Genomic DNA, 72,089 nt, shown 5'->3' with positions numbered 1-72,089 from the left:
TTTCTTTTGGATTTTTTTCAGCAGTATTTGCTTTGGTGGCTGATAATATGGAAATAATGTGTTCTGTTACATGGTGGGTGCATACATATTGTGTGTGATCATTTGAGTATGTCAACTTTAATAAGAGAAATATAAAAGCTACCATTGCTGAAATCCTGAAAAATATAAAGTTTTGCAAAGCTGGAATTAAAATGTACAGTATTTCCACTTTTGCAGCGAAGTTGGGATAGCACTTACTTTATATTTGTTACTGTATATGTGTAGCGCTGGTAGATTTTTCAATCTACCGCTTATAGGTAAATTTAGTGGGTCATCTGTTCTGTACATAGTTCATATTCAATCTAATGTGAAATTAGCCTCTGTTCCAGCTTGGCTGTGTTGCGTGCAGTTCCACATTGTGCCTGTGGGTATCGTTGTCATCGTAGGTCAATGTTGGAAAGCAACAAGCTGCAGCGTATGAGTGCTCTTCTGTCCCGGAGATAACTCGGCAGAGGTGGTCCTCTGAGTTGCATTCTGGGAGAGGGTATTTATGGAACAGATGCCATGTTTCGGAGAGTCTTTTTGCCTTGTGGCCCTCCTGGCCTAGAGGTATGTATCAGTGAGTTCTATCTCGTAGTCCTCCGGGCTGGAGGGTTGCGTTGCTGCAGCCGTGCGGGTAGACCCAGAAGCCTGTCTGGGGCCTGCTATAGCTGGGATGGTCCTGTGCTGTCTGTCCTGCGGGAAGAAGCCGGACAATCGGGAAGATCCAGGGGAGGACCCATCTTGGAAGAGACCATGCAAGGCTGGTCTTAAGAAGGGCCTGGTGACTCGATTGGAGGACATATCCTAAACTTCCCTATCGCACAAGCACTGCCGGGTCGGCTTAAAGGTTCTGGTACTGTGTTTGATGTTCATCGAAAACTGCTACATCCTGTGGCAGAGGATCGTACGAGTTTGTTTCATTCAAGTCTGTGCCAGAGACTTTTTGTTCGTGCTGCGTTCCGGCTGCTAGGTTAGTGAGAGAGACCTATCCGGGCCGGCAGAGATTTAATCCTAAGCTGAAGATACATTCCTTCTAAAGATTTAAATTCCTTGATGCTACGCCAAGAAAAGGTATTTGAACTTCCCTGCAACTCTCCTTCTACCTCTTTCCTGCTACTTCTTACAGTTATCTCCCATTAAAGCATTGGAAAAAATACTCAAGTGACTGGTGCCTACATTGTCTGATAGTAAGTTCAACGGGGACCCCTAGACCCGGTACTGGTGAAATTACAGGTAACAAGGTGACGGAAACAGCCCGCTTTAAATCAGCAGCTCCACCGTGAGTTAGTGCTACATATGTTTCTAATAATATAGCATAACTTTAAAAAAATATTTAATATTGCTGATTACCGTTTTAAGTACTTTTCACTTGCTTAAAAATCCTACCCAGCTCTCCCCCCAGATTTATACTGTTTGGGAGGGGGCTTTAGAGTAATATTTAATATGATTATCACTGTCTGTACTGTGCTGGAAGCTCTTCATTATCAGCTGCAATTTAGATTTGAACATTAGATTGGAACACGTAGCAAACGTAATGGAGTTTTCTCAAATTTGACTGCAAAAGTAGCAATATATTTTTAAGACCAATTGAACTTTTGGTTTAAATGAGCTAAATACATTTCAGGTGCATGAAAAAAGCAAAAGTTATTAATTGCCTTACAATTCATTTTTTTTTCCTAAAGCAGCCACAGTTGGAGTATAAAAGCTAGTCCCTTGCCAGCGGCTGCAGAACGGGACACTTGATCTCTGTGTGAAAGCAGTGGTCTCATTTCAGAGGTCCAACACATCTCCTACTAAGTCAGACTTATGGCTCTGCAATTAGCAAAACTCATGCATCTCTATGGTTGGAGAACTTTGGCTCTGAGTCAGCATGGGGGCAGTTCGGACCTCTGCAAGGAGATCACTGATTCTCCACATAGTAGAAAGGTCCGACTCTGAAGCATGCTGGCAGGACAAAGGCCTTCTTATTCAGGCTGTGGCAGATTTTTAACATTTGAAAACTGTAAGACTTTGCAAACCTTGTGATGCACATGGAACATCTTTAGTTATTTTAACTGGGCTACAAAAGAGGATTATGAAGGCTACCATTGCTCACCTCATGGAAATAAAACAAAGACTTGAAAAAAGTATTAACTTTAGGTATATTTCTAACTTTACAGCCAGATTTTAAAAACCTCCACTATATCGTTGATATGTGTTCCCATTTACACAGGATACCTAAAAATGTATAATTATTTTTCTTTTTTAATTTCTTACCTTTCTAATTGTTTTTCCTGTCCTTATTATAAATGATAATCTCCTGACTAAACAAAGTAAGAAAATACAAAGGTATAACAATCACAATAGCACATTATCTTTCTTTGCTCCCCTACTGTGCTGTTCAGTCACAGGAAGCAAGGAAGGGATCCCACTAAAAGCTCCAAGTCATTCTAGGCAGAGTTTACACAGTGCTGGGGACTGTCCCCCAAACCCATGTGGTAGTGCTGAACCAATCCCAACCACTACTGTCACATGAATGTAAGGGAGTAAATGACATGCTCCTCCATACCCCGCGGTATTAGGATTTTGCATTACTGATGACAGCAGAACAAAGCAGCAGAAAAGTGAAGGAAAGATGAGTATGTGCAATTAGGGAACGATGCATTACAGAAAACCTTTTGCTTTTCCTTGCATAGACAAGCACTAGGTCTGAGAGAAGATAATCTTTAATTTATATGTATCTGCAGTTCATTTTATATATACACACACACTATATTACCAAATGTATTGGGACACCTGCCTTTACATGTACATGAACTTTAATTGCAATCAGGTTAGGGAGTCTCCAAACAAGACATTCAGATGAGATAGTAGATCAGAATATGTGCATTTTTAGTCACTGCAGTGGAGAAACACAATACACAGTTCTCAATAAAGCAATAACGTGAAAGTGTTTCTAAAGTTACATCTACAGTCTATACAATATATACTTATGAATATGCATAATATCTAGGCGTGTTTTAGGCTGTAATCTAGGTGTGATCGTATAGTTTAGTCCAATCAGCATTGATATCTTCTTAACAGCAAGGGAACAGTTAAGTAGGTGTATACTTCATGTGACCGATACAAAGTGAAAGAAAACATGGGCGCCGCCATAACGGTACTGAATCAGACCAGCTAGGTAAGACAGTTCATTTCTTGGAGCAAAAAGGGAGTAAATTGCTGCTTCTTATCTGGCGGTGAAGGTCATCATGGACTGAAAACTTTTGTGTTTTAGGCTTAAAGGGGTTGTAAAGGTAAAAATTTTTTCACCTTAATGCATTATATGCATTAAGGTGAAAAAACTTTTGACAATACCGCCGCCCCCAGCCCCCCCGTTTTACTTACCTGACGCCTCGAATCTCCGCTGCTCGTTCTCGTCATCTCCATTGCAGCTCAGCCTGGTCGCTGATTGGCTGCAGTGGATGGATTGAAAGCAGCGCAGCCATTGGCTCGCGCTGCTGTCAATCACATCCGATGACGCGGCACGCCGGGGGGCGGGGCGGAGTGATACAGCGAGCGGCTATAGCCGCCGGCTGTATCACGGGAGCGCGCCCGCAAGCACTCACCACCATGCGAGGGAGCTCGCATTAAGGTGGTTAATGCTTGCGGGGAGCAGGGGCGGATCCAGAGTCTAGTCTCGGGAGGGGCACTGCCAGAAAATATATTTTTTTGGGGTACATCTATCGGCGAAATGGCTGGTGTTGGCGCTTCAATCATCACGGCACCATGGTTGTTATAGTGTCAGGATGATTGAAGCGCATTATTACTATAATTACATTGTTATAAAAAATAAAATAGTTTAACTCACCATAATGCAGAATCAGTGGGAGCCCCGAGTGTGTCACTTGCCACGTCACCTGTCACCAGATGCAGATTGTCACTTGCCACGTCGCCTGCCACATGTTGCGGATTGTCACTTGCCATGTTGCCTGTCACCAGATGCAGATTGTCACTTGCCACGTCGCCTGCCACGTTGCGGATTGTCACTTGCCATGTCACTTGCCACGTCGCCTGCCACGTTGCGGATTGTCACTTGCCATGTCACTTGCCACGTCGCCTGCCACATGTTGCGGATTGTCACTTGCCACGTCACCTGTCACCAGATGCAGATTGTCACTTGCCACGTCGCCTGTCACCAGATGAAGATTGTCACTTGCCACGTCGCCTGCCCCATGTTGCGGATTGTAACTTGCCACGTCGCCTGTCACCAGATGAAGATTGTCACTTGCCACCTGCTAAGGTGGTCTCTTGTGTCCCAGGGACAGGCAGCAGAGAGATGATGTAATCTCTCTGCTGCCGCAGCTGCCTGCATGGTGGGGGGGAACTGCAGGGATGCAGGGCGGGCGCCGGGTGGTGAGAGATGATGTCATCTCTCTGCTCCCCCACCCGCCGGCTCCCTGATTGGCCAGTAGGCAGCAGCCCGCCCACAAACACATTGAGCGGCACATGTCAGCGGCAGGTCTCTCTCTCTCACCTATGGAGCCGCCCGGCGGCTGCCTCACTCACGGAGCCGCCCAGCGGCTCTCTCACTGACGGAGCCGCCTGGCTCCTCTTTCACTCACAGAGCCGCCCGGCGGCTCTCTCACTCACGGAGCCGCCCACCGGCGGGCTCTCTCTCACACCCTGCTCTCACAGTCACTTACCCACATTTCTCGGAGGGGGCAATTGCCCGGTTGCCCCCCCCTGGATCCACCCCTGGCGGGGAGGAGCTAAAACAGCCGCCGAGGGACCCCAGAAGACCAGGTTCGGGGCCACTCTGTGCAGAACGAGCTGCACAGTGAAGGTAAGTATAACATGTTTGTTATTTAAAAAAAAAAAAAATTTTACCTTTACAACCCCTTTAATGTACATGGGACCATTTTACAACCTCTCCTGAATGATTTAACTTGACAAATAGTAACCCACATTTAAAACGTCAGTTTTGCTGCGTTTACATGCCGCGTTTAGCCACGTTTGCGTTTAGAAGCATTTTTTTTTTTCAAAATAGGCAAAAACGCCTGTAAACGAAACGTGAGTTACCGCGTTTAGCCAGGTTTAGAAGCGGTTGGCGTTTGAAATGCTTCTAAACTCAGCATCTGAACTCATTTTTTTGCTTTCCAAAAAAGGCCTCTAAACTCAACCTAAAAATGACATTAAATGAACCTTTGTACATGTACACATAAGATAACATTGGATGAGTTCAGGGGCAGCTGAAAAAAGCATCCAACTGACTCTGGGATGAGCCCGATGTTTTAGTCGAACGTAAGTTCGACTCGAACATCGGGTGTTCGCCTGTTCGCCAAATAGCAACAATTTGGGGTGTTTGCAGCAAATTCGAAAGCCGCGTAACACCCTTTAAAAGTCTATGAGAGAAATCAAAAGTGCTAATTTTAAAGGTTAATATGCATGGTATTGTCATAAAAAATGTTTGGGGACCCAGGTCCTGCCCCAGGGGACATGTATCAATGCAAAAAAAATGATAAAAATGGCCTTTTTTTGGGAGCAGTGATTTTAATAATGCTTAAAGCGAAACAATAAAAGTGAAATATTCCTTTAAATTTCGTACCTGGGGGGTGTCTATAGTATGCCTGTAAAGAGGCGCATTTTTCCCGTGTTTAGAACAGTCCCTGCACAAAATTACATTTCTAAAGGAAAAAAAGTCATTTAAAAGTACTCACGCTATAATGAATTGTCGGGTCCCGGCAATACAGATAAAAGTCATTGAAAAAAAAAAAGGCATGGGATTCCCCCCAGTCCATTACCAGACTCTTTGGGTCTGGTATGAATATGAAGGGGAACCCCGCACCAAAATTTAAAAAAAAATGGCGTGGGGGTCCCCTCAAAAATCCATACCAGACCCTTTTCCGAGCACACAACCTGGCAGGCCGCAGGAAAAGAGGGGTGGACGAGAGAGCGCCCCCCCTCCTGAACCGTACCAGGCCACATGATGCCAACATGGGGAAGGTGCTTTGGGGTAGCCCGCAGACCCCCACAACCACCGGGCAAGGGTTGTGGGGATGAGGACCTTGTCCCCATCAACATGGGGACAAGGTGCTTTGGGGGGCTACCCCAAAGCACCCTCCCCATGTTGAGGGCATGTGGCCTGCTACGGTTCAGGAGGGGGGGCGCTTTCTCACCCCCCTCTTTTCCTGAGGCCTGCCAGGTTGCGTGCTCTGTTAAGGGTCTGGTATGGATTTTTGGGGGACCCCCACGCCATTTTTTAAAAAATTTTGGTGCAGGGTTCCCCTTAAAATCCATACCAGAACTGAAGGGTCTGGTATGAATTTTGAGGGGGACCCCTACGCCATTTAAAAAAAAAAAATTGGCACAGGGTTCCCCTTAATATCCATACCAGACCTGAAGGGCCTGGTATGGAATTTGGGGGGACCCCCACACAATTTTTTTTTTTTTATTTTGGTTCGTGGTTCCCCTTAATATTCATACCAGACCCAAAGGGTTTTCAATGACTTTTATCTGTATTGCCAGGACCCGACAATTCAATATAGTACTTTTAAATGACTTTTTTTCCTTTAGAAATGTCATTTTGTGCAGGGACTGTTCTAAACATGGGAAAAATGCTCCACTTTACAGGCATACTATAGACACCCCCCAGGTACGAAATTTAAAGGAATATTTCACTTTTATTGTTTCACTTTAAGCATTATTAAAATCACTGCTCCCGAAAAAAACGGCCGTTTTTTAAACTTTTTTTTGCATTGATACATGTCCCCTGGGGCAGGACCCAGGTCCACAAACACTTTTTATGACAATAACTTGCATATTAACCCCTAAAATTAGCACTTTTGATTTTTCATGTTCGTGTCCCATAGATTTTAACGGTGTTCACGTGTTCGAACAAATTTTTTTGCCTGTTCGTATGTTCTGCTGCGAACCAAACCGGGGGGTATTTGGCTCATCCCTACCGTTTACCAGCAGCAGTGTACATGAGGCCTAAAAAGAAACAAACAAGTGCATTACAAATTCTTAAAGTGATAGTCTCTCTCTCTCTCTCTCTCTCTCTCTCTATATATATATATAACTCAACCTAACCTTGACCCTTATGAATCTACTCACCAGTCTTAGCCTGTAGGGTTTAATAATGAGTTGGCCCACCCTTTGCAGCTATAACATCTTCAACTCTTCTGGGAAGGCTGTCCACAAGGTTTAGGAGTGTGTCTATGGGAATGTTTCACCATTCTACCAAAAGCGCATTTTTGAGGTCAGGCACTGATATGGACGAAAAGGCCTGGCTCGCAGTCTCTGCTCTAATTCATCCCAAAGGTGTTCTATTGGGTTGAGGTCAGGACTCTGTGCAGACCAGTCAAGTTCCTCCACTCCAAACTCGCTCATCCTTGTCTTTATGGACCTTGCTTTGTGCACTGGTGCGCAGTCACGTTGGAACAGGATGGGGCCATCCCCAAACCGTTCCCACAAAGTTGGGAGCATAAAATTGTCTTATGCTGACACCTTAAGAGTTCCCTTCATTGGAACTAAGGGGCCAAATCCAACCCCTGAAAAACAACCCCACACCATAATTCCCCCTCCACCAAATGTTTTGGACCAGTGCACAAAGCAAGGTCCACAAGGACAGGGATGAGCAAGTTTGGGGTGGAGGAACTTGACTGGCCTGCACAGAGTCCTGACCTCAACCCGATAGAACACATTTGGGATGAATTAGAACAGAGACTGCGAGCCAGGCCTTCTTATCCACATCAGTGCCTGACCTCACAAATGTACTTCTGGAAGAATGGTCAAACATTCCCATAGACACACTTCTAAACCTTGTGGACAGCCTTCCCAAAAGAGTTAAAGCTGTTATAGCTGCAGAGGGTGGCGCTACTCAATATTGAACCCTACGGACTATGACTGGGATCCCATTACAGTTCATGTGCGTGTAAAGGCAGGCATCCCAATACTTTTGACAATACAGTATATATATATATATATATATATATATATATATATATATATATATATATAGTATATACAGTATATATTCTGCTGTAAAAAAAGTAAGACAATATGTGCTTTAAGTGAAAGACATTTGCGTGTATTAAGTGAATCATAACACTAGGCGTTTAATGTCTAAACCTCCCCCACATGTGGTAACACCATAGTACATCAGGAATCAGAAGCGTATAACCAACTACAAATACCAGTAATTGTGAACAGGTGTGATGAAATGTCAGCCAGTCCCTTTAAGTGACTCCGGGGGATTGCTGTGAATAGCATTTTCCTTTGGATCTGTTTGCTATGGGCACTTTTGCCATGTGAGAAAGAATAGATGTTAGGACAGTGCTGGGACTTGAAGTCCAACTACACTGATGCTTGTCAGTATTTATGTCGACTGAAATGTCAAGGGTTATTCCGTGATTGCAAGAACCTCCATACAAGCAAAATCATAATGAACTACGAATTCTATCGGACAAAAACACTCACTAGGACTAATTTACTAAGGGAGTACAGCATATTTGTTTTGTGAATATGATAAAGCTGTGTCTACTTTAGATGCCAAACCATTTGCAAAGAAAATTTTTATTTTATTGATCACAGTTTTGCCTTATTCACTAAGATAAGTAAGCATTTGGAAAGTGAAAATGATCTTTTCTTGGTAGATCATTCTCATTGTCAGAACATAAAAGTGATGGGAAATCTCTCCACTGGAGGCACAGACAAAAACCAAACATTTTCCACATTTATTGAATGTCCATTGCACAGACTATAAGTGAGGGATAATCTCCCCAATGGGGTCACACACATTTTTAAAAACTGACAGAATGTTTAAGTTGTACCCACTCTCTCCAAGGCTAAATTAACAGCTTTGGTTGGAGTTAGGCTTTAACCTTCTTTTTTTTCTTGGTAGTACATATGATGACAGTACTGCACATTCACAATCATTCTTGATCAAGCAATGGAATGCATTAGGAAAGATTTTTCTAAACTAAACAGTGACTCTCCTCCATCAACATTCTATACCGGAGACGTGACAGTGTGAGAAGTAGTTGGGTTAATGACTTTCTCCGTCAACCTGACAAGTTAAAGGAAGAGGAAAAAAAGTAATTGCTATTAATGCATGCCAATTATACCTCTCAGTTTTCTCACCATTACAATCCCATTTCAGCTTCTTTTTAAAACAAAATGTTTGCTGATGAGTCTGCACTAAAAACAGAAATCTTATCCAATGGATAATAATCCTCCTTAAGAGCACAGAGGTGACTTGCTGAGTTTACTGAGCTTTCATACCTTTACAACAGGTGTTCTTTGCACTAAAACCACAAGGTTTGCTAATTTTCTTTGTATCCCTTTCCCCCATGCCAAAAAGCTGCAACAAACAGAAAAAAAAATCTGTAAGTAAAAAGGGTGTTATATATACTTACCTTACCCCCAGGTGTGACGTCATACTTCTTTTATGAAATGTTGCACTAGCACCTTGCAGGAGTGCAGGAGCATCTTCTCCTGAAATATGAGCTACTCTGTATTCTCTGGGATCTCGTCAGAAGGATGGTGACCAGTGCTGGGACAAGATCATCCAGCGCCCAGGGTAAATATGCCAAACTGTGCCCCCTTTCCTTAGGGTTAGGGTCAGGGCACCCCCATCCCTGCAAAAAACTATTTCACCCAGGGTAGCTGCCCCTTCTGCCCACCCCCTTTCCCTGCTCTGATAGTGACATCATCCCCTGCAGTAAGGAAGTCGGGGTAAGCTAAGTATATTTTTTCTCCCTACACTTTTTACATTTATTTCAGCTTTTTGGAGGGAGGAGGATAAAGTAGTACAAGGTCCACGTTAGCCAGGGGTATCAATACCCCTTATGGTATAGGAACAGATCTTTAAATAACGTGAAAGAAAAATTAAACAAGATTTGCTGCATTATTGACCCTGAAATCAAAGTGGAAAACTCGACTTGATGTGCCATGTGACATGTCAGGTAGCATTGTCAGTAACTGTATCTCCATTCCATGTTTTGATTGCAGAAAACTAACTGCAAAAATCTCACTAGTTGTAGCTAGTTGGATTATATGGAATTTGCTGTGTTTATATTAAATAAAAATAATAAAATCCTCATGATTTTCTTTCCGCTGTTCTGTTTCTAGCTATCCATATTTAAAGTAAAACCAAGCTATTGACATCATATGAAGTCATACCAGTACCTAATAGGACCGAGGATGGTGATGATTTCCACAGGGATAATATGTCTCCATACCACAGGGTGGTATGGAGATATATTAGACAATTCACTGGGGGTCTAGTATGGTTGAAAAGTAAAAAATACCTGTTTCTGAAGGATGTTTCTAAAACGTAACATTTATTGTGAATCCAGCACTGTTCCTTTTTGTGTATTGCTCAGAGCACATCCTTCATTGTTGTTAGGCACATTTTAGAGAAAGTATTTTACACTACTATTGTCAACTGCTACTTCCATGAAGTTTACCTTCTTATCATTATATGTTGGCCTGAAACATTTGGAGATACATGAAATGAGGACTGGAATGGTTCAAGTGGTCTTTCACTTAGCAACACTTAGCATAGGTCATGTGACTTCTCATCACTTGGCTTTCGCATTGCATATTCAGTATGACAGAAAGGCAATGTACAAGGCTCTGTCACCCATACAGTATAAGCCAATCACAAATAATTTTTCAGTGGTATGAATTCAGGAAATTGAAACTTGATTGGTTACTATGGCATCCTGTACTCTGCACTTCTTTCTAGTTTTTACTGAAATAAGGTGTGTTTAGGTCTCAGATTTTGTCTTATGATGTGTACCTCGTAGCCACCATGGCTTTTAGAATGTACCTAACACAAGTTGCTAGTAAGGCACCAAAATGTGAAAAATGATTTATAAATGGAATATATTTCTTTAATCCAAGATGATGTAATACGTTTGGCGGAGGCTTCTAAGGAAGGATTTTTGGCTATATAGTATGTCAACATACAGTATGTCAATTGTAGATAAATGTACATCAAAAACATTGAACAATATTTACTCTGCCTTTTTACTCCTGTAAATGAATACAAAAACACAAATTGGAAAAGAAAAATAATCTTAAATGATGCTGCAAGCATTTCAGATTTGATGTAGAATCGCTATCTTTCCCTAAAATACATTTTGAAAGAATTTCCCCACTGGTAGAAAAGGAAATCTTATGCTCTGTACACACGAGCGTATTTTTCGACCGGACTGGTCCGATGGACGGAATACGGCGGACAATCCGACCATGTGTGGGCTTCCTCGGACCTTCAGCGGACTGTTTCTGTCATAAATCTGACGGATTTTAGATTTGGAACATGTTTCAAATCCTTACATCGGAACTCCGCCAGACCCAGTTCCTATGGAAAAATCTGCTCGTCTGTATTCTAGTCCTATGGGCAAAAACCAACGCTAGGGCAACTATTGGCTACTGGCTATGAACTTCCTTATTTTAGTCCAGTCGTACCTCATCACGTACGAATCCGTCGGACTTTGGTGTGATCGTGTGTAGGCAAGTCCGTTCGTTCGAAAGTCCGTCGGAGGTCCGTCGAAAGTCCGTCGGAGAGACTGTTGGACCTTTGTTGCCGAAAAGTCCATCCGTGTGTACAGGGCATTAGGCTTCATTAATGTACATAATCTGATGAGCACAAAATATCCATGTTCAACTTCTTATAACAGGGAATGCAACAAAGCTTGCTGAGTAAATGTGAAATGCTGTAGCTGAAAGTTACTGTAATGAGTTGAAGAACTTAAATTGGACATAAACCCATTGATTTTTTTTTTTTTTTTAAACATTTTTTTATTTTCTTAACAAACACAAAACAATACAGACGCATACAGCAACAGCTGGCTGGCTATTAACAGGGAAGGGACCCACGCAGGGGTCACAGGGTCTCGTTGCAATATCATGGACCATTGGAATATTTTTGATTACCGTAGTATAGCAACAACAGTAGGCTGTCACGGCTCCTGTTCCATGGGTGGACTGCCATTGAGCTAGCTCACCTAGAATATCCCGTTAACCCGGGTTGGTCTATTAGGATGTTAAGAAGAGCCATCATATATCAGAGAGGTCACCTAATTTGTTGCAGCAGTGGAGGGTTCTGCTAACCACTTACTTCAGACTGTCCCTGTACAGGGGTATCACATTGTGAAACAAGTATTTTCCATAAGCCTATAGAGGGTAAACCCATTGATTTTACTGTTTCGAAAAACACATACATTCCCAGCATGTGCCTGGATTTTAAATGTCACATTGGTTGTGCTCTCAATCAAACTGTCAAACTATCCAATAGCTGGTGTCATAACTGATCACATGTACAGCACCATGGCAGTTGAATATTAAGCAGAGGCCAAAATGGCAGCTTCCTTGGCTGAAAATGATAGGAAGGTTTACTTCCACTATAAGCACATTGCAATACGCCCCCTCCCCTTTACAATCCTTTTTGGGAATCTATGGATCAAAAGGTGGTAACCCTAGAGTTGGTGGACAGGGTTGTCACATCTGTAAACTGCACTTGCGTAGCCACTGTCTGTGAGGATGTGCAAACTTTATACGCTCAGAAGGAGGGGTGCTTTTAGATATGGGCTAAAATTAGACATTGCTTGGGGCTGTCAACCAATCACTAGGCCTGAGGACTGCCTAATGACAGAGGGGGTGAAGTCACCACTCTCCTTAGTGTTTCCCACCAACCAGCACTGGGGATTCTGGTGCTATCTGCAACAAAAGAAAGAGTAAAGTCATGTGCTGGCAAGGTGTATATCAGTGGGTCGGGGCCCTTACAGGCACGGTGACAGTCTTTCTCTCATTCATCTGCTACTTCTCACATAATAAAATATATATGTATATATATTTTTATATACAGTGGTTATAGAAATAAATCACCCCCTTTAAAATAACCACATATTGTTGCTTTGCAGCCTTAAATGAAGACAGACACAGTTTATGTTTTATTCAGCTATGTTTACTCAGTGCAACTTATAACATCCAAGTGAAAGATATAACACCAACATGTCAGAAAAAAAAAATCAAAAACAGAATCACTGAGTGGGAAAAAGAATCACTCCCTCCTAAAAATGACTTGTAAACTCAATCAGGTTTCGCCTTCTCAATGGCACACAAAGCCTTTTGATTTTCAACTGAGATCAGCTGTAGTCATTTTGCTCAGCATGAAAAGAGCTTTCCTGGAGCATTTCAGCACAACTCAAGATAGGATACAAAAAAATGTCAAAGGCTTTATCCATGCATAGTGAAATCTATTATTAAGAAGTGTAAGGTATTTGGTACAATACAGACCCTCCCTGGATCAAGACGTTGCTCCAAGTGGGATGAAAGAGCCAGGAGGAAACTTGTCAGAGAGGCTACCAAGAAGCCTACTTCAACTCTAAAGCAGTTGGACTTTATAACAAAGAGTAGTCATTGTGTGCATGTAACAACAATATCACAAATTCTCCACAAATGTGGCTTGTATGGGAGGGTTGCAAGAAAAAAAGCCACTCCTCAACAAAGGCCACATGTAGTCAGGATTGAGCTTTGCCAAAAACGCACCTTGAAGATTCTGAGGCCACGTGGAAAAAGGTGTTATGGTCAAATGAGACTAAAATTTAATCATTTGCCCTTAACACCAAACAATATGTCTGGCAGAAATCCAATACAGCTCACCATCCAAATAACACCATTCCTACAGTAAAGCATGGAGGTGGTAATATCCTGGTATGGGGTTGTTTCTCTGCAGCCAGGACTGGAGCACTTGTCAGGATAAAAGGGAAAATGGATGGGGCAAAATAACGTCAAATTCTTGAGGGAAATCTGCTGCATTCTGCCAGAAAGTTGTCAATGGAAAGAAGGTTTACCTTTCAACATGATCCAAAGCACACAGCAAAGCTGACTACATGGTGGTTGAAGGAGAAAAATGTGATTGTCCTTGCATAGCCTAGTCAGAGCCCAGACTTAAACCCCATTTCAAATCTGTGGAATGACTTGAAGTCTGCAGTCCACAAATGGTCACCCTCAAATTTAACTGAATTGGAGCAGTTCTGCAAAGAAGAGTGGGCAAATATTGCAAAGTTTAGATGTGCAAAGTTAGTAGAGACATATCCCAACAGACTAAAGGCTGTAATTAAAGCAAAAGATGGTTTAACAAAATACTGACAAAAGGGGGGGGGGGGGGGTGATCCTTTTTCCAACTCAGGGATTCTGTTTTTGATTTTTTAAAATTTTTCTGACATGTTGGTGTTATATCTTTCACGCTGATGTTATAAGTTGCACTGAGGAAATACTGCTGCATAAAACAAAAACTGTGTCTGTCTTCATTTAAGGTTGAAAAGCAACAAAATGTGATTATTTTAAAGATTTTCTATACCCTTTGTACCTTTATTAGGGAACACAGCCCTGCACTTCCTGGTTTCTCACCTAGGCGAGAATAACGTACTTGTTACCTGCAGGCCCTGAGATACCGATGTCACACATCCCAGGATGCCCCACATGCACTGAACCATGTAATTAGGGGGCTGGCTATGTCTGACTGGTTTTGCATTCAGCCCTTAATGATATACTGCAGTGCATGCTTGCCATCATGGGATGGACTGCAATAACTTGGAAGAGACAGGTTGCCTGTTCCCTGATGATGTCAGAAGAAGATGGCGATGCGGGAATGCCTGTGTAGTGGAACCAATGAATCGATGGGCGTGTGAGTATGTTTTTGTGCAGAAGCCAGCTACAGAGGGGGAAAGAAAATGGGAGGGGGGACTAAAGTTCCTTTTTAACCTTAACCCTAAAGCTGAATTTAATTCTTAAACCTCTATGACCAGCCCTAGTCCTATTATAAACAATTGCAAAAAAAAAAAAAGGCTGATAGTAGTGTCAATAGTACTATGACATCAAATATTTCATCAGCCTAGAAAAATCTAAGTTTTAATATATGAATGTGGAAAATAATGGGTAAAACAATTGAGAGAGGCATGATAATATACCTTCCTCTGGTTCCTATTGTCTTTAACCCTCCTGATGGATTCTGTCAAGTATCAACCGGCAGCTTCCCACTGGGAGCAAGGTCAATGGACATGTTTGGTTCACAGGAAGTCATGTTCGGCTGTTCTGCCACAAAAGGGAAATGTTTCCTATCCCCTCAGATCTCAACTACTAAAAATAAACTAATGAGCCAGAAAGTGACCTTTCTTCATTCTCGCCAAGACTATTTTTTTTCCTGAAGGAAAAGTATTTACTATCTGGGAATTACACGCCGGAAATGAGTCTTATAAAATGTTCCTTAGAGGTTCAGCCTTTCAGACTTTCCACAGTGGTGATTTGAAGTTAAGATCTAAGACGTGTGACTTGTCATAGGGGTCTTAAATAGGTTAATGTTATAGCGAGGTTTGGTGGGTTTCGCATATTGCTTGAATTTAAAGTGAGCAGCAGATCTTGATGAATCAAAGACATAGAAAAAAATACCTGTTTCTTTCTTTGTTCCTGTAGAAGTGACCCAGTGACTTGTAAATCTAAACTTTAATGGAAGAGTTAGAAATGAAAGCGGGTGTGTAAAACTGAGTCATGCGAGCGGAGGTGATGGCTTAGATGAGTTTCTTGCACAGTAATGCATTTGCCTGATTGTGGGCAATGTAATTGAAAGTAAACAGTTCTTCATGCCCTTAGCAACCAGTCAGTTCCTTTTTGTCATGTTTAGGTAGCTGGAAACATTTATATTTGGAACCTAAGATTCTTTACAGCACAGTGCTGCCTCCAATACCTATGTGGTTAGAGGTGTTATTATCAGTGGTCCTTTGAGTGACTGCATGATTTCATACCTCCAAACTTTCTGAGATTAAAAAGTGGGGCACCTTTTAACACAAAGTACGTAAGCAAAAGGACATACGCCTGCCATGCCCTAGTTACACAACATATGAAGAATTAATTTGCAAAAAGTCATTGGTTAAGCAAGTCATTCTCAATCGGGGTTCCATGGAACCCTAGAGTTTTTTGAGATATCACTAGGGGTTCCTTAAGCTATAAGCAATTTCTTCATCTCAGATGAGTAACCACTGACACCAATGTTCTTTTTAGCTATCTGTAAGGGGGGCATTCTTCAAACTAACTACTACTACTACTAACATTTTATGGAGCATTATTTCCATTGACCGTTCAATTTACTGTGAACTGTGGATTTTTGTATTTACTGTAAAATGTTTTTCTTGAAGTCCATTGCGGGAAACGAGAATTCTTAAACAATTTGGGTTATTTTGCCGCTTAAAGGAGGTTATGACACTATCAGACAAAAAAAAGTTGAAGCCAGCATCAGCACTGTGTAACCCCGCTTCAGTTTTGTAAACAAGCAGCAAACAGTGCCAATAACACAGAGGAGCTGGAAGTTGTACCTCAATGGACTTGAAGAAAAACATTTTATGGTAAGTACAAAAATCCTATTTTCTTTAACATCAATTGAGGGACACAAAGGATTCTTAAACAGTTGGAATGTTCAAAAACAGTCCAGCTGAAGGGTGAGCAACAGCCATTGAGAGGTCCAACAGATGTGGAGATCATTCTACTCAGAGTATTTGAATGACTCAAGGCTAGGTGAAGAGGAGGTCAAGTAAAATAGGGAAAATGTGACAGCCAAGGGGAGTGCACTAACGATCAACCTGGTGCTCCAGATTAGGACAGATATACACCACTAAGGGGAACTGCTACCTGAAGGAACAATGGGCTTCAACCAACAAAAGGGAGGACCATTCAACCATTCACCAAAAACAAAGATGAAACAAAAAACACTACTGGAAATGGAGAAAAAGAGAACAACAACAAATGTGATCAACAGGAAAAAATGTTTGCTAGGCCAGTCTTAGAAAAAACATCCTTAAGGGTAAGTTTGAACAGAGATAACATTTGTTTGCCTTTTCGTTTAACCCGCACTTTATTCTACTCAATGTGCACTTGCACACCACTGGCCCAACACATTTTTTTACTCTGTAATGTTTTATTTTCATGCCCTTCTAGTCTCCTAGCATACACCAGCACTTACTTCATGCTGGTCCCTATACATTTATATGTATATGAAATACTGCAGGAAGCTCATCTGCTTTTGCAGGGTCCTTCTGATATTTATATACTCTTTTACTATTTTTGCAACATGCATACCCAACACTACAGGAAGTTCACCTATATCCGCAGGGTCTTTCTGACTTATACATATACTTTTTTACTATCTTTACAGTTCATGATCATGGACAAGGGGAGACCTCTAGGGACACTTGCGCTTGTATCTACCAAAGCCATGTTGGTTCTCCAGTTGATCCCCCATAGGGGTCACCTTTTGCTCCGCCTCCTCAGCTCCAGTGCTGGATGTTTGTTGCTGCTGCCGCCGGTGGAGTCAGCGACTGATGGCCTGGCCCAGCCCATTGCTGAGTATGGGGTCCCACAGTCTGACCCCGGTGATTACTCACCTCCCTGCCTATTTGATGCAACATACACTCATTTATTTGACTTACTACTTGTATTACAGATTTAGCAAAGCATTTACCCCTGAAGAGCGAGCGCAGTCGTCAGGTACTACTGATGCTTGTACATTTCTCTGATGTTTGTATATTGGTATACACTGTTTTACCATGTATGTGGATTGTCACATGATCACATTGTATGCATATTTTATCGGCCAGCATTTATTGCTGTTGTGTTTCAGATGCACAACAATTGTAATAAATCAATTTTTTTACTTCCATGATATGTTTTTTGATTGACCATATTCACCTCACTCAAAGTGCCAGGGCAAATGCCATGTATATATGTATTGAATTAGGGATGGAAGTGATGTTGGGGTGACACCAGACCTTGTATCATTTATGTTTCCTTAATTCAATCATGTCAGGTTTGAAACAACCTCTTGTAAATTTTGAGTCAAATAGCCTCTCCAGGAGTAGAATGTGAGAAATCTGAATTAGAGATGGTAACAGGGGCACTCTTTGAGATGGAAGCCCCAAAGGGTCAGAGGTAGACCTTGTTAGGGATGGACTGAAGTGCTTAAAACGGAACTTCACCCAAAAGGGGAAATTAAGCCTGTTTGCACCCCCCCCCTTCACTGCAACATTTGCCCTTTTTTTTTGGGGGGGGGGAGAGAGGGGAGAAGGTACCTGGTTTTGCCAGGTACCCGCTTCCACTTTCAGTAAGATCAGTTCAGTCCCTCCTCCTTCCTTCCACTGCCTTCTGGGACACATCACAGGTCCCAGAAGACTGCAGGACCATTTACAAAGTGCAGCGTGACTCATGCATGAGTAGTAGGAACCAGGCTGTAAAGCCGGAAGGCTTTACTGCCAGTTTCCCTTACCTAAGATGCCAGCACCTGCACCCGCAGCTGATCAAAGAATCAGCTTAGGTGTGGACATTGTTGGATCCCTGGACAGGTAAGTGTCCTTATATTAAAAGTCAGCAGCTGCAGTATTTGTAGCTGCTGACTTTTAATTTTTTGGGGGGAGACTGGAGCCCCTCTTTAAATCCTCTATGAACAGATTGTTCCAGTAACTGGGCACAAATCAACAAATGTTTAAAGTGGACATGGAGGTCCTTGTGGAGACGGAGGAGGCCTCAGCCCTAACTGATTAAGCTAGAGAACATTCCAAAGAGGATGACCCATTAATAACCCTAGGATCTAGATTATAGGAGTTTGCTCCTTCCAGAGATACTGAGTAAACACCCCTAGAATCAGTAGGGGAGTATGAGCTGAGGTCACATATTGCAGCAGGAGTGTCCTCTGAGCATCTTTGAGAGGACATGTTGACCCACACAGTAAAAAACAAATTGGCCCAAAGTGAGGTAAGGCAGTGGGGGAGATTTGCTAAACCTGGTGCACTAGGAATCTGGTGCAGCTGTGCATGGTAGCCAATCAGCTTCTAACTTCAGCTTGTTCAACTAACCACTTGCCATCCGCCCATTGCCAAATTATTGAGGGACGGTGTGGCTCTTGTTCTGGGAGGACGTCATATGACGGTGCCCCAGAATGGCCGCTGCCGTGCGCCACTGGGGGGGGCGCAGTGTGGCGATCATGGCTGTGCCATGTTGCTAGTACATGGCGCAACCCCGATCTCTGTAAATAGCTGCAGCTCTTTAACCATGTGATTGGCTGTGTCCAATCACAGCCGGTCACATGTAAACAAGGAAGTGCCGTTAATTGTCTCTCCTTGCCTCACACTGACAGAGTGTGTGGCGAGTAGTGCCGATCAGTGGCATCTCCTCACAAGGGAGAACCCTGGGCAGGTAATCAGGGCACTGATCATCAGTGCCCTGATTACATGAAAGCCCCAGTAGTGCCCATCAGTGTCACCAATCAGTGCCTATCAGTGCCACCAATCAGTACCCATCAGTGCCACCAATCAGTGCCCATAAGTGATGCCAGTCAGTGCAGCCTTTCAGTGCCCATCAGTGCCTGCTCATCAGTGCTGCCCATCAAAGCCCAACAGTGCCTCCTATCAGTGCCCATCAGTACCGCCCATCAGTGGTGCCCATCAGTGCCCATCAGCACCACCCATCAGTGTTGCCTATCCGTGCCATCTATCAGTGCCCACCAGTGCTGCCAATCAGTGCTCATCAGTGCCGCATATCAGTGCCATCTAATCAGTGCCCATAAGTGCCGCCTCATCAGTGCCCATATGTGCCACCTTATCAGTGCCCATCAGTGCAGCCTATCAGTGTCCATCAGTGCAGACTCATCATCACCCATCAGCGAAGGAGAAAAATTACTTATTTACAAAATTTACTGACAGAAACTAAGAAAAACTTTTTTTCAAAATTGTTGGTCTTTTTTTTCTTTCTTAGTAAAGAATAAAAATCCCAGCAGTGATTAAATACCACCAAAATAAATTTCTATTTGTGTGAAGAAAAAAGATAAATGCATTTGGGTACAGTGTTGCATGACGGCGTCATTCAAAGTGCGACAGCGCTGAAAGCTGAAAAATGGCCTGGGCAGGAAGGGGGTGAAAGTGCCCTGTATTGAGGTGGTTAAGCTTTGACAATAAATTCTGGAAGCTGGTTGGTTTCTATGCAGAGATGCACCATATTTTGTATCTCCAGTTTTAGTAAATCAACCTCATTGTGTACGCACAAACCCAAGCAGCTGGTGCTGATAAGGGTCACAGGTGGCTAGAGGTGGGCAGTGGTACAAGACTGGAGACTGGATAATCCATTTGGTGCTTCAGGAGCAAGAACAGCAAAGGGATGGTGCTTCATCTAGGCTAAATGGTGGGAGAAGGAACATGTATGTGCAACACTTTACCTAAATGATGGCATAAGCTCTCTGGTCCCTCGGCCTTAAAGGGTTCTTACCCCAACATTTCATATTCCTGATATGTGTCTGCTGTACCATGTACTTGTATAAGAAAGTATCCTGTTCTCTTTGTATTGCTTCCTTTGTGTGAAATCCCTGGTGTTCTTGCCAGTCCCTCTGCTTTCCTATTAAAAACTGACCACACTAAGCAGGAGAGCACAGCAAGGTCAGTTCTCTAGCTATGCCAGGAACAGAGGGAATGTGATCACTTATAAAAAAGGCGAAAAAAGTATTCATAATGTTTTTTTTATATCTATACAAAAATGTTTTGTTATTCATTTCCATTTTAAACTGAATGGTTGTTTTACAATGTGATTGTTTACAATTATTTCAACTCTTACTTCTGTGAAACCAGGAGTGGTGGAAAATTTGAATAAGTGGACAACTGTACAAACATGTGGTAGCACCCAGTGCTTAAGCCCAACTAGCCTTACTCACAAAGTGAGTCTTTAGAGATACGTTCACACCAGAGATTGTGCTACAGCTCTGCACCCAGATCATGCTCCGTGGCTAACTAACACAGTACAGAGGGGTGTGCAATGTGCTACAAAGCAGAGTCTAGTGTCTAAAGGTCAAATTCCAGGCTAGCCTCTAGTCCAATGGTGTCAAGGTACAGCCTTCAAAGTAGGGTGACCACATTTCCAAACTGCCATTCAGGGACACCCGCCCCCCCATCCAAAAATCAGCTTGTGCTGTAACGAATCACAGCACAGCCGGGGCGGCGGGTGCGCGTTCTACCCAGAAGCAGTGGCGGCCCGTCCATTAGGGGCGCCAGAGCGTTGCCCCCTCTCTCCACGCCACCCCTATATACATAATGGATAGATTCATGCATAGCATGAATCTATCCATGGCCGCCGCGGTCACCCCCTACTCATATGACCGGCCCCTTCCAGGGCACTGTGTGCATGAATTACAGCGGCACAGGATCTTTTTTTTTAAGCACCTGATTAGAGTCGGAGGCTCTAATAAGCTTCAAAATAGGGTGGGCTCCGGTCACAGAGCATGCGACCGGAGCCCACCCAGGTGTGTTACAACAGCGAATATTCTTCACTGTTGAAACACTGATTCTCAGTCCGGCCAATTAAAAGCAGGTGTGAGACCTGTTTTCCAATTGGCCGAAAAGAGAAGACTCCTGATTGGCCGCTGAGGAGGAGTGAGGAAACGGAAGCTGCCACCGTGGAAAAGCAGGAGAACGGGAGGCTGGGCTGCTGAGCAGGGAAAGTCGCCCGTGGTGGAGAGCAGGAGAGCGGGAGGCTACTGCCGAGCAGGGGAAGCTGCCGGTGATGGGGTAAGTGCTACCGACCGACCGACCGACTGATGGGAGGGGGGTGGCATACTGTTTGCCGCCCCCCCAAAATTTTTTTTCACCAGCCGCCACTGCCCAGAAGCACTGATTACACCCCCCAAAAAAGGCTGCCGCGTCACCACTTTGCTCATTGACAGTACTTGTCCTGGCCAGCCGAGACCCATTTTACCTTGTTCCACCGCTGGCTCTACACTGATTAGACACAAAAAGTGGGAATTATTATTTCTCCAATCACAAGCAGGGAGGGGGATTGTGCCTTTCCAGACATTCCCGGCCAGGACAAGTACTGTCAGTGAGTAAAGTGGTGATATGACAGCCTTTTTTGGGGGCATCAGATCGCCCCGGGGGGGGGGGGGGCTGTGTCAGTTTCATTCCGGGACACTACATTGTCCTGGAATGAAGGTTTCCGGGACAGACCTGCAAAATGCGGGACTGTCCCGGGCAATCCGGGACATGTGGTCACCCTACTTCAAAGTTGCTGCAGCAGCTAGTTGATCCATATAGCTGCTGTCCTGGGACTAGTTTTAGGCAGATCTTGGTTAAAGTCAGCAAAGAAAAAAATATACATGTTGTATCAAGTATCTTGATTGCAGTCAACAGAGAAAAAATAAAAAGAGACTAGACTAGTCAAATTATATTAAGGCTTTTTCAACAGAGCAGAATAAAAACTCCTAACAAGCTAACAAAAAACATGGTGGTTGGAGTGTGTGTTACACTTGCCTGGCTGTTATTTTTATTTTTTTTTGCATGTGTCCCAAACTCCTGTAGGAGGTAAAACCAGATTGTTCAAGAATTTCTGAACTCCTGTGTCCTTTAATAGATGATAGAAAAAAGCAACAATTAGCTGGGGTTCCCTAAGACCTGAAAGTTATTTCAGAGTTTTATAATGTTAAAAAGATTGAGAAAACCCAGGCTAAACCCACAACTCTATTTTTCACTGCAATGTTTCCTTTATATTGCTTTTTCAAAAATAAAGGGCAATAATTTGGATGAATGACTTACAGCAGTATACCATTTTGTTAGTTAAAGCCCAATTGATTCAGTTTTAATCAGCTAAATATATTCCAGGTTCATCAAAACAAAATTTCTATAAAAGGACCGCGCTCTGAAAAACGAAATCCATGGTGTCTGAAAATGTGCATACAAACATAACCTTCACAAACATATATTTCCAATAAAATAAGTGATACAAATACATTTATAGTCCATAAATAATGTGCTTTGTGTCTTTTAGTTCATCCATATGGTGATAGAAAGACATGCCACCAAAAAAGGATAGTTCACACCGCACTCATCAGAAGGATTTGACCGCACTCACCAGAAGAATTTGGCTCAGATATAAATCCCCTGGTGTCCGCTGTCTGTGCTCATTCCCTAATGGTGTCCAGGGTAATTATTGCTCTCTGTATGGATAACGGTGCTTCTGCACCTTTAAGGCTTTCTGCAACAAACTCCCTTGCCAGGGATGAAGATAAAAGGTGGTGGTGGTAAATGACTTAAGCCCCATACACACTATCAGATTTTCTGCTGATTTTTGTCTTGAGATTTACCAAAACCAAGTAGTGCAAGGGCCTGCCTGATTGCATACAAATTGAAACTCCTAAGGTTTGACCTCATATTATATGGTTTTGGTAAATCTGAAGACATAAATCAGCAGAAAATCTGATAATGTGTATGGGGCTTTACAGTTTGTTCTCTTTCTAAAGTAGCCGCAGCCTGAGTAGCAAATTCTGCCCCCTGTCAATAGCTGCAGAGTTAGACCCTTGCTCTCTTTGTGGAAACAGTGGTCTCTCTGCAGAAGTCCAAAATACTCCTTGCTGAGTTACACTCCTTGTTGATTTTAGAGCTCTAGCTTTAGCTCTCAGCAAGGGGCATTTCATACCTCTGCAAAAGCGATCACTAACCTCCACAGAGAGCATAGGTCAAATGCTAACAGGACACAGGCTTTTTCACTCAGGCTGTGACTGATTTTTATCCATTTTATTGCAGGGGGTCTTACACAATCCCTGCCACTGCAGCTCTCCATACTCCACAAGCTGATGGTCGGCTTGTTAATGAAAGTGATCTGGTGGCTGTACAACCACTCAACAGCTTTCTGTGGCCCCTATAGTGTGCTTTTCCCCAGCACCCCCCCCTCCCCAATGCTTCCTAGGCATCTGTGTCCCACCCACCTGCGAGCCTTATGCCCCGTACACACGGTCGGATTTTCCGATGGAAAATGTCCGATCGGAGCGTGTTGTCGGAAATTCCGACCGTGTGTGGGCTCCATCGGACATTTTCCATCGGATTTTCCAACACACAAAGTTGGAGAGCAGGAGATAAAATTTTCCGACAACAAAATCCGTTGTCGGAAATTCCGATCGTGTGTACACAAATCCGATGGACAAAGTGCCACGCATGCTCAGAATAAATAAAGAGATGAAAGCTATTGGCCACTGCCCAGTTTATAGTCCCGACGTACATGTTTTACGTCACCGCGTTCAGAACGATCGGATTTTCCGACAACTTTGTGTGATCGTGTGTATGCAAGACAAGTTTGAGCCAACATCTGTCGGAAAAAATCCTAGGATTTTGTTGTCGGAATGTCCGAACAAAGTCCGACCGTGTGTACGGGGCATAAGACCCACATAGTAGGTGTCACTGGATGAAAGGGAGGGAGATCTGTGCTTCATTTGTTTAAATAAAAGGTAGATCAGACATCAGGTGTCTAAAAGAACCCTGATTTCTCATTAAAGGGTTTTGTCCCCTATGTGATATAACATTTTAGTGAAACTTTTAGTAAAGTAAAAAAAGTAAAAAAATAAAGTTAAACCCAAGCATTAAAACCTTAAAAAAAAAAGATAGTAAACTTACCCATTCGGGGTGCTTACATTCAAAACCATTGTTTGTGATACACGTTACCTATTGCCATGAATACCAGAGTAAGAGCAATAATTCTACTCCCACTTTTCATGGTTATCTCTAAAGTGATGACCTGAAGCAGCTTTTAACTATTGGTTGATGAAGGAGGCGTGGTTAAGCTTCCGAAACGCGTCCCGATTGGCTCACACAGCGGTTGAACTGACAGCTCCTCTCACTACTCCAGCTGGACACATCGTCTTTGGGCGGACATCCGATTTATGGATATACAATCATGGCCACACAGGGCAGCCTAACGCCAGTCTCCCTGCATGGACTCCAGGCTCATCTTGCTTCCCACCACAGCCGGCTTTCTTCTCCACCAAGGATTACCACACAGCTCCCAGTTCATTACAATCCACTGCGAACTGTCATCCTCTCTCTCCCCCTCACCCGCTTGTGAGTTCCATTTGTTTTATATGGTATTTTACTTTAATAAATTGTGCTACACTATGGCGGTTTGGCGCTTTCTACCCTTCCAGCTTTAAACATAGACTATTGAAAATATAGGGTTCATCATCATTTTGCAGCTGTGCGCCAATTTAAAGCTTGACATATTTGGTGTCTATTTGCTCAGTGCAACCTTATCTTTTATATTTTACCAAACTGTAAGTAATATACTGTGTTTGTGTGGCCTAAAATTAACTTTAGTGTTATTTTTTACTAACATTTTGAATGTTAAACTGTTACGCAAATATCATGTGATATAAAAAATTGGAACTGCTACCATTTTGTTCTGATTTTAGAAAATATACAATGTTTTCAGGTCTTAACCCTCCTGGCAGTTATCCCAAGTGTGGCTCGGAGTTAAATTTCAGTACCATTAGCGGTAACCCCGAGCCACACTCGGGTTTGCATTGCAGAATCTTGGTACAGCACACTTACCTTGTCACCAGGATCCTGCGATGTCCCCCCGCTGTGTCACCCGCTGGATCATCCACCCGATGCTCTGTGTGTCGTGCTCCGTCCCCTGCCAGCATCACAACACATGGGGGCGGAGCCCAGATGCAAATTCAAAAAGTACAAAATACACAACACATACAGTACACTGTAATCTGTAGTATTATTACTATTATTATTATACACGATTTATATATCGCCAACAGTTTACGCAGTGCTTTACAATGTAGAGGGGGGACAGCACAATTACAGTACAGTTCAATACAGAAGGGACAGATATCAAATCATTTTACCTCCCTTTTGTCCCCAGTGCTTTGTCCAGTGCCCTGCCTGCAGTTTTATATTTTATATACTGTTCTTTCTGCATGGAAACTTGAGATTATCCATGTCAACCAAAAAGTGTCCTTTTACGTCAAAAGTGCAAAAAAATAGAGAGTCGCCCTGGGACTTTAAATGAGGTGGTCACAGTTAGCCACTGAGTAACAAGAGTAATAGTAGTATAAATGTTTATTAAAATTAATGTACATACATGAATAATATAGCATATTAGCTCAGCCAATGGATTTGCACATAATGAAGAGAATAAATAAAGTTGATACGAACGTTATACAAGTATATACAAATGCATGCATCAGAAAACACAACGTGCGTTTCGCGAGATCATAGCTCGCTCATCAGGGGTGGATGCGGATGAGATGTATCTAAATAGACAAAAAAGATGTGTCACAGTGTTAGATGTAAGAACAATGGCAGAATGGGCCAGAGCAAAACGGCCCAGTTCTTACCATTGAACAAGACCAGAGTTTCCATCGCTGAACCCCCAAATGGACGGCAGCAGCCAGAGTATGGCAAGGGAGCTGAGGGGGAGAAGACGGACACGGGTACCCCCAGGGGGGATGTCAGGCGGCAGACATGGCAAAAGTGAAGGTGAATGGTCCTATTGTCTCAGTATATAGCTTGATAGATATCAGCTGTAAACATAAATGTATATGTCTCAATGATTTGCCAAATTTAGTAAGATGAACAACAAGTTATATAATGTAATAATATTTTTGTATGAGAGCATGTGTACTCTAACATAAGTATATGTGTCAAGCTTTACTAAAAAAGCAGTATAGACAAAACTTGTGCAATTATTTGTATAGAAACATATGTGGACTAACCTGATCCAATAATGGAGCAGACATAGAGACCATGGGAAGAAAGTAAATCCTGAAAAAATGTGTTTGTCTAGGAAAGAAAAAAGGAAAGAGGTTGTGTGAAAAGCAGTGTTATAAATTAAACAAAAAAGTGCAGGGAATGCAAATAAAGCACCAGGTAAGTGTTGGGGGGTGGGGAGAGTGTATTTACCTTGATATGCAAACAGCTGAACAGCAATGGAAATCTCTGTGGTGTGCATAGTATAGGTGAGCGAAGGAAGTGATCTCAGCCATGTCTCACCCCTGACTTATATCCCTGAAGGGGTCCGGTCCGCTCTGCCCCCAACGCCATACGAGGATGGATTGGTGTCCCAATGCTCAGGGTGTCAGCTACCAATGGGAATATGCATGCGCAGTAGACTCCCATCCATCCAAGATGACAAACTGCACTGCCACTGGGTGACAGCGCAACTGCGGAAGCCACCCAATGGGTGTAGGAGCATGGCACTGATATGCCGGTGGCCCCCCACAAAGTCCATGGGACAAGGGGGGGCGGGCAGCATGTGACAAGAAATCTCCCTTAGCATATCGCAGCTCCCATGCCAGACAAACCGCCAGAGGAGACAGCAAAGGACACAAAGGCCACAGAACACTACCACTGTAGGAGGCAAGGTCAAAAGGCTAAAACATGTATATAAAATATATTTGTGAAAACAGTGGCTGGTGGTGACAGCAGGCCAGTTGTTGGGCTAAATGGGTGTCTTCCACCCGGGTTCAATAGAAGCAAAAAATAAAAGGTCTGCAGTCACCAGTGATACACCTCCATCCCTATATACATATACAAAAAAAGAGGGAGTCGCCCTGGGACTTTAAATTAGGTGGTCACAGTTAGCCACTGAGTAACAAGAGTAATAGCAGTATAAGCCCGGGTTCACACCTATGCGAATTAGATGCGGCTTACACCGCATCTAATTCGCAGGACATTTTAAAATACATTCATATGAATGTATATGGTTCACATATGTGCGTTGCATTCGCACTGCGCATTGCACAAAAAACGTGTGCGTTTTTTGGGCATTGCGGTGCGAACTACAAGCCTATTATCTCCTATGGGAACGCATCTGATTCGCAGATGCATTGCGTTCTGAACAAGGATTTTCTCTTTCTCCTCACTACACCTCCCCCCCTCCCTCCCCCTCTCCCTCCCCCTCTCCCTGCACTCTAATCCTGAGCCAAAACGCAATGAATCCGTTGAACAGGAGATTGTTATCTCCCCAGTGAAACCTGAGCTTCAATTCGCACCGCACATGTGTGAAACCAGGCTTAATGTTTATTAAAATTAATGTACATACATGAATAATATAGCATATTAGCTCAGCCAATGGACTTGCACAAAATGAAGAGAATAAATAAAGTTGATACAAACGTTATACAAAAGTGGCTTTAGACCAGCTAGAAAACAGCGATAGTAAATTAGAACACTTGCAGAATTGAGCGATAGTGAATTGTGGGGAAATTAATTTTATTATTATTATATTATTCTTTTTTATAATTATTTATTTTTTTATTATATTATAATGTATGATTTCGTGTTTCAAACTTCATACCCAGGGTGTCTATTAGACTCTTGTTTGGACAGATTTAAGTGTGTTATTACTAAGAATTACAGACCTACAATATAAAACGCCAAATTTCGATACAAAACAATGTACCGCTTTGAGATTAAAAAATCTGACATAATCATACCTCCAGGAAGGCTACCTAATCTTCAGGCCTAAAATAATTTTTTAAACATGTGTGCAAAAAAAAAAAGCGCAAAAATGAATGGCAGCAAAAGGGTTAGAGCTGAAATCCAGGCACAAAAACTTCCATATATCAATTCATTGGTAGCCACCAAGGATATAAATCCACTTTGTGTCCACCAGATGACTTTGCAAACCCAGATGTTAAATTGTATAAGTAGCTGGGACATTATTACTGTTCTGACTGTACAGAGAGCGGAGTTGTGGGTAGGACCCAGCAGGTCCACCGACTACAGGCAGCCAGCAGGGAACTACTGGGGGGGACCAGTCATCACCCTGCACGAGCAGAGCAGCCAGCAGTGACCGGTCTTTATTACTGGAAGCTCCTGCACAGAGGCAGTTTCACACTGGATTACAGATCTTGAAGAAATGCATTTTTATATTTAGACAATATTTGCTTATTCTAGAGTTTTAAAGGAAAGTTTACACACCGTCTTTGATACACCTGGAATGTAAGTAGCTAATTTAAACTGAAAGTTCAATTGGGCTTTAAATAGTGCATGTATTTATAAAAGTCTATACATCAATCGGAAAAGATGAACAGATGGATTAGATGGATTTGTATCCAAATGAGTGACATTGGGAGCTATGTAACTGCTTGAAAGAAATGCTTTAGGCAATACTTGTAGGCAACATATGTATTTATGTTCTTGACATTAGGACTTCTTGGCTAAAAAGCATTTGAAAAAAACATACTTTTATCCTATTCATCATAAAAAATGGTTATTTTAATAAAAACCTGTAAGCAGATCTTTTTTTGAGGCTTTCAATAACATGTTGCTGCTTTTAGCTTCAGTTAGCTATCTAGGGAAATTACAGTAGCAACCTACAATAAAGTGATCTAGAGGATGTTGAATAAAATAAAGTTTATTGTTTTTAGTTTGGTTAATTATATTTTTAGTACACTTTACAAATAAAAAAGTTGAATTTTATGAGGTATAAACTCTTTTTCTACATTAGACTTTTTAAGCTTAAAATATAACTAAAGGCAAAGCTTTTTTTAGTTTTGGATAGACTGGAGAGAGATTAGAACCCCTGTCTGTGCCCCCATTAAGGAGATTCACCCTCTCTGTTTGTCCTGTTTACTATTGTCATTAACCCCTTGCCGACCAGCGCACGACGATATACGTCGGCACATGGCACAGCTGGGCAAATGGGAGTACAGGTACATCCCCTTTAAGATGCGGCATTGTGGGCACGGGCGCGCCGCGTACTTCGTGACCGTGACCGCGGATCCCACGGACTCAATGTCCGCCAGGTGCCCGCGATCGTGTCACGGAGTTGAAGAATGGGGAGATGACTATGTAAACAAGGCAATTTCCCCGTTCTGCCTAGTGACATGACAGAGATCACTGCTCCCTGCATTCGGGAGCAGTGATCGCTGTCATGTGAGTAGTACTAGTAGCCCATCCCCCCACAGTTAGAATCACTCCATAGGACACACTTAACCCCTTGATCGCCCCCTAGTGTTTAACCCCTTCCTTGCCAGTGTCATTTACACAGTAATCAGTGCATTTTTATAGCACTGATCACTGTATAAATGACAATGGTCCCAAAATAGTGTCAAAAGTGTCCGATGTGTCCGCCATAATGTCGCAGTCACAATAAAAATCACAGCTCGCCACCATTACTAATAAAAAAAAAAATTATAATAAAAATGCCATAAAACTATCTGCTATTTTGTAGACGCTATGACTTTTGCGCAAACCAATATACGCTTATTGTAATTTTTTTTTTACCAAAAATATGTAGAAGAATACATATTGGCCTAAACTGAGGAAAAAAATAGTTTTTTTTATATATTTATTATAGAAAAAAAGTAAAAAATATTGCTTTTGTTTTCAAAATTGTCGCTCTTTTTTTGTTTATAGCGCAAAAAATAAAAACTGCAGAGGCGATCAAATACTACCAAAAGAAAGCTCTATTTGTGGGAAAATAGGACGTCAATTTTGTTTGGGTGTAACATTGCATGACCGCACAATTGTCAGTTAAATCGACGCAGTGCTGAATTGTAAAAAGTGCTCTGTTCAGGAAGGGGGTAAATCCTTCCGGGGCTGAAGTGGTTAAAAGGGAAAATAAACAAAATCAATAATTTTGGGTTGTCCCCAGAAAAGTAATAGAGGGGAAATCTTCCAATGGGGGACACTAGTTCTAGTGATCTGGGGGTCCCAAATGGATTCCCTTAATTTGCAGGGATTTCCTCTCACTTTCTGTTTTGCTCCAGGACAGGAAGTGAAGGGAAATCTTCCAAAAGGGACAAGGATAGCGGAAAAAAAAAATTGCACCTGGGTTCTATGAATGAATACAAAGCTCCCTCAGATTGGCTGAGGCAGGGAGGCAGGGCAAATTATGCCATAATCTCTGACTCAACTAATCAGAGGAAGCTTTGTATTCATAGAAAACAAATATGCCTATAAACATTAGAGCGCCGCTCAGCCCGACACTATTTTGTTCCGGGTGTGAGATAGAAACGTCTCACCTGACACCCGGAACACAATGCAGTTTACTGTATGTAGCAGAGCCTACATACAGTATGCCAAGCTGGTCCACCTTGGCCGAAACAAATGATTTCAAATGAAAGTAAAGCTGGACATCAGCTTTAATTTGATTTGTTTTTAAAATAGATCTAAACCTAATCATTAAAATCTCATATGCTCTGAGCGTTAAAATGCTAATGTCATTTGATGAGTTGTTTTCAGTATTTTTAAATCTGCAGCCTTCTTTAAAATATTATCAATAATCCTTCCATGAGATCCTTGTTCATGCACTTCCTGTTATGGGGTGACAACTGTTTCCTAGTTGTGCTCCTATGTTGTCACAATTTCATTAGAAGATTTACCCTCTATTCCTGTTCTGGTGGCAGCTCAAAATTTTGGTTTCTTCTTCACTTCCAGTCTCAGTTACAATAGTCACCAGGAATCACACATCAAGACGGTGTATCTCCCTAACAGGTACATGGGTTCCAACCACTGACCGCTCTTTCCAAAACTTAAATAACATTTTTGTGTGTAGATGCCTTTAACTTTAATAATTTGCCTACCTAGTGTTCTTAAAGTGTGCCTGCTGTACCATGCACTTGTATGATATAGTCTCCTGTTCTCTTTGTATTGCTTCCTTTATGTAAAATCCATGGCGTTCCTGCCAGTCCCTCTGCTTTCCTATTAAAAACTGACCACACTAAGCAGGGGAACACAGCATGGTTAGTTCTCTAGCTGTGCTGGGAACTCAGCCTGCTCTCCTCCAATGATCAGACTTGTCCTGACACACACCCCCTGCAAAGCCTTTCACTGGGAAGATCAGTGTAATGCTGGTTCTCCCTCCCCCAACTCTTATGCAGCTGAGAACAGAGGGAATATGATCACTTATAAAAAAGGGGGGAAAAGGTGTTTATAGTGTTTTTTACACTATATATAACACAAATGTTTTACCTTTCATTTCTATTGAAAACGGAATGGGTTGTTTTACAAGGTGAGAGTTTACATACACTTTAAGGGGGTGTACAGCTTTTATTTGAATAATTACCCTGCTCAGATTTTTTATTGTAAGCTGGATGGAAAAAATATATGCATAAGACAAACAGAACTAGCTGCCTCTATGCTAGTTCTGCAAAAGGACATTTATCAACAAATCCTCAGCATCATGCAGAAGAGTAATATACTGCTGGTCAGGAAGGGGTTAACGCAGAACAAAAACCAAGTTCTTACTTCACTTGCTGCATACTTGTTTTGTATCTGTGATTCAGAAATTATGGAACAGGCAACTAGAATTTTCAGCATTGACAGCATGCATTTTCTAAATCACAGGTTTCCTGTAAACCATGTAGAACACCGTGTAGTGTCATGTAGAGAAAACTTTCTAGGATTCCTTAGATTTGGGGAGTACACCCTGAGACCATGGGGTCCATCCAAACCGCTTTGCTTTCGTTCAAATCCAGGGAATTGTCACTAGTGTAGTAAATCAGGGTGAAAGAAGGAACTCTGATTGCCTGTGATGGGCAAAAAACTGTTCTTTTCCCAGCCACTGTTAACCACAATGTTCTGTGTAATCAATCATCTATGTAAACAGCTACTAAAGAACAAATATCTTCAATGGGAATCTTCCAACTCTGGCGAATGGTAGTGTGAGAACAACTCCGAGTTTCAGTAATGTCTGTAAGTAATTGTAGACAATACAGTACATACTTGTATTTTAATGCATATTCAATGCAAAGCCCCAGTGGAGTCTATAGCATTGGCATTTTGTAAACATTATTTTAGAGCTGTTGTCCCTAAAGGTATTTCACGTACACAGTTGTGGTCCAGTGTGCCAGCTCAGCAATCTCTTCTATTCCCTATCAAACCCTGTCCATATGTTAGGAAATTTACATTTGTAATGCAATGACTATAACTACTTGTTTTAGCTGGGTTATAACCTGTCGTATGTGTCAAAATGTTTTTTTTTCTACATTCCAGGACACAGACCATCTTCAAATTCATAATGATAGGGTTATGGTGACACCTTCAGTTGATTGGACACTGGCAAAAAAAAAAGAAAGAAAAATCAAAGACATAACGTCCCCACCCAGATATAACCCCTCCCTGTTAGACAAGGCTCCAGCTTTTTCACTAGTGTCTAAGGTGATGGTCATGTCTAGGGTTGCCACCTCATCCTTTAAAATTATGCACGGTTCTGTGGCTGATTAAGGTGGTAATTAAACTCACTTGGTGCCTTATCTGCATTAGACCAGCCTCAGAACCTTTGTAATTCATATGTGTTCAGGTTTAAAGGGATGAGGTGGCAAACCTAGTCATGTCTGTAAAGATTTCTGCACCAATAGCTAGTTTCGCAAAGGTTCCAGCTGGGATTAGGAGATTGGTATTGTCTAGATCCATGTCTTACATTTTTTTTCCATGCTCAGAGGAATAGTACCAGGCCCCCCACTGGACACCCGAGGATGGCCTGCAAGGTAGCTACTTGCCACTGAATTCTGCATAACAGGACCTTGTGGAATGATATATTACTTTATGGACTGGTACGCTGATATACAGGTCCAGGGTAGTGGTCTTCTGTGGGGATGTTGAGTACCATGAAGGCCCTTGTGGTTAAGCCCACAGTGATGGGTGAAGATTGAGTCCCCTTAGAGGAAGTTCTGCAGTGGGAATGTAGAGTGCCCTGGATTAACCCTATGCTGGTACCCATGTCCTAGCTAGTGGTCCTCCGTCACCCCTCCCCCCACGCCTGGTGTTTTTTCTTCTGTGGGTCTAAAATTTCAGCATGGCTCTTTAAATTTCAAATGTTATTAGCAGTTGCTCAGAATGTTCCTTTTCATATTGGGGTGCTAGTTAGTGATCTTCCCTTCTCCCCTCCCATGCTTACCAGATTAGAGCCACTTGTAATGATTGGTCGTTTTGCATCTGTTTTTTTTTATTCTTTATATATAGCCTGGGCAGCTCAGATTTCTCCTGTATACAAAAGAGCAGACTGGCAGGCCACTCTCTGTGGTGCAGCTACAGGTCATGGCAGCAGTGATGCAGCAGGTTTGCTAATGTTTTTTTTCTGCTGGGGTGTTGGGGCACTGGCAGAATACAGGATACCAGCACACCAGAGGTCTTATTTACTCAGTGTCTCTCAGCTGACACATATCGCTATAGTTTTAGCGAGGGTTCTGGTGTTCATTGGCAGGCCATGTCTCACAAGTGGCAGAAAGTGTGTGTGTGGGGGGGGGCAAAGTAAGGGGGTGCAGGGTCCCAAACTCCATTAGGTATGAAGGAATCTCTGTGTAGTCATTTTGTCTCTACTGGCTCTGACTCCTTTCCATTGTCAGATATGTCAACTAATTTAGGGGCACTGGCCTCCAGTTAATTTGTGGACAGGCTTTTCATCTGCTTTTGCTGGGGTACAGCAACAGTTTTCCAAAATACTTGCTGGTTTAGACCATCTTGGTTGCAAATGGAAGCTTTCCCCTTCACTTTCCCCCCTCCATCTTAATGGATGAAGTACTAGGGGAAGAGGAAGTAGAGGAGGATGATTATGTTCTGGTTGGAGGGGACCCAGGACAATCTTTGCCTAAAGATTCTATTCCTGAGAAATTCCAGGGTCAAACAAACAAAAATTCAGCTCACTTGCCAGCCAGCCTGCAACAAAACCGAATTGACCCAGTTACAGTTCACGTTAAAAACAATGGGTTTAGCTGCACACATTAACAACTATATGTGTAAGCTGCAGTGGTCATGTCAAGGCACCCCAGTGTACTGCAGTCCTAACTCTATAATTTTGAGAGTCACTCAAATTGGAGCACAGTTAGCAGGAAATAGATTAGGCGGGTGTGCCTGGAGGGAGGTACAGGGAGGCACAGGACACACAACACAATTGCAGCTAAAGGTATCCCATGCATTGTTTTTGATGTGTATTGCCCTTCCATGTGCTCCTTGCTGCAAAGGCTAGCTATAGATTGGGGTGGTTGCCATTTGTTTGTATAGTCAGAGTTTTTCTCAGACTCAAACTGCCTTTCTGATTTTTAAAGTGAGACATGTTCAAAGTCATTTTCCGAAATTTCCGAAATGCCTGCCCCAAAAGGTGACAGGATTAGGATCATGGTGACTACCATAAGATTCACAGCCTTTCCCTATACATCCTCACCTGGAAGATAATTTGTATAATGACTGGGCTCACCCCAATAATGTGTTCATTCCACCAAAGAGGTTCACTCAGCAATACCCCATAGAGAGTTTTACAGCTGGCAATTGTGGCTTTAGGATTTTGCCAGAGCCTGAAATCTAGGGTTGACAAGCTAGTGGGATCTCTATAATGATTTGATTGACCCTTGAGGGGTGGGTAGTGTGGTTCCCAAGGGTTCTGTGCTGGGACCAATCCTATTTAATTTGATTATAAACGACCTGGAGGATGGGATAAACAGTTCAATCTCTGTACTTTGCAGACGATACTAAGCTAAGCAGGGCAATAACTTCTCTGCAGGATGTGGAAACCTTGTAAAAAGATCTGAACAAATTAATGGGGTGGGCGACTACATGGCAAATGAGGTTCAATGTAGAAAAATGCAAAATAATGCATTTGGGTGGCAAAAATATGAATGCAATCTATACACTGGGGGGAGAACCTCTGTGGGAATCTAGGATGGAAAAGGACCTGGGGGCCCTAGTAGATGATAAGCTCAGCAATGGCATGCAATGCCAAGCTGCTGCTAACAAAGCAAACAGAATATTGGCATGCATTAAAAAGGGGATCAACTCCAGAGATAAAATGATAATTCTCCCACTCTACAAGACTCTGGTCTGGCCGCACCTAGAGTATGCTGTCCAGTTCTGGGCACCAGTCCTCAGGAAGGATGTCCTGGAAATAGAGAAAGTACAAAGAAGGGCAACAAAGCTAATAAAGGGTCTGGAGGATCTTAGTTATGAGGAAAGGTTGCGAGCACTGAACTTATTCTCTCTGGAGAAGAGACGCTTGAGAGGGGATCTGATTTCAGTATACAAATACCGTACTGGTGACCCCACAATAGAAATAAAACATTTTTGCAAAAGAGAGTTTAACAAGACTTGTGGCCACTCATTAAAATTAGAAGAAAAGAGGTTTAACCTTAAACTACGTAGAGGGTTCTTTACTGTAAGAGCGGCAAGGATGTGGAATTCCCTTTCACAGGCGGTGGTCTCAGTGGGGAGCATTGATAGCTTCAAGAAACTATTAGATAAGCACCTGAATGACCGCAACCTACAAGGATATACAATGTAATACTGACACATAATCACACATAGGTTGGACTTGATGGACTTGTGTCTTTTTTCAACCTCACCTACTATGTAACTATGTAACTAACTTATGCAAAAATTTGGATGATTTACCACATGCTTTCAGGTTTTCAGTAGATGCTTTGAAAGACTCCATTCAACAGCTTTCCTACAGCTGTAAGCTTTAGGAGTCTTGGCAGTACACATGTGCAGGATCTTGTGGCTGAAGTGTTGGTCAGCAGAATTACCCTGCAAGAAGCATGTGGAACGTTTGCCTTTTCAAGAGGAACATATGTATGGTCCTGCTTTGGATGATTACATCCAAAAAGTGACTGTGGGTAAAAGTACTCTTTAACTGTATAAAAAGAAGGTAAAACCTGTGATTCAGAGACCAGCCACTCCTTCCACTTCCAAGAAGCATTCCTTTCACCAGCCTCAGGCCTTGGGCTCCAAGCCCAAACCTTAGTCCCAGTTTCACAAGAAACCATGGACCCCAAAGTTTTGCACACTTTGGATGTGGTTTGTGCTATCAGGTATTACCTGAACTTAACTGTGTTTTTGGTGTTGGTGGTTGGTAGTTGATTTGTGTGCCCTCCCCTCATTTTATTGCTTTAGGATGTCCCTATCATTATGAATTTGAAGATGCCCTGTGTACCAGGATATACGAAAAAGAAAGTTGGATTTGGTTAGTAACCAAAAATCCAACTTTCTTTTTCGTATATCCCGGTAGAGCATCTTCAAATTCATAATGATAGGGACATCCTAAAGCAATAAAATGAGGGACGGGCACACAGAAATCAACTACCAACCACCAACACCAAAAAGGAAAGAATCTCACGCAGCTGGCTGCAAGAAGCACTGAAGGAAAGAAATGTCTTCAGCGGCATGAACATCCACTTGATAAATCTTAGTAGTAGCCAGGTAGCAGCTTTACAAACAGAAGCTACTAAAGCCTGATGATGAATAGTCCGAACACTCCTAGAAGAATGGCCTTTCACCAGAAAAGGTGGAATCTCAACCTGTAAGACAAAACCCTGCGAAATACATTGCTGAATCCATCGAGAAATGGAAGATTTTGCAGCTGCCTGACCCTTCTTTGAGCCCTCAGGAAGCACAAAGAGCAGCAGCAGTTAAGTTCAGGTAACAAATCAGTCCATCCTTAAAGTGACACAATATCCTTAATATGCTGCTGACCTTATTGTTCAAGATTCATCTGAGAAAAATCTTTTGTATAAAAATCTTTCAAATGTTCAGCTGAATACCACTCATTTCTCTAAAGGGATGGATTCCTAAAAATGGAGAAAGTGAAAGGAACAAACCTGAAACCATAAAAAAGCAGGTGGAGGGTCGGGTAGGAGTTTTTTTCCTCCTTTAAGTATTTTCATCTACAAATCTCTCTAGAAGTGTGACATGCGAGTGTAAATGGATTTTAAGGAATCGCTGATCTCTAAAAATAAGTCTCAGAGCACTGTATGCTGAAAAATATTCCATATTTTTATACAAATTATTAATTGTGTTGAACTTTGTTTTCTTTGATGCCAATATGAAAACATGCCATCATTTAGATACTAAAAGGTTGTACTCTGAATGCATTTACATAAAATTATCTAACTGTAAAAGAAAAAAACACTTGCTGTTAAGATGCTACTGAGCTAATTATGAGGAATAATACATACTGCACTGAGTTCAAATGAAGTTTAAATCCCCTGAGTGTGCAAATGTGCGCTCCAGTCTTCCTACGTACTGCGGTGTAACACTAGTCAGAGATGTTTTCTTCCATAGAAGGAAAACTGTGGCAAAAATGTATTAAAAGCAAAAAAGCAAAAAATATAAAAGGAAATGTTGCTACACATGATAAAACCTGGAACACTTGAACCAGCCTCTAGTGGATTCTGCAAAGGATCACAGAGAGAAGAATCAGGAAATGTAGCTCGCAGGTGCTCTGGTGGACACTTTTGTTTGAACAGCTGAGAAGGGTTAAGCTGGCCATATATTGGTGTTTTTTTGGCCAGTTCCTTTGTGAGTAGCCTTGTGTGGTCCCTAATGGGGGCACAGACAACAATAAAAACCTGACAGAGGTTCTAACCTATCCTTGCAAAATATCAAAATCATGTGATACTTTGCTCTTCACTGTAACGCTGTTTCTTGGGATGTGTGATGTGGTGGGATCAAGAGGCAGCAGGTGGCTAATCACTACATCAAGGAATCGGGAAATGACAGGCCACACCACAATTAAAAAAAATGATATCTACCTTTCTGATCAATAATATTTTCCTTTCTGCCCAATAATAAACTGTTTGCAGTTGTGGAAGAGGGGAGGCAGATACTTTAATGACAGTTCACCTAATTAAGCTACATGCAGGTTACATGGATGCTCTGAACGTCCATCTTTCTATGCAGGCGTTTGGACTTTTACATTTCTGTTTTTGAATGTTATTAGTATATGTTTTATATAAAGGTTTTTATCATTTTTATGGTATTACTAACCTGCATATGTTTTAATATGGATATATTCCTGTATTCCATGTCTTTCTTTTTTTTTAGGACAGCGCTGGAAGTTTTCCTATTTTAGTGACATAAGCTGCAAAGATCTCCATCGCAGTATTACTACACTGAGAGATCTGCCTAGAGAACTGTCATGTGTTCAAACACTGTACGCAGCTGTTAAAGCCTATGTCGGGTTTATTACTAATCCTAGCAATATGCTAGTGCTGATCACAGTTGTGTACACACAGCTCTATACAGCTGTTACTGGCATTGGGAACATGTAAACAATTAAAGGGGAATTGCAGGGTTTTCATTTATTTTTATATATATACATGTGGAACAGATCAACTTAGCAAAATCAATATTATCATTCTGTTTTAATGTTTTAAAGCTGAGCTCTAGGCAAACAGATAAAAACACTCAATCTATATCTATATCTATATCTATATCTATATCTATATCTATATATATATATATATATATATATATATATATATATATATATATTGGGACGTCTGCCTTTACACGCACATGAACTTTAATGGCATTTCAGTCTTATGCCCCGTACACACGGTCGGACATTGATCGGACATTCCAACAACAAAATCCATGGATTTTTTCCGACGGATGTTGGCTCAAACTTGTCTTGCATACACACGGTCACACAAAGTTGTCGGAAAATCCGATCATTCTAAACGCGGTGACGTAAAACACGTACGTCGGGACTATAAACGGGGCAGTAGCCAATAGCTTTCATCTCTTTATTTATTCTGAGCATGCGTGGCACTTTGTCCGTCGGATTTGTGTACACACGATCGGAAATTCCGACAACGGATTTTGTTGTCGGAAAATTTTGTAGCCTGCTCTCAAACTTTGTGTGTCGGAAAATCCGATGGAAAATGTGTGATGGAGCCTACACACAGTCGGAATTTCCGACAACAAGGTCCTATCACACATTTTCCGTCGGAAAATCCGACCGTGTGTACGGGGCATAAGTCTGTAGGGTTCAATATTGAGTTTGCCCGCCCTTTGCAACAGCTTCAACTCTTCTGGGAAGGCTGTCCACAAGGTTTAGGAGGATGTCTATGGGGATGTTTGTCCATTCTTCTAAAAGCGTATTTGTGAGATCAGGCACTGATGTTGGACAAGGAGGCCCGCCTCTCAGTCTGTGCTCTAACTCATCCCAAAGGTGTTCTATCGGATTGAGTTCAGGACTTTGTGCAGGTCAGTCAAGTTCCTCCACCCCAAACTCGCTCATCCATGTCTTTATGGACCTTGATTTGTGCACTGGTCCAAATCATTTGGTGGAGGGTGTGGGGTTGTTTTTCAGGGGTTGGGCTTGGCCCCTTAGTTCCAGTAAAGGGAACTCCTAAGGCATCAGCATACCAAGGAATTTTGGACAATTTCATGCTCCCAGCTTTGTGGGAACAGTTTGGGGATGGCCTCTTCCTGTTCCAACATGACTGCACACCAGTGCACAAAGCAAAGTCCATAAAGACATGGTTTGTGATGGAGGAACTTGACTGGCCTGACCTCAGCCCAATAGAGCAAGCCAGACCTTCTCATCCAACATCAGTGCCTGACCTCACAAATGCTCTTCTGGAAGAATGGTCAATCATTCCCATAGACACACTCCTAAACCTTGTGGACAGCCTTCCCAGACGAGTTGAAGCTGCTATAGCTGCAAAGGGTGTGCCAACTCAATAACTGGGATGCCATTAAAGTTCATGTGCGTGTAAAGGCAGGCGTCCTAATACTTTTGGTAATACAGTGTATATATTGATTTGTATATCTGTTATTATTTCCTGAGTCCCTTAATTAGAGAAATTATATAAAAAAATATATTCATTTTATTAGTACAAAAAAAGTTTAAAAAACAATCTTCTAGAAAGACAAACATAAGGATAACACAGATGCAATATATTACAGTGATGGCAAAAAAATCCCACTACATAGATGCTCCTTATCCATGAGTGAGAGTCTCATGCGTTTTGAAATAATTAAATATATAATCTTCCTCGGGGACAATTTTGCCATTTCTGAAAGGTACAAGATACAATATAAGTATATAAAATACAGAGATATATCTTATAACATAAATCTGAAACGATATATAAATCTTATATCAAAGTGTACAAAAAAAACTTACATATCAAAAAGCAGTGATTCGAATAAAAGGTTCCTATACCCGATATCAGACATCCACAGAGCTTGTGTTAGCCTTTCAACATACAAAAGAACCCCCGGATGTTGTAATCCAAAAGAGGCACCAAATTAGTAAGGCGGAAGACCTATGAGAAAAACATACAGCGTGTGTTCCATTAAGAACTTGTGGTCAATCCTGAAAAAGCGCAAAAATGAACAAAAAAAGCACCACAAATTGTGACAAACTCCAAGCATTGATTATGCAAGAATTAACTGCCATCAGCCAGGATATGGTCCAGAAGTTGATTGACAGCATGCCAGGGCGAATTGCACAGGTCTTGAAAAAAAAGGGTCAACTGTAAATATTGACTCTTTGCATAAACTTAAAGTGGAAGTCCATGCTAAATCTAAAATCCCTGCATCTATAGACACCAACATTCTAAGACTAACCTATCTAGCCCTGTACAGAAAAAAACAGTATACATGCCTCTTTTGCAGACAATCCGACCCGATCTTCAGCGGCAGAAGCTCCACAGTGGACATGGCCGACAACGGCTGTGAAATGAATGGCAAGTGACGTCACCCATAGAGTTACTAAGGGGCTTCTATTGTTGGACATGTCCTCTGCACCCACCCGCAAAGCAAAGTTGCTGCTGACAGCTCAGTGTGGGATCGGGTCGGATCGCCTGCAGAAAAGGTATGTATACTGATTTTTTCTTTACAGGGCTAGATAAGTTAGTGTTAGAATGTTGGTGTCTATAGATGCAGGGATTTTAGTTCTAGCATGGACTTCCACTTTAATGTAATTGTCAATAAAAGCCTTTGGCACTTATGAAATGCTTGTAATTATACTTCAGTATAACACAGTAACATCTGACAAAAAGATCTAAAAACACTGAAGTAGCAGACTTTGTGAAAGTCTGCTGGGTTTACATACTCTTCAATCAAAGTGAAAATACAATGCTGTCCAATAATTGCTCCACCCTAGTGGATATCAGGATAGAAATAGAGGGGATATCTGCCAATGGGGATACTTGTTTTGGTGACAACTGTCTTAGGATGGCCATATATGCTTTGATTTTATTATCCGATCTATGTGCAATTTGATCAAAATGATAAACCTTGCCAACAATTGAAAAGCCATTACTTTCTTTCCAATCGATCTATACCAGATTTGATCAAACTGAGTCGATCAGGAAAATGGCCAACCATTTTGCATTGATTGGCAGCACTGGGAATGTTCATGAACAAGATAAATCATTTAGCGAAATGTGTATGACCACCATTAGAAAGGATTTCCCTCGCTTGGAGTAAGTTCCTTTCACTTTCTATTGTGTTCATTGGACAGAATGGAGGAAAATCTCCCCAGTTGGGCGAAACAAAAAACTGACAAGGCTTTTAGCCATTGCCTACTCTTTATAAAATTTTTTAAAAAGTTTTGAATTTAGATATACTTTAAGGGGTCTCTTTGTTATGACATAAGATTCACACAACTTTCACCCACGACTCACACATTTTGCCAATTGAACATGTGTAAATCTTATGACAACATTTATAAATGGACCCCTAGGTATATTAAGCCTGCTTTAAACAATTAGGTTTGGTAAGGAACTGACCACAGACCATTGACTGGACAATGAAGGAATATCAGCACAATTATAAAGTCACAAATGTTTCCCCCTCCTATAAGCATATATATAGCATAAGACAGATGCAATAAAGATGCATTTCAGGTATGGATATTTTATACATAGCTACATTGGTCCAATGGACCAATATAACTATGTATATACCATGCCTGGCCGATGCCTCTGGAAGATGGAAATTACTAAAGTAGACAGTGACACAGTGATCTCCACTTGCTTCTGGGTCCCGTGCCGAGCTGCTGGCCTGCATCATTCTGAACACAGGAGGTCAGCCATCCAGCATGAGCACCAATCAGAGAATTCTGAATGAATGCAAAATGGTCTCTGATTAAACAAGGTGGAGAGGTGGAGAGGTGGGGCGGTGACAGCAAGTAGACATCACTTGAGTAGAGGGATCTACTTCCGTGACTTTTAGCTTCCAGGGGCATTGGCCAGGTATGGTATTTATATAGGTACATTGGTCCAAGCTGTTCCAAAGTAACTATGTATAAAATATCCATACCTGGAACTCTTTAATGTATAAATGGTGTTTTATCATCTGTCTGGATTACATTTCTATGTTTATTCTTTAAATGAGCCACGATTTAGGGCACACTGGCCTCTATTTATTATACATAGAGATATGCAGCAATCAAGTTATTATTGTAGAATATATTTAATACAATACATTTTTGGATCCCAGTGTTCATTTTTTCAGTTGGCATTCAGCCCTACGATGTGGCTCCATTGTTATTTCGAGCAATTCTGCTTTCCATTGTTTGGAAACTGAATAGCGTTGCTCCTATTTTTTTTTCATGCAGACTACACAAATGCATTTCTTCACAGCCTTGTTATATACATTTCATTATAGTCTTTAAGATAAGACCAGCTCTGCAACAACTGCTGTATATATCAATATATCAATCATACACATATAGGATACTGATTCTGCTAGGCTTATATGACCCTGCCATTTTAGGTTACAAGGCACACAGCTGAACTGCACTCCAGGCTAAAAAGCTTAAAAAAAAACTGATGAAAAACATATTTATGAATAGTTTTCAATGCCAATGGATTTGGAATTCTGTTCAGCCAGTGTAGTAAATCACACACTTATACTGCATAGCATGTCAGGTGGCAACTTCAATACCTAGTTCATATTTGCAACTTCATGTGTCACTTCTGTACTTTCAACCACCGCTGTGAATACTTGCACAATTTAGCAACAGCCCACAACCTAATTTACCCTAAATCAGAGCCCAGATGTTTATTTATACCCTCGCTATAAAGTGACGGGTCCTTCCTTGGGTATGGAGTTGCCATCCCGTTTAGGTTTCAGTCAGAATGCATGCCATCCCTTATACACAGTGGGGTTGATTTACTAAAGTCAATTCCACTTTGCACTGCGAGTGCACTTGGAAGTGCAGTCGCTGCAGATCTGAGGGGGACATGCAAGGAAAATAAAAAACAGCATTTTAGCTTGCACGTGATTGGATGATAAAATCAGCAGAGCTTCCCCTCATTTCAGATCTTCCCCTCAGATCTAAAGCGACTGCACTTGCAGTGCACTTGTAGTGCAAAGTAGATTTGCCTTTAGTAAATAAACCCCAATGCTCCTTACAGTTCACAATTGCTGGCATTCTTTAAGGGGGCTCAAGCCCTGATTCCCCACACCACAGGTGAGTCATTTTAATTTGTAGAACTGATGTACATGGAATAACCATTTTTTTTAGAATTTGTAGTAAATCACTTTAACCAATAAGACATCAGCTTGCAGGAAAATTTGAACTTTGATTAACTATGGGCCACTGCGCCGTCATATTTCCTATTATAATTACACTGTTGAATTACATAATTTTTCAAATAACAATTTTTATTGGTCATAGCAACAAGTAGATGAACATAAACCAAGCACAGTAGTGTACAGGTAGCCCTAGAGGAGTAATAGAGCCAGTGCATATATAAGAACAGTGAACAGTATATTATGTTGTAGAATTACGCAGCAGACGCGTTACGTGTACTGTCAAACATTAAATAGCATCTGCCATAGGCCATTACTCAAGGCGGATCTTCCCGTCGGTGCCACTCTTCCCAGACCTTATCATGCATTTCCAGCCTATCCTGTAGTCTGGCTGTTATTTTTTCCATAAGTTCTACATCTTTAATTCTAGCATACAGCAATCTTCCTGCTAGGGTGGGGAGTGCCGTTTCCAGTGAAGGGCCGTATTACATAATTTTAATGGGCATTAATGGGCATTAGTCTGTAAAGTCAGGGATCCCTTTAATATAGCCATAAATGGAAGTCTAGAATTTCAATTTTTTGTTATCTATATATTAAAGCAAGCCTATGGATATTTGTTTTTTTAAACTTACTATGAAAGCAGATACCCCGAAAACCCAACTATCATGCAGTTATCTTACTCTGACCCCTCCCACTATCACCCTAAGAAAATACATAGTTGTGTTCATGGTTTCTTGGGTGCTACACAGGAATCAGATATAGAATTCTAGTTAGAGATGCCTGCTATTCATAGTACTTAAGGTTTTAATAAGGTACACTTTAATGTAAATAATCTTATCAATGAGTATTAAAGTATTCTCTCTGTCTGTTTCTCTCTCTCCCCCCCCCCCCCACCTCTCTTTCTCTCGGCCTTGCTCTGTTTTCAGGGTATCATCTTAAGTGGAAAGACAGTTGAAAGCCACTTTAAAAAGAAATATGAAAAATGCATTGATCTAAATAAGATGAATGGATAATTAATCAGTGACCCTCTTTCATCCTTCTAAAGCTGGCCATAGATGGATTGAAATTCGGCCAGTTCAGCAGGGACCAAATTAATTTCAATCCATCTATGGCCATTCCCACTCAGCAGATCTAACAACAGACTTCAGTTGAATAGGAAAGTTAGCAAACTTTTGTCAATGAGCAGCTGCAGCCACTGATCAGTGTTTTCTAAAAGTGAAGGAGTCTCGCTGTTAGAAAACAATGGCACAACGGGGAGGATTCCTCCATCCATCTTCGCTTATGGGGATGGGGGAATCCTTTAGTTTTTTGTCATTCAGCCTGAATAAATGGGTAAAAAATATATGAATCTATGGCAAGCTCAACCGTTTAAATCCTTCTTATGCAGAGCACAGTGGTCCTGCTAGCCAGAGTCTCAAAGTGTCATCTGCACAGTGCTTCAATCAAGAATGCTGCTCATGGAGCAGTCTTTACTTTTCTCATTAATATACTTCTGCCTTGTTTAGATAAAAAGGGGCCTACCAGAAATAGGGAATCATTTGATTTTCTGCAATATGAACAGTGCTTTACTCTAAGATAACCCATCAACACCCATTTTCATATTCTTCTCACACAGAGGGTAGCAGTCTTGATCTCCAGTGGTGCATCACACCCTCAGTACAGTGTTCCAATCATTAATGCTGCTCATAGAGCGATCTGTTTTTTCAGTAATAAATTGTGCTTCACTGGCCTGTGAGTCCAGGGGGGCACCAGAAACAGAGAATCCTTTGATCCTCAGGTGGGCCTAGTGTATGGGTGGCCTCTGGCAGCTGCAGATTGTGCCCTTATTGGTAATGCCCAACATTGAGAGTTGGTCTTCATTATTAACTGTGGCACCAAAATGTTTTACATTTTGCTTCAACAAGTTCATTTAAAACCCAAAAAAGTAGGGAAACTGACTACTTGTTACTGAATTTTGTGTTTGACCTCGACTCCTCTTCTCAGCAGACCTCTAGATAATAAAAAAGCTTGCAGGTGTCATTTCAGCACGTAAACTAACAAAAATAAAACCTTCTTTCCCAACCCGGGAAGTTATATTTCATCTCATAGCGTTAGGGTTAAGAAGTAGAAATCAGACACAACAGGATGCGCTGGAGGCCAAGCCTTTGTTTCACCACTCAACATCTATTTTCCAAATTCAGTTTGCTGACCAAACAGTCAATTGCTGAGTAATCAATCATATATAGAGTGGATGACAGATGGCTTAACCTGTCTTCTTGCCATTGTCTGATGAGGAAGAAATCCTTACTTTACAAAAAGAAAGCGACACTTTTAATTGTGTGAAAGTGAGTTATGTGACATTAGTAATGTCTCATGAAAGATCGGATTAAACATTCATACTGTGGTCTTCATGTGATTCCACATTCATGGACACCTTAGAGATATTTATATAACATTTCCACAATTATTATTTTTAGTGAGAAAAAGTATAAAAAAAATTCAATAATTTATATATTATGAAACTTTTAACAGCTTTAGTCCAGGGTACCATTTTAAAATTGCATTTGTCTGTCCCAGCAACATTTTAAAACAGTGCCCAGTTTTAGCAGCAGCGGGAAGTCCCAAATATGTGAATACTTACAGTGCTGGCTGTCAATGACAACTGAGGTCCAGTGTGAGGAAAGTGTCTGAATTCTTTAGCCCCTGGGTTTGCATTTCTTCTTACGAACACTCTTATTACGCACGCAGTGTAACACACTTGAGAGATGTGATGATGTCATCTATGAAATCAGCAGAAATGACTTTGAACTCAAACAACCATCTTTGGTTAGTGCGGCTTCCAACCAACACGTTGGATGCTTTGGTTGACATTTATACTTGGGGGTTGATTTACTAAATGTGTAAACTGTGTTCTCTTTCAGTGAATTTCACTTATCTAAGTGAATAAGATGAAACAAGGTTAAATTCACTTTTTAAAGATACCCACTCATGTGCAAGAAAAAAAAATAGTTCACCTTATTCCCTAAGTGAATATTCTTTTTGCAAAGTGAAGTTTTTTACTTAGTGTAGTGAATGAGGTGAAGTTGTGCTGACTTCAAGTTTCCAATCAAGTACACAACAAGGAAAAAAAAACAATTATTTTTCATTTTTCCCTGCAGATGATTGAGTTATGCAAAATTTATTTTCACTTTGTTTCACCTTGTTTCTAAGATATCTGGAAATGTAAAAGTAAACACTCTTTAATTATTTAGTAAATTAGGGTTGCTGTCTTAGCCTCACATACTTACCAAATGTGCCCAATGTAATTCTGAATTTATGCAAACCTTATGTTAATTCCTGTCTGTGCAAACCCCACTTATTGTAATTTTATATTAGGGCCATTTTAATGGCATTATGGACCCATGGGCAAAGTAATGCACTGGGGCCCTCTACCAGCCTGCCCCAACTCTCAAGAATTAAAGTACTGTATTAATAGTTGATAGAATTAAACATATATATAATTAGTACTTTCAATAAAATTGATTTTAAACAATAAGAAAACATACCATAAATCGAAGTCTAATCAACACAAAGGGCACAGTATGGGGGAGGGGGGGGGGCAGAAGGGCACAGTACAAGGGGAGTCAGGAGGGCACAATACTGGGATCAGGAGGGCACAGTACAGGTTTCCGGGATGCTGCCCAGGACACGGCCATCCATTTTTAATAAAAAACGTGACTGTCCCAGCAAATCTGGGACAGTTGGCAAGTATAATGTAATGCAAAATTATCATGGGGCCCCCATGTACCTGGGGCCCCTGGGCAGGGCCCAGGGGTGCCCATGCATAAAGACAGCCCTGGTTATATTACCAATCTCCCCAACAGATGTTTTTTTCCTGCATGCATTGTGAGCTAGCTTCAAAAGATTAAAAAGCTCAACCCAAATTAAAAGGCAAACATTTTGGATTTGTTCTCCACATAAGTGATATCCTATTAGTCAGAAGATGTGAGCAATTATCTTAGTGGATACATGTCTGAGATTGCACAAATTATTTAAAACTTGTCTTGAAAAAAATTACAGGAATCTGGTTTAAAAAAAAAAAAAGTGACTATATGAGCAATATTGATATAAGAGTAGGCTCCCACCACAGCAGGCTCATCAGCACATTGACAAGCAACTGTTTGCGTACTGCAGTCAATTTTTTCCAGTGAATTACTATGCTGTATTTGTTTTTTGGTGGGGGAGCTTCATTTTAAAGACATCACTATCCTTTTACCTAATGCAAGCTGCCATGCATAGCAATGCGATAAAATTTTGCCTGTAGCAATTTTTTTTACAATGTACACTTATAATAAATATACTAACAATTTAAAACAAGGCTTTTTGCTTTGTCCATGTGTTTGAAATGCACTGACCAATACAGTCCAATTCATGGGAATGTTATATTTGTATAATTATTACTATTATTATGTAGTTGTTATTTGAAATATATCTTTTTAGTAGGGATGAACTGAACACCGCCCGGTTCGGTTCTCACCAGAACTTGTGTACAGGCAAAAAATTTTTACGAACACGCGAACACCGTTAAGGTCTATGGGACACGAACATGAAAAATCAAAAGTGCCTGAAGGGACTGGTATAGATTTTTTTTTTAAAAAAAATTGGCGCAGGGTTTCCCTTAGTATCCATACCAGACCTGAAGGGCCTGGTATGGGTTTTGGGGGGACCGCCACGCAATTTATTTTTATTTGGGTGCGGGGTTCCCCTAATATCCATACCAGAGCCAAAGGGCCTGGTAATGGACTGGGGGGGGGGGAACCCATGCCATTTTTTAAAATGATTTTCATCTATATTGCCGGGACTCGACAATACATTACAGCCCCCCCGAGTAGTTTTAAATTACTTTTTTTCCTTTAGAAATGTCATTTTGCTGTGGTATTGTTCTAAACGTGTGAAAAATGCGCTACTTTACAGGCATACTAAGGACACCCCCCAGGCACGATATTTAAAGGAATATTTCATTTTTATTGTTTCACTTTAAGAATTATAAAAATCAATGCTCCCTTTTTTTTGCATTGATACATGTCCCCTGGGGCAGGACCCGGGTCCCCAAACACTTTTTATGGCAATAACTTGCATATAAGCCTTTAAAATTAGCACTTTTGATTTTTCATGTTCGTGTCCCATAGACTTTAACGGTGTTCGCGTGTTCGTACAAATTTTTTGCCAGTTCCCAAGTTTTTCATGTTAGCGTCCCATAGACTTCAATGGCATTCCGCGGCTTTCGTATTTGCCGCGAACTTAGGTTCGACTCGAACATTGGGCTCATCCCTACTTTTTAGACAGATTTGCTGCGTAGACTGTGGACATGCCAAAATAATGGATAAAATATGTGATGACTACAGCAATAATCTGTGCAAAGTAAAAGACTGGAAGCTGGACTGGTGACCCTGAGATATGGGTTACAATCCCAGAGGGAGAGAGCAAATTTTGGTGTGTATTTACTAAAGGCAAATAGACTGTTTGCAAATGCATTTGCGCCAGAGCTTAGTAAATGAGGGGAATCTAATGACTTCCACCATCCAATCATGTGCAAGCAAAAAATAGGATTTTTAAAACAGCTTACCTGTAAAATCCTTTTCTTTCGAAGGACATCACGGGACACAGAGCCACAGTAATTACTGATGGGTTATATAGGTATCACTGGTGATTGGACACTGGTCACACCCTATCAGGAAGTTCAACCCCCTATATAATCCCTCCCCCTTGCAGGGATACCTCAGTTTTGTAGCCAAGCAATATAGTGTATTAGAAGAGGGGCGGGACCTCTGTGTCCCGTGATGTCCTTCGAAAGAAAAGGATTTTACAGGTAAGCTGTTTTAAAAATCCTATTTTCTTTCTCGAACATCACGGGACACAGAGCCACAGTAATTACTGATGGGATGTCCCAGAGCAATGCTACCTGAGGGGGGGGGAACCACGACCAAGTAGGGTGCAATCAGACCTGAGGACCCTGTACCGCTGCCTGCAGCACACTACGCCCAAAGGCGATATCCTCATGCCTTCTCACATCCACCTGATAGAATCTGGTGAATGTATGAACTGAAGACCAGGTTGCGGCCTTGCAGATTTGAGCCATAGAGGCCCGGTGATGCACTGCCCAAGGAGCACCAATAGCCCTTGTGGAATGTGCCCTGATCTGAAACGGAGGAATCTTCTGTTTCAAACCGTAAGCTTGAATGATCAACTGTCGAATCCATTTAGAAATGGTAGCTTTTGACGCTGCCTGTCCTCTATTGGGACCCTCTGGCAGCACAAACAAAACATCCGTCTTGCGGATCTGAGTAGTTGCCCCTAGATAGGCCTTAACTGCTCTTACTACATCCAACGAATGTAGAGATCTCTCTTCCGGAGAACAGGGATCTGGAAAAAAGGAAGGTAGAACAATGTCTTGGTTTAAATGAAAATCAGAAACCACCTTCGGTAAAAAACTAGGATGAGGGTGTAGTACCACTCTATCCTTGTGTATAATCAAATAAGGCTCCTTACAGGAAAGAGCTGCTAATTCTGATACTCTTCTAGCAGAAGAGATGGCCACCAGAAAAATTAATTTCCTTGTCAACAAGACCAAAGGAATCTGACTTATTGGTTCAAAAGGCTGTTTCTGTAACATAGCCAGGACCAAATTCAAGTCCCAGGGGTTTAGGGGCGCTTTAACCGGAGGATTAAGACGCATCACCCCCTGCATAAAGTTTCGGACCAAAGAATGCGAAGCAAGTGGCCGCTGAAATAATACTGATATAGCAGAAACCTGGCCCTTGATGGTACTCAAGGCCAGCTTCATCTCTAATCCCATCTGTAGAAAATCAAGGATTCTACCTATGACATATTTCCTGGGATGCCAACCTCTGGATTCACACCAGGTTATATAAGCCTTCCAGACTCTATGATAAATCATCCTGGAAGCTGGCTTCCTTGCATTAATCAAGGTAGATATGATAGGACCTGAGAGCCCACGACTCTTCAGAACGTGGGTCTCAATAGCCAAACCGTCAAATTTAGCGTTTGTAAGGCAGGATGGAACACTGGACCCTGAGATAACAGGTCTGGGCGTACCGGTAGGGTCCACGGGGAACCCACCGTCATCCTTACTATTTCTGCATACCAAGTCCTTCTGGGCCAAGCGGGGGCCACCAGAAGTACCGACTTCCTTTCCTGCCTGATCCTGCGAAGGAGTCGTGGTAGTAGCAGAATAGGCGGGAATGCGTAAATCAGTGAGAACCGATGCCACGGAATCACCAACGCATCCGTCCCGCATGCAAGAGGATCTTTTGTCCTTGCCACAAATCTGTCTATCTTTTTGTTGAATCGGGATGCAAAGAGATCTACATCTGGAACCCCCCATCTTTGGCATATGGCCCAAAAGACGTCGGGATGCAGAGACCATTCCCCTGGAAGTAACTGCTGGCGACTTAGATAGTCCGCCTGCCAATTCTCTATTCCCGGGATGAAAACTGCCGATATGCATGGCACATGCCTCTCTGCCCAGACTAAGATCTGGTTCACCTCTTTTTGAGCAGCTCGGCTCCGGGTGCCTCCCTGATGATTGACATAAGCCACTGCTGTGGCATTGTCGGACTGGATCCTGACCGGACAACCCTGTAGCCTGATAGTCCAGGCTTTTAGAGCTAGATGTATCGCCCGGATCTCCAGAATGTTGATGGGTAAGGTCCTCTCTGTCTTGGACCATACCCCTTGGACCGCAGCCTGTTCCAGAACTGCTCCCCAACCTGACAGACTGGCATCTGTTGTTACCACCGTCCAGGTAACCGGTAGAAAGGATTTCCCCTTCTGCAGGTTTTCGGGTATGAGCCACCAATTGAGGCTCTGACGCACCGCATGCGACAGGTGCATCGGAAAGTCTAATGCCTGAACCTTCTTGTTCCAGGTCGACAGAATACTGTGTTGCAGCATTCTTGAGTGAAACTGAGCATAGGGAACTGCTTCGAATGAAGACACCATCTTCCCTAGTAGCCTCATACAAAGGCGGACTGAGGGACCCTTCTTGGTCCTTACTGCCAGAATCAGCTCTCTCAAAGCAGTGATCTTTGCCTGGGGTAGAAATATTTTCTCCTGGCTTGTATCTATAATCAGACCTAAATACTCCAGTCTTCTTACTGGTTTTAGGAAAGACTTTTCTAAGTTGAGGATCCAACCCAGGTGTTCTAGATACCTGACCGTGGTCCTCAAGTTTCCATTCAAAGAGGCTACCGACCGGTCTATCAAGAGCAGGTCGTCTAGGTATGCTATGACAGCTATACCCTGAGCCCTTAATCTGGCCAGAGGAGGAGCCAAGATCTTTGTGAACACTCGAGGTGCAGTGGCTATCCCAAAAGGCAGAGCCACAAACTGGAAATGGCGCCCTCCTACCTCGAAGCGCAGAAACTTCTGATGAGCAGGAAAAAAGGGCACATGCAGATATGCATCTCTGATGTCTATTGATGCCAGAAATTCTCCTCCCTGCAGGGTGGGAACTACTGTTCGAATTGATTCCATGCGGAAGGATTGAATCCTTAGGAATCGGTTCAGATCCCTTAAGTCCAAAATGGGCCTGACATCCCCATTTGGCTTTTGGACCGTAAAAAGGTTGGAATAGAAGCCCAATCCCTGGTCCTTTGCGGGAACTATCATAATGACCTCCTGCGACAAAAGTCGCTCTAAAGCTAGAAGGAGCGACTGCTTCTTCTCTGGGTCTCTGGGAACATTTGATCTGAGGAACCGAGGAGAAGGGAATTCCTGAAACTCCAGCTTGTACCCTAAGGTTACCGTGGAGACTACCCATCTGTCCTGGAAGTCCTCGTGCCAGAGCTCTGAGAACTGTCGCAGTCTTCCCCCCACTCGAGTGAGCGGGGGCGCCCCCTCATGCAGAGGTCTTAGTGTTTTGCCTAGTAGGCTTCTTTCCCCAGGACTTCTTTTGTCCCTGGGGTTGACTCTTGTCTCTGGACCCCGATGGAGGCGGCCGTCGAGACTGCCTGGAGGCTGAAGCCCCCGGCACTGGGGAAAGAGTCCGTTTGAAAGAGGGACGCTTAATCTTCTTCTTGACAGGTAAGAGAGTGCTTTTCCCACAAGAGATTCTCTTGATATAGTTATCCAAGTCCTCTCCAAACAACCTTGCACCACGAAATGGAAACCCAGCCAGTAGCTTCTTACATGGTGCTTCGGCTGACCAATTTTTCAACCATAGGATTCTACGTATATGCACCAACCCCAGTGAAAGACGGGAGGTTTGCACGATAGAATCTCTAATGGCGTCAACCACAAAGCATAAGGCCGCTGGAAGGTTAGCAAACCCCTGGGCCTGCTGTTCAGGTAATACTTTGATGACCTGCTTAACATGGTCTCTTAAGTATTGACAGACTCCAATCGCTGCTACTGCAGGTTGGGCCACTGATCCTGCTAAGGAGAAAACATCCTTCAATAGGAATTCCATCCTTTTATCTACAGGATCCCTGAGCATCTGAGCATTGTCTACAGGACAAGTCAGGCTATTATTTACGGAGGAAATGGCGGCATCAATAGCCGGTATTCCCCACATTTTAATAAACTTTTCTTCCATCGGATAAAGTGTTGAAAACTTTCTCGGCGGAAAAAAACGTTTGTCTGGGTGATCCCACTCAGAATAAATAAGCTTTTCAAGTAAAGTATGAACAGGAAAAGCATGTGCTGCTTGGAAAGGTTTCAGTGACCCCAAAGCAGAAGAGGATTCTTTAGCAGTTTCAGGTATGGGCAACTTAAATGTGGAGCGGACCAATCCAGTGAGGATCTGCACTAAGACTTTCTCCTCTTGGGAAGTCGCAGAGGGTCCCTCTCCACCTGAATCCTCCGAAGAGGAATCATCCATCCCATCCCGATCCTCTGAAAGGGATTCATCTCCTTTATCCCAGAGCTCCTCTGTCTGAGGGTCTTGGGGAACAGAGGAAAGCCTAGTGCGTTTTCTTCCACTGAGTGAAGACGTAATCACGGCCATTAATCTTTCCTCTAGACCATTAATGGTTGAGGAAAAAACCTCTTGTGTAATCTATACAGGGGCTGAAGTGCCAGAAGCAGGTGTAGCCCCTGACCCCGATGGCTCTCCCTGGCTAGCTGTCCCTGGCCCATCTTTAGGGGGGGAGGATGCTGCCGACAGGGGGCCCTCAGAACCTGAACGAGATCCCCTAGTGTCTCTGGTTCCTGGGGTGCTTGAACCTCTTCTACCCATAGTGCAAAGCAACAAGGTGTGAGGTATAGAAATGAACACTGCCCGCTGAGCGATGTAGTCTGGCTAAAAGCCTTGCTACCCAATGCTCAGTCTGGTGTTACTTCAGTAAATGCTGCCTAGGAGAATGCCTGTGTCCCACCTTACATGCGACCATCAGCTCTGTGTCTCTCAGAAGGCTGAGTGCACCTGTACAGAGTGCCTTTAATAGCCTGCAGCTGGCCTGAGTGGGAGTCTAAACACTCTGTGCTGACATCCCGCCCCCTCCTCTACCGCCCCCCCCCCTCGAGTTTTGAAAAAAACGAGCGCTTCCCGCACTGCCGACTCTCCTGTCATGCTTCTGGAGAAAAGGCTGGGGATGGGGGGGGGGGAGGAGGGAGACTGGTAACAAGATCTGCCTGAACGGCTATCTTCAGAGATGGTGGCCATTAGGCCGCAGAGCCCGGGTGGTATAACCACTTTCTAGACCCCTGTGGCCCCTTTCTAGCCTGGGGGGAACATTCAAACATGAGAAATCCCCCTTTCCACCTTACCTGCTTGCAGCCTGCTTTGAGATGCTGGGACATAATCAGCACTGAACACCTGAGACAGTCAGTCAGCATGTGTAGGTTTGTGCTCTTGGCAGCCCCCGGTGGTCACAATAGGCATAGCATGCATTTACCTTAAAGGAGAAAAGCCACTAGAACTCAAAAATTCTGTGGAATCTCCTCTTACCTTATCCAGCCGCAGGGTGCTGTTTACACAGACCCAATCTTCACCTCTCACGGTGGGCTCCGTTTGAAAAAACCGTCAGAGACTGGGGCCCCCATCAGTAGGGGGATCCAACAGTTCTGGGACCGTAAAGCACCTCGCCAGAAATTAGGAAGTTTAAAGCCATTTTCTGATCTGCGGGGTCCAGCTCTCTAAAAAGAGAAGCATTACGGGTAAAACCTTGTTTCTTCGGACACGAGGCCCGGGTACCATTCAATTCGGCCATGAAAAGACACTTTGAATGGATCCGGTTCGCCTGGCTTGCCCCAGTATAGGATCTTAGGATATTCCCTTTGGAGCTCAGCACAGGACATCTTTACACGTCCATCACCTAAGACACTGGCGTAAAAACTGAGGTATCCCTGCAAGGGGGAGGGATTATATAGGGGGTTGAACTTCCTGATAGGGTGTGCCAGTGTCCAATCACCAGTGATACCTATATAACCCATCAGTAATTACTGTGGCTCTGTGTCCCGTGATGTTCGAGAAAGAAATGTTGTTTTTTTTTTCTGTGCATGTGATTGGGCATTCTTTGCAAAGTGAAGCTTCATCTAATTTACTAAGCTTTGGTGCAACTGCTCTTGCAAAGTGCACACTCTATTTGCCTATATTAAATCCACCCCTATATCTAAGGGGATAAGCTAGGTATGGCAGTCAGAGATCAGTGCTGCCACTGCAGACAAACTACAACTTGTGAATACCCAATAGCTGGAACATTGTTGGTTGCCCATGCCCAATGTATAACACTCATCGCTGTGTGGCCACTTCTTCTTTTACAAAAGGCAGTCACCCCAGAGGTCAAATGGTGACTCAGTCAGTTTATTTATTCTACATTGGACCATTTAAGCTAGGAGACAGTTACCAAATTATGTCCAGGAAAGCCACACATGATGGAGTGTTGGGGGAAGTCAGCCCTAGACAGAACAATAGAAAATACATAAAGCATTCTTCATTAGACGCAAATATCATGTTTCTCTAGTGAACTCAATTAACGCCCACTGTCCGGAACAGCTGCTCTTCGACTGAGAAACAGACTTGAATTTCTTGATATTTTTCTATATCTAATCTTAATTACTTTAACTTTAATTCATTTGCAAGCCATGTTTATATATATATATATATATATATATATATATATATATATATATATATATATGTCAGCTTCAAATGTAGAGCTCAGACACCACATTGCATTTAAGGTATTTTTGCCCATTTTTTAAATTATTATTATTATTTATTATTATTATTATACAGGATTTATATAGCGCCAACAGTTTGCGCAGCGCTTTACAACATGAGGACAGACAGTACAATTACAATACAAATCAATACAGGAGGGATCAGAGGGCCCTGCTCGTTAGAGCTTACAATCTAGAAGGGAGGGTCAAGTGGAAACAAAAGGTAATAACTGTGGGGGATGAGCTGATAGGGAAAATGAAAATGCAGTTGTTAGGTGTGGGTAGGGTAGGCTTCTGTGAAGAGAAGGGTTTTCAGGGATCGTCTAAAAGCTAATAAAGTAGGAGATAAGCGGACAGATTGGTGTAAGGCATTCCATAGGATTTGCGAGGCTTTTTTAAAAGTCCTGAAGGCGAGCATGGGAGGAGGTGACAAGGGAGCTAGAGAGCAGGGGGTCTTGAGCTCCTGGTCTCTCTTTATTAATGTTGTAGTAAACACAGGGGGTCTGTGACAGCACAATCCAGCATACAACAAAACATTCAGGCTGAGAGATCTTACTAAAACTGGAGCACTCAGAATCTGGTGCAGCTATGCTAAGTAACCAATCAGCTTCTAGCTTCAGCTTATTCAATAAAACGTTGGCAATAAAAGCTGGAAGCTGACTGGTTTGTATTAAGAACTGTACCAGATTTTGAACTCTCCACTTTTAGTAAATCTCCCCCTATGAGTGCTGTAATATTGGGAGCCCAGGGTCACCAGCTAGCTGTTTGTTAAAGTAAAACAATCTTTATTGTTCCTTCAAAATCAAGAAAATAGAAAAGCTTTCTTCAGCAATATTAGAACTCACTGCTGGTAGACCGATCCCACACTTGGGTTAGGTTTCTTGTCCGCTTCAGGGTACAGGAAATGCTGAGGGAGCTCCGCAAACAAAGTCTCAGTCATCAGACAGCCCACTCTTTCTCACAGCTGTGAACTGCTCCACTGGACCTCACAGACAGCAGGCGCTGACTCCTTTTCAAGCTTTCCCCACAGGCAGGTAATCCTTTTGGGACCAAAGTCCCTGTAATCAGGGTTGAAGGCTCAGTCCCCCCAATGTCTCAGTACCCTCCACTCCAACCGGACTACCCAGGAACCCCTCACCTTGCATGGGCGAGAACCCCTGATTAGTCAAAAATGTTTCTCATCATCTCCCTTAAAGGGACTACAATCCAAATAATGGGAAAACATTCCTGCCTTTCAGGGCTGTCCCTGGGCGTCCTGTACAGTGCCAATATACAGGTGTATTGCAAGTGCAGACTGTTAGCAGTTCTTGCAATCCAATATCATTATACCATGGGTTTGGAAAGTCTGTGACTATTCAGGACACAGGCAAGTGCTTTGTGCACTGATGGCATGCAGGCCATCCTGGTGTTTGCATACAATGGTTCTTTTTCAACAAATTGCCTGGCTTACCTTACAAATGGGGTGTTTTATTACAGGAAAAAAAACTACTAGATCCCTGATAATTTTCTGTGTTGAGCTCCCCTTGCTGACCATAATACCTACATCTCACCTTAACCCTCCCTGTGACCTAACCCTGAAAGTAATTCTAACCCTAACTCTCACACTTACTCTCCCTGTAGCCCTAGCCATGGTCATTACTTTCCCAGTATCCTTAACCCTCATACTAACCCTCCTTGTAGCCCCAAACTTCACAGTAACCTACCCACCAACTATCTCTGTAGTCCCAACCCTCACTGTTACCCTTCCTGTAGCCCTAACCCACATTGTTACTGCCCTGTTATCCTTAACAATCACAGTAACACTCATGCTAACCCTTCCTGTAGCCCTAGCCCCCATAGTAACCTTCATACCAACTCTTCCTGTAGTTCTAACTTTCACAGTAACATTCATACAGTAACATTCATACTAACCCTACCTGTAGCCTTAACCCTCACAGTAACTCTCACACCAACTCTTCATGTTGCCCTAACCCTTCCTGTTACCCTCCCTGTTACCCTAACCCTCACAATAACCCTCCCTGTAGCCCTAACCCACACTGTTACTTTCTCTTCATCCTCAACACTCACAGTAATGCTCATACTAACTCTTCCTGTAGTCTTAAGTCAAAGTAACTCTCAAACCTACTTTCCCCATAGTCCTAACCCTCACTGTTACCCTCCCTGTGATCCTAACCATCACACTAACCCTACCTGTAACCCTAGCTGTCACACCAACACCCCTTGTAACCCTAACCATCACACTACCCCTTCTTGTAGCCTTAACTCTCACTATTACTCTCCTGGTATTCTTAACCCTCATGGTGACCCTTCTTGTAGCCTCAACCCTCACTGCAACCCATACAACATCTCTCTCTGTGGTCCCAATGCTCACTGTAACCCTAACCCTCACAACAACCCTCCCTGTAGCCCTAACCTGCACTGTTTCTTTCTCTTTGTCCATAAACCTCACAGTAATTCTCATGCTAACCCTTCCTGTAGTCTTACCCCTCACAGTGACCCAACTGTCCCTGTAACCTTAACATCATACTAACTCTCCTTCTAATCCTAACCATCACACTAATCCATCATGTAGCCATCACACTAACCCTCACACTATCCTTCCCTGTAGCCCTTATCTTCTCTGTAGCCCTAACCTTCACAGTACCCCTTCCTATAACTTTAACACTCACCAGCACTTTAACCCTAACACAAATCCTGCCATTAACTCTTAACATTGACCCTCCTTAATGTAAACATACCCCTTTATTTATATACTGTATTCACCCCAACTGCATCAGGATCCTTTGAGTAGAACAACATTCCTGTCCTAAAAGATGCTTTTGTGATGCATCTCATATATGCATTGTGGGTATTTAAAAAGCATGTTATGAACCAAAGTGTGCCTTCTAGTTTTGAATAAACTGTACAGCAAATGTGTTGGTAAATTCATGTTTTTTTGTTTTGTTTTTAATAATGTTACATGTCCATTATGTATATACCCTATGCCCTCCCCTTTTAAAGTCAGCAATCCAGAAATTCTAGAAGTAAACTCAGACTGTAGAGTAGGGTGCTGATAGAGGGCCAAGCCAATCACAATGTTAATGCTTTGTTTTCTGCAGTGCTAGGCTTTGAGGGGACAGTGTTTGCTACATGTACGGAGCAGTAGCCCTGTGCTCTGTGGTGTCACAGATCATTAAATGAGCAGGGATATGTTAGACACTTTGCCTCAGGCAGCAGTGTGATAATACTGTTGTTTCTATTTATGCTCAGCTATTTTAGCTCCTTCCATGTTATTAGTCAATTTAAACTACAAGGAACTATTGACCCGGAAACGAATGAAAGACATTTCTGTCGCAACAAACTTCTGAAATCTCTACCAAAATTAGTGCTGAATCTGGCGACTCTGAGAAACACAACAGTCTCTGTGTGTCCTGGAGGGGAAGGAATTGCACAATTGGCAGGGTGTTATTTGGGGTACGTTAAAGGTTGAAATACAGGTTACTCTCCCACGTCTGAACAAATTACTTCATGCTAATTGATCTAGATAGCTATGCATTGCTGCAGACCAAGAAACAACTATTTTGATGTTTTTTCATGCAAGGTACTGTGCAGCTATATTATAAATATATAATGGTAAAATATTGGTGGCAGTTTGAATCCAAGAGTCTGTTGTCCTGAGAAGAGATTTAGGTTGAAGACCATGACTGACATCACTTCCTAAATGTACATTTACTGGTCTAAGGTCTATCAATCCTTTCTTCTGTCCATACCTAGACTAAAAAAATGCTCAAAATTACCATTAGTGACTTTATATTTTGGCCACTTGGAGTCTAGAAAAGCATGTATTATAATGGAAACTTTATAATTTAACAATAAATGCAAAAAAAAAAAAAAAAGTACAAGGAGAAGAGAGCAAGGTGTCTCTAAAAATAGCAGAACAAAAGTACACAAATCCCAAATATATATAAAAGACAGAGGAAAGAGCTTACTTAAAGCAATTCACGCTGATCATTTTATATGTGAGTCATAACTATTTGGTGAGTGAGACTTACATTGTGAGTGGTGGAGCACTTGCAGTTGTGGACTGAAGTGTGACATTTACACCTATTTATTCTATTTGCACTATTGAAATATGGCTATTGATCTGGAGAACACCTTGGAAAATTTATATGAACACTACATTCTTGGGATTGTAATTTCGGACACTAAGGCTCAATTCACATCTATGCATGTTGCTTTTGAGCGTTTCTGCAGTGCTTTTTGCTGTGCTTTCTGCGTTTTTGTAACCATGTTTTTACAGTGATTTTACAGTAAATTTTGCGATTTGTGTGGTTTTTCTTTTTGTTTTATTTTTTACATTCACTGTATATAGCTAGTTGCTAAGGAGAAGGTCGGGAAACCAGCCGTGTCCTTAATAACCGATGAGTCATCAGCTGTCAGCGGACTTCCCCGCTGACAGCTAAATGAAAAAAAAAAAAAATTGCCGGCTAAAAAGTTCACGAAAAAAACTAAATGCATGCCCCCCCCCCCCCCAAGACCATACCAGACCCTTTGGTCTGGTATGGATTTGGAGGGGACACCCCCACGCCAAAATTGAAAAAAAATGGCGTGGGGTCCCCCTCAATATCCATACCAGACCCTTATCTGAGCATGCAGCCCGGTAGGTCAGCAAAGGGAGGGGACGAGCAAGCGTCCCTCCTCTCCTGAACCATACCAGACTGCATGCCCTCAACATGGGGGGTGTGGGTGCTTTGGGACAGGGGGGCTCTGCGTTCCCCCACCTCAAAGCACCCTGCCTCCATGTTGATGGGGGCAAGGGCCTCTTCCCGACAACCCTAGCCGGTGGTTGTCCGGGTGTGCGGGCGGGGGGCTTATCAGAATCTGTAAGCCCCCTTGAACAAGGTGACCCCCAGATCTCACCCCCCCCATGTGAATGGGTGTCAGATACATCATATCCCTACCTATTCACCAAAAAAGCAGTGAAATGTAAAAAAAAAATGGTTTTTGAACACCTTATTAAAAAATAGCTCTAAACTGTCTTCTCCCGGAATTGTCTTTTCCTGCACCACTGTCTTCTTCCTTACCTCCGGTTACCCACTAAAAACAAAAAAGGCCGCCCTTGTCCTGAGGCTGTCTTCCTCTGTTGTGACGTCCCCCACTGTCTGACATCTCTTATATAGCCATGTGGCGTGGCCATTTGATGATGTCATTCGGAGAGCCCACCCCATTGTGATGTCACAGGGAACAGGCTCTCCGAGTGACGTCATCAGATGACCATGCCCCATGGCTATATAAAAGATATTAGACAGCGGGGGACATCACAACAGAGGAAGACAGCCTCAGGACAGGAGTGGCCTTTTTTGTTTTTAGCGGGTAACCGGCAACGAGGAAGAAGACAGCGGCATCGAGGAAGAAGACAGCGGCGCTGGAAAAGACAGGAGAAATGACGGCAGCGGGAGAGGCAGTGGCGGGAGAAGACGGCTCTGGGAGAAGACAGCACTAGAAGAGACGGCGTGAATTTTTTTAACCGCCAATTTCTTTTTTACATTCAGCTGTCAGGGGGGAAGACCGCTGACAGCTGATGACTCATCGGGGAAGCCCGCTGACAGCCGATGACTCATCGGTTGTTAAGGATGCGGCAGCCGGCTTCCTTAGCAACCAGCTATCTACAGTGAATGTAAAAAAAAACTCAAATTGCAAAACTCAAATCGTGGCAAAATTGCGGTAAAAATGCAGTACTTGCGTTTAGGATGTGGGTCTATTGAAGTCTATTACATGTAAAACACTGCATTTTGCGGGAAAAAAGTCCCCAACCCTTTCCAAAAATGCAGAGGCACAAAAATGCATTGATGTGAACGTGTTCCATAGGAAACCATGTTAAAAAGATTCCCTACATTTCTGCAAAATGCAAAAAGCATCAAAAAACGCATTAGTGTGAATCGAGCCTGAGAAATGGTCTAGCACCTCCTGAAATCTGTGGATACTTTGGATTTCTGTTTGTTGTATTTACTTTATCATTAAAGCACCCCTGTGATTCTTGTTAGTTGTACTATATAATTAGGTTACTGCTGTAAGTGTAAACCTTCTTCCTACTTATTAATTTATCATTATCCACAGGATTCCAGAAGGCAGGCAGCGAGTATTGATGATGGGGGCATCTGAAGCCCATTCCTATTTGTGCGGTGCGGCGTGTTGTTTCCAGGTTGCCATAACAATAGCGGCATCGGTCGAATTTCCCGCCCCGTGGTTATGGCAACTTGTCAATCAACACAGAACTTCCTGTGTCAAAATACCGCAAGATTTCATTGTTAGCCATCCCTAGGACTTCTGGGATAGATGACACCGATATCCCAGGAGTCCTAGGGAATCACTTAATGATGAAATTGCCTAGGCAACCGGGACAGGAACTGCAGACTGCACAGATAAAATTAGGTATTTAGCAATAAAAAAGAAAAAAAAGAAATGATTGCCATATCATACTGTTCTATTGGTGGGCATTGTCTTGCAAGGATCATGAAAAAATGGGTGGAACTCCACTTTAAGGAGGCTGCAGCAAATATTTCACTTTTGTAACTTGTATTATTGTTTGGTTACTTATACATACACATATTTTTAATAGTTTTTTTTTTTTTTTACCATATTTCTTCCAAGGCACAGGCTTAAATGGTGTGTAGTATAAAAAAATGATAACTTTATTTAACCGATGATTCCCTAGAAGAAAAGTAGACCACCCCCAAAGACATTTAAAAACAGGTAAAGAACAAGAAAAAAAAAATAACCACGTGACCTTTTAACCACAATAGCTGAATTATAACGGGTACGCAAACTCCTCATATACAGCATATAATCTTAGGAATATGTACAATGGAATCAATCTTATATGCGAGTAAAGCCAAGTCAATTATATTAGTCTTAAAGCGTGTTTGGTAGATACACATGGTGCTTGAAAAGTATTCATTTTTTTTTTTTTTAATAAAATGATTTAATAATATACATGGTACTCATGCTCATGTTAGGTAAAATCAAGTCAATGGCCAGTGGGACAGTATAATTGGGAATCTGACTGTATCTCAAACCCACATTTCCAGTGTCTCCTTTTTCTCCAACTAACAAAAACCACATGCTCTAAGGATCCTGCAAAGCCTACAGTGAGGTGCTATAAAGACATGAGCACAGTATCAGAACATGGTGTTGGAATTGAAATGTTAGATCTGCAGGCAATAAACCTAAAGTAAAGGACAACAGAACTGTGAGTAGCCCAACAAGACTTTTCTTAGAAGGGTCATTTACACTGATAGAGTAAGCCTAACAAAGATGTTGAATAAAGTACGTACGTATGTACATATGTGCCTGCAATGTTGATTGTCTGACCATGGGCTCTAGAGTTTTCCCAAAATAATTTGGATTGTTAATGTAATCACCTTTTGGCGTGTATAATTTAGGCTGCACAGAATAGTTTGAATACCTTAAATGTCAGTAATTATGCAATAGATTTAGAATGAGGTGAAAGTGTTGAATAATATTGTCAAACATATGACTAATTTCCTGACTAATCATTTCTGGCAGCTAACATAGAGCAACATAATGTGTAGAAAAATGTCATAACTGTCAGATATATCAGTTTTCTACAAGCCAGGACCTTTTACATGCATAGCTATGTATACTATTAGATGCGCCTTCCTATTTTTTGGGGGTTTATTGGTCCTTAATGGTTTGTTTGGCAATCACACCCCCCTAGGTATACCTCCCCACTTTCTTAGATGGGAAAAAGGGACACTATTTAGCACAAATATGTAGGTAAAGGACACAACCATGCCACTCCCTCATTAGGTGGAGAATGAAGAATCCACATACAAAACATTATTGGTTAACCAACAAGGGTTTTTTAAACACCTCTTTTCCTTCATAACTGACTTAAAAATAACATACTCACAAAATTAGAGCTTGGTAAATAATGAATTTCATATATCAGACCAAAATGAGGGACCACTAAGACAAAAAAGAGGAGCAGAGGTACAAAGGTTCCAAAAAATGGATAGTCAAATACTCAAAAAAAGGACAATTGGGAGCCATGTAGAAATGCCATAGTATCATTGTACATGTATTATTACATGCAATAAGCCTCTAAAGATAAATGTTAAATATCTTCACTGTCTTAGCAAATATAGGAAGGTCACTATAATCATCATCATTATTTCTAAGTTGTTTAGTCTGTAAAGGACAGAGAAAAGGTGGACTATACAGATTTCTCTAGGGATTCCTTCAATTTGGACTCATCCAAACTGAAGTAAGACCCAAAGAAAGGTGCATAATAAAAATTCAGGGTGCATCTGAAAAAAAACCTTCAATGGAATTATAGCATACAAAATTATTCAGGCCTGTATGGTTGTAATGGTATTTACTGGGTTAAAATTTTTGCAGTGTGTGAAAGGAGGAATACCGTAGACTCAGAATAAAGCATTTGGATATACTGTGCATTTATTACATGAGTTACATATGAATAGAACACACTTATGGATCTATTTAGCATTGTTTTTGACCAAGGGTCATCAAGCTTTTGCACAATATTCACCCATTTTTTTACCAAGATTTTATTTTCCACATTTACTCCCTGTGATTTTTGCCCATTTTTAACAAGATTCCCTGATCAAAAATTTGTATCAACAAAATTTGCATCAAAAAGCATTCCCCAATGTAAAGACTGTATCAAACAAGAGTCACTAATGTAGATTCAATTGAAATTTGTTTAAATCAAAAGTAAAGGTTGGTGGTATGGCCAACCATCGTCATAATTTGCAAATATGCTGCGCATACTTGCACATTATGACATGATTACCTCTCTGTGTGCTCTCCACCAGCAATGTGAGGTTCAAGCTCCCTGAATGTTATCTTCTGCTTTTCCAGGTCCACTGTCTTCTTGCTTTGTCCATTGGGCAGACACCCAACTCCATCTTACAGATGCCGGGACATGTACACATTTTTACTAGTAGATAGCAGATAAGTAAAAGATTTTTAGAAGAGACTTATAAAGTCTCTTCTACCAAAAGTCCCTACCTGTTGGCAATTTTTTTGTTTTCCACTTTAACTCTTGCCCAATTTGCCCCTAGTTTTAATTTAAAACTATTTACTTGCTATGGACTAGTGAATTTTGTCCAAAAAGAGATTTATAGCGTTTGAACTGGTGCACATTGGCCATTTGTAATGCTGTAGTCAGGTGACCCTCTTCTAATTTTATATCTCAGGTGTGTGTAGCTGTTCACTTGTGGGCTAGCTTTGGTGTTGTTTCATTATTTTATTTTTTTTTGAATGATGCAACTCCAGCATTACTGCTTTTGGCAGGAGAAAATTGCAAGCACCTGGTTTTGGCTGAATGTGGGCTGTTGCCTTCTCTGAAGCTGAGACAGTTACGCTTAAGCGTTACTGTCTGTCTCAGCTTCAGCCCCAGAAAGAAGTGGGGTAAAGTTTGTGGGGGGGGGGGGGGGTGACAATCCCATGGTGTACCTTAATTTTTGTGTGGCCCTGGCAAGTTAGGCTCCTTTGGTTTTTGGAAGTAGGGTCCAAGCCTACTATGTCTACTTTAGACTCAACTTGACCCCTGATTTTGCACTACTGATTGAAACACATTGGAACACTTACGTTTCACAACTTCTATTCATTTTTCATATTATTCTCCCAAATTGTTATGTACGGTACATAATCAGACTATATTATGTATTTATGACAGATGACATCAGTTCATAACACCACAATTCTTGCAGAGGAGCGCTATAACTGGGTATACCAGGCAACACATTCTGTCAGAGAGTTGTGCTTCAGCCTCCTTAAATTAAGTTTCCACTGTTAATGCTTTACAGGAACAAAGCTGATATACTCTCTATCCAAAGTCACGGATCTTGTTCTGTGCCAGGGGCATTGCTAGGTCTACAAAAGATCTGGGGCTAGAGCCCATAGCAACGTAGTAAGAAAGTCATACGCTTGGGCGGGCATACACAGGTATATACATACCTTACAACAGGGTCCCCAGAGAGCCCCCCTTACAGTAGGATCCCCAGAGAGCCCCACTTACAGTAGGATCCCCAGAGAGCCCCCCTTACAGTAGGATCCCCAGAGAGCCTCCCCCTTGCATCAGGGTTCCCAGAGAGCCTCCCCTTTGCATCAGGGTTCCCAGAGAGCCTCCTCCTTGCATCAGGTTTCCCAGAGAGCCCCCCCCTTAAATCAGGGTCCCCAGAGAGCCTCCCCCTTAAATCAGGGTCCCCAGAGAGCCTCCCCCTTAAATCAGGGCTCCCAGAGAGCCTCCCCTCCCCTTGGAGACCCCTGCAGAGACTCGAGGCTATGGGCCCCAGATTCGGGGCTATATATGTGCCTGGCTGCATAATGTGGCCATCAAACATCACTTGCAGCTAAATATCCACTGTATTTTTAAAGTGGTTCTAAAGGCTCAAGGTTTGCATGAAGGTAAAAAACTTCCTCTGTGAAGCAGCCCCCCAAACGCCCCCAATACTTACCAGAGCCCCATCTCGATCCAGCAATGTGCACAATAGCCTCGGCTGTCTGGGGACTCTGGGGTCTCTCCCTCTTTATCACAGCCAGTGAGCCAATGAGAAGAGAGAGGGGGTGTGGCTGAGCCTCAGCTCTGTGTGTGAATAGACACACAGAGCCACGGCTCGGGAATGAGCCTGCTTGGGTTCCCTCATTGCATGCTGCTTATTCTGGGGGCACTCGGGAGGAGAGAGGGGTCAAGAGTGCTGGCAATTGACCCGAGCAATGGAGGATCATGGGTGTTCTGTGCAAAACTACTGCACAAACAGATGAGTATGACATGTTTGTTATTTAAAAAAATAAAATCAAGAAAGCCTTTAATATCCCTTTAATATTTGACTTGGCAAGAGTCAATCATACAAGATTCGCCAATATCTCATGTCCCCTGCAGCCTCCACTAGCTTCAACGGGATGGATCACATGACCAGACTGGAGCACCTGAGAATAGGTAAGTACTCGTATATACATCTTTCTTACAAAGGTTAGGTAGCATAGCTGTTAAGAGGCGAAATGGACAGTTTTAAGGCTAGTTAGGTGTATAGCGGAATTACACTTTAATTGAAAAAGGAAAAATGAATTGCTTTGGCGTACCACTTGCAAAGTTAATTTAGTCACCAAGGACTGAGAGGTAGGCATAAGTGGGATGGTTTCAGATTGACCAGGCTACTTGGCTATAGACAACAGTTATTGGGGATTATTTACATACTTTCACATTTTACTTGTACTAACATTTTTATTTAGGTTTTTTACTCCTGCAATGGTACAAAGACTGCAGAATACAGTTATCCAGTCACTGAGAAGATATGTTTGTAAAACACAGCACATTTTCATAGAAGATCCTTTGTATATTAATAAGCAGTAGAACTAGCAGGGGAATCCCTAGCTGTAGAGTGCACACTGAATGGCTGTGAAAAATGAATCTTTTAGTAACACGTGTGGGCTTTGAGGTGAACCACAGACGCTTCATGAATCCAAGATACAGCACAGCTATTTTTTATTTTTTTATTTTTTTTTCACTTTTTCTTGTGATGTGAATGATCAAGTAATCTTTCCCTAAAATGTGTAAAATACCAGTGATCACGAATCTGCGAGTTATGTGGATGGCTTACAGGAGCCAACCTGGCTGGCGACGTCTGGAAAGTGGTGAGGTCAAAGAGATACAGTACATTACAAAAGCAGTACTTTACATTTATACAGGAATTATGGAAAGGTAAATGGCAACTGAAGCAGAATTATAAAGTAATTAGTCTGATTTAGCAAGGCAAAATATTAGCAAAATTTGCAATAGTCCATACCATTTGTTCACAAACTGTCTTAACTGATCTGTCAACAGGTAAAGTGGACCTTTCAGTAACTTTTAAAGTCTGCATAAACTAATTCATAACATGTCACAATTTACAGCATTCAGTGTTCTTCAGAATTAAATAAAAAGCAGTCCTTGGGCTTAAATTAAGCGACATTGCCTAGCTTGAGATGATGCCATCAGTCTGCTTCAGGCTGGGGTAGACATCTCCTTAGTTTCCTCTTCTCTAGTAATCAGACTGTACCATAGTAGCAAGTCACAAAATGGGAGGTTATGGCAAAGAACTGATCTATCCTAGACATTAATAGACACAACTGTAGCCAAGGGTTTGCTACTATAGTTATTCTAGTTGAACAGTTTGTTGTTGTTTCAAATTAGTTTGGCTCCCTCTAGTGGCTGCTGGACTTTGATAGGATTTTTCCTTACCTCATGAAAAGGAATGAAGCAAAGTATTTTGTAGTTTGGAGGAGGAGGTGACTCTGTTAGCTGGATCAGCCCTGAACTACAATACAGACAATGCAAAGTGCGCAGCACTGCCTGCTGGGAGCAGTGATAAAAGGACCAGTGCGGCCTGCTTTCAGCCTCTCTGGACGCCATTCAACACCTGCCAGCAGGAGGTCTGTGTGAGACCAGGAGTAGAGACTGCAGCCTATACAACGGAGAGCCGGATCGCCCGCCTCTGAGGGATCTCGGAGTACAGCTTTACCATCCTAGCAAGGGGACCACCCTGCGCTTTAGAGCAACTGGAAGCCCCTGCACTTCAGCCCACCGGGAGTTGCAGCGCGGCGCAGCGGCGCCATCTTCACCAGACGGAGACACCAGGAGGGGATTCCGGACGGAGCCTCACAGCCATTGGAGTCTATTGTGGTGAGAGGGCACCTGCCCATTTCAGTAGAGAGTACAGTATTGCTGAGTGAGTTCTTTCTGCAGACTGCTGGTGAGACTTGTAGATCCACGGAGGTGAATCTACTTCTTCACAGGCATCATACAGCTGAACTTTGGGGCCTTGCCTTTTCCCCCTGCACTGTAAGATCAGTACTGTATTGCACTCACATGTAAGGAGGAATCTACAAGTGGTGATATTTCTTCAGTTAAGCAGTCATCTGCATATCTTTTGTTCTACGGTCATTTCTTTTCCTTTGCCTTTTTGGATTACAAATACTGCAGTTTAAACATCAGGCTAGCTGAAGATATCCAGAGTTAAAAGAACTTTCACCATCTTCCTCTTTTACCAAGCATTGCTGTTCTACCTATAAGTTGAACTCTGAATTATAGCCTAGGGGGAGCCATTGAGTATATGCTAGACTTTACATTGTGTTCTTGAATGTAAAGAATGTTATACTGCATTTTGGTCTGTGTGTTTTTGGCCTCAGTGGGAAGGTATTTAATATATGTTTTGAAGCTATTGAGTACTTATCCCTCTGTACACCTGTTCACATATACTCCTGAAAGGTGAATATAAGGGTCTAAGTTCTGTATATCTGCATTAGGTGATACCAACTGTCAATTACAATTTGTGTTTATTCATTTTTTTCATTGTGTTTCATTATTTACTTTAGTAAACTTTTCTGAGTGGTTCAGTGACATTGTGTGAGTTTCTCATTGCTAACATCACATTGCAGAATGGAATCCAAGGTGTCAGAGGTAACAGAGGATCTGCAGAGTCGGGGTAGCCAGTGGGGTATAGAGTCAATCAGCAGTCCTCATGGGGGTCCTGCTACACAACCAAGAACTGTACAGCACCAAGATTTACATTATTGTGCCATCTCTGAACCATCATATAAATTTAAGCAGGTTCTTAACCCCCAATAGTGTCTGAACAAATATGATGCCATGCTTTTGGAGAGAAAAGCAGGAAAACATAGTAACATAGTTAGTGATGTTGAAAAAAGACACAAGTCTATCGAGTTCAACCAAAAGCAGAAAACCTCAACAAATAGAACCCTATACCCACAGCTGATCCTGACAAAGGCAAAGCCATTGTCAGGGGGAGTACTGTGATCTTTGTGAGAGGTAATGAATATCCCTCCCAGTCTTACACATTTTGACCTAATTTGAAAAGATACATTTGGTGTTAGGTCAAATTTTAGGGCCCATTAACACTTTCGCATTCCGGTGTGTTGCAATAAAGCGTGCAGGTTAGTGTGCATTTAGGCAGTCAATTCAAATGAATAGGCTGCCAACGAAGCAGAATGGACAAAAAAAAACAGACATGTGGCGGACATCAGTGTGTTACCATATTTTGTGCTTCTAAGCAACGTATGTGCACTGGAGCTGCATTGTCTTAGTAAATTGGGATGCCATTCAAAATGAATGGCACTGTGTACATACCTTCTAGAGCACGCACCCTTTAAAGTGGCTGTATCTATGTTTACCTACCTTGTACAGTGCATCTAGTGGTGGCTGCTTGTAAGATTACATACCTTTTAGAGCCAATTCCTATAGACAGGAGCTTATGCACTGTAGGCAGAATTCCCAAATACAGCCATTGTAGGCTCCTTTTCTGTGGCTGTGTCCATGTATTAGTAATAAGATGTTCTTCACTGCCACCAATCAGATTCAAACCTGTTTTGGATATTTGAATGTGATTGATGGTGCATAAAGCTGTCTGAGAGGTGCACGTTGCAGAAATCTGAACCACCCAGAAACAGCTCTCTGAAATCATTGTAGCAGATGTCTATGCAAAACTCAGATGAAGATTAGTTGAGTGAACATTTAGACTTTAGCACCAATGCAGTGTTTGCTGAATAACATAAATTTTTTTTGAATAACTGCATTTATTAATATCACAGTATTCCAAAATAAATAAATGAAATAGTGGCGCTAATATACAAACTTATATGTATCCTGAATAATGGTGATTAAATGTGAATAAACCTCATAAACACAATATCAACATGAGATCAAACTATTATCATAAAGTGACTATTTAAAGTGACTGTATAAAACAAATAAATTAGAGTCCCATATAATCAAATGGTGAATAATTAAATTCTGTGAAACAAATACAAAAGTCCAGACTCAAAAATTCATAAAGTCCGCATTGTGAATTGTAAATGGAGAAAGCCACAGTGCCACTAAAGAGGTAAAAGTGCACTAAATCTTCAACCGCTATGCATGTACGCCTTCACCACACCGGTAGTGATTGTGATTCCCCCTAGTGAAGCCGCACTCACCAAATATATATGCCTTGCAATCTCATGCGCGGCACACAGGCTTTGTGTAAGACCCCCCAAGGGGTGACACGGGCTGGGGCACGTTGGAACAAAGACAAAAGGACCTCCTTAACGGGCTAGGCTTTTCATCAGGTGACGTGATATTATCATGTAAAAGAGAAAAAGCCTCCAATTGCGTAATATAGCTTAAAACCATTTATTGGATAAACGCATAAAACCTCTTACATTAAACTCACATTTAGATAAAAAAGTAAACGCATGAACAGGACATTCCGTACAATGGGTATTAGCAGTGTACTGATGGTTACGGCGGACCCGGGATGCTGATAATGACATCTCACCCCTCTCCTCGGTGGATCCTTAGCGCTACGAGGTAGATTCAACCGACCAAGTACAGAGCCCAGAACGTCAAACGTCATGCGCAGATGCTAGGTTGCCGTACAGCCCCGCCTCCGACATGTTTCGTCATACCGACTTCTTCTTAGGATTGGCTCAAACTGCATTTATTGCCTTGAATTACTCTTTAAAGAGACCCAGTCACCAACTTAAAACTGCATGCAAAAGCACAGAAAATGTAGTGTTTTAAATACTTACTTGCAATGCTTTTCCTTTCCATAAATGATTTCGTATTCACTTGCAATGTGCCTTTAAACTTGCTAGAAAATGTGACTACTCCAGAAAGAGTCCTCTCCTCTTTCAGGAGTGTCTAGTTACCGTCTATACCAGTCCAGCTCCTCTGTCCCTCCCCTCCGCTCCCTACATAACCTCTTATGTAGCATCTGGGGGAAGAGTGAAGGGGAATACCATAGAGTGTCACTTAAGTGACAGCCCAAAGCCTGCTGGGGCTGCTGATATCACATACAAGCTGAGCCTAGCAGCAGACTTGCG

The 72,089-nt window shown here is 42.2% G+C and overlaps 1 pseudogene; it reads left to right on the top strand.

The window, feature by feature from the left end:
* The first annotated feature begins 18,309 nt into the window (after nucleotides 1-18,309).
* On the top strand, nucleotides 18,310-58,931 carry LOC141141186 (uncharacterized; annotated as a pseudogene).
* The last annotated feature ends 13,158 nt before the right edge of the window (nucleotides 58,932-72,089 follow it).

The sequence above is a fragment of the Aquarana catesbeiana genome, linkage group LG04 (genome assembly GCF_042186555.1).
Source record: "Aquarana catesbeiana isolate 2022-GZ linkage group LG04, ASM4218655v1, whole genome shotgun sequence".
In the NCBI taxonomy this organism is placed as follows: domain Eukaryota; kingdom Metazoa; phylum Chordata; class Amphibia; order Anura; family Ranidae; genus Aquarana; species Aquarana catesbeiana.
This window is presented reverse-complemented; position numbering and strand designations above follow the sequence as displayed.